A 69490-nucleotide genomic window follows, 5' to 3' on the forward strand; every position below is an offset into this window, starting at 1 on the left:
ACCCCAGATATTTTGGAATATTTATGGAACTTACTGGTTACAGTTGACAAAATAAACCAAGTTCACAGCTGCTCAGATAATTTGTGCTGTCTGTGCAACCATTACAAAATCATATTAATAGATAAAGGCTTTCTGGCCATTTCCCCTCGAGTTGATTATTCTGACACTAGTACTTCATTCACATCTTTACTACATATTAAATGCCACCCAAGTAAGTTAACATATTACATTTTTATAAAAAATATATTGTATGCTGCGTACTTTATTCCAGCTTTATCAAATAAAAAACCCATTTGCAACCCTGTCCATTAGGAATTCTCAAGATTTTAAAAGATTTAACAACTTGCCAACCCCAGAACCAAAAGGACAAGTGTAATACCCATTGATTATTTTAAATCAAGCTTTTTAATCACTTTCTTTGTATCATATGTGCTTTTGTTTGTTTTCGTAGAGCTTCAAAGCGGCTCACAACTTTCACTGAATGCATGGCTTGGCCTACTTCCTTTACTCTCCTGGTTGTTGTAGCCCAGTTTTTCTTACATGGCTGCTGTGGGTAGAGAAAGTTCTTTCAGGATTTAGGGCGTAATAGTCTCCCCCCCAAAAAAACAATGGGCACTTTGATCTTTCAAATGCAAGCAAACTACTTCTGGTTCCACACTTATGGCCAACAGAGACCAGGAGGTAGATCATAGGAAGCTGACTGAAAGCAAGGCAGACCATTGCTCCATCTAGCCACACCTTCCCGAAATGGGCCTTTGCTTGGAGGTGCCAGGGCTGAACGAGTATCTTCCCCAATGCCACTTTGTGAATTCAGAGTTGAAATTTTAGCTTTCCCAGTTCACCTTTCTCATGCACTGTAATGCATGAGAACTCTGGTCTTAAGATTCTGTTCTTCGTTCTTTCGAGAACATTTATCAAGACCAAACATAATTCCCAACATAATTAGGTTCCTGAACCTAATGGACAGTTTTACATAGATAACATAAAAATTAATTACATCACTTCCACACTAATGTAATAGAACATTAGTGACTGTGTAAATAAAGTGTTTGTCAAAAATAATTTACATAGTTAAGCTTTTCCCATCAAAACGAATATAGGCATCCATCACACATTTCAACAGTCTCAAGCAGAAAAATATTTCTAGTGGGAAATGCTTTTAACTCCAATGCAAGGGTTTTCCTAAAGCATGAAGGAATTCAACAGAACATTGGAGCATTACTTGGTTGAGACGGGAGTGTGTACTGTACATGGTATTTCCTGTGCAGCATAGCAAAAGAGGATTATGAGATGGGCTCAGGATGCATTATCTACAGTAACTGGTTTTGGTGCAGGTTTGTGGCAGGGGAAATTGTGTCTTCCAGGCATGAAAAAAGCAGCCACTGGCATTTCATGTACCAATGGTGTCAATATAAATGATTCTCATAGGTTTAGAATAAGAGAGGGAAGGCCCCTGAAGCTCATCTAGCCCAGGCATAGGCAAACTCAACCCTCCAGATGTTTTGAGACTACAATTCCAATCATCCCTGACCACTGGTCCTGTTAGCTAGGGATGATGGGAGTTGTAGTCCCAAAACATCTGGAGGGTCGAGTTTGCCTATGCCTGCCTGATCCAGCCCAACCCTCTATCACTGCAGGAAATCCCCCACTACTCCAGCATGCCATAAGTGGCCATCCCAGTTCAGCTTTAAAATGTTTAACAAAAAAGAGTCTCTCCAAGAGTCTGCTTCACTGACAAACAATTCATACTAAGTTATTCTAATAACACTTTTCTGGCAATTTGAAGCCTACCCTCTGAAGCAACAGAAAACCCTGTTTCCCATAATCTATGTGACAGCCCTTCAAATATTTGAGGATGACTTTATTTTTTATTTTTTCATTCACAAGCACTCTTGCACACCCTTCATCATATGGACACATGGTATGTTGCAAAAGAATAATACAATTTATGCATTTTTGTTTAGGCAAACCTATCCATATATGCAAAATACTGACATGTGTTTTTACCTGTTTTCAACTTGTTGGTTTTAATCATTTTCTGAATGTTTTAAATAATTTTAAACTATTTTTGCTGATAATGTCATTGTTTTATTCTTTTTGTAAACAGTTTTGAGGTTTTTTTCCCCTTCAATCAAGTGGTGCATAAATTAATGAATGAAATGAGTAAAATTATAGAAGACAAATTAAACAGTTCAAACCAAAACATTTCTCCCACAAAAGAATTAAGCCAAAGGAAAGAGAATTTTTTAATGTCATACAGGATGGGAACATGTCTCCATTTTTATTTACAAACTTGTAAAAACCCTTTTATTACAGTTCCAGTTCAATTAAAATCGTTATTATACTCATCCATTGACTTCTAAGGAAAAGCCAAGCATGTTCCCTATGCGTATTTCTGTTACAGTGCGCAGAATTGTAACAGCCATAAAATATTAGTATTGACCTGACAAAGTGCTCTTTGTTTGAGTTACATTGTATCAGACCAGCAAGACAGTTAACTTACACGTCTTTCTTGTTATTTTAACAGCTTGACTGAGAAAGTGACTATAGAGGAAAAATTTGCACAGCAGAGGCCCCTTTTAATTTGTTTTAAGCATTTGTGCCCTACGCTTCAGCCAAAAAGGCTTTCCTAGAGCGCTTACATACATTCAGCTAAAACAAGACAGTCCCTGCCCACAGGTTTACAATCTAAAACACACAACACCAAAAGGGAAGGAAGGCCCTTGTTGTGATCAGAATTCCCACAGTTCCAATAAGTTTGTACAAAGGCCTGCCATAAGCGTTATGTGACCATTAAATTGCCCACTCAACATGTTACTATTATCACGGGATCCACAGGAAAAGTACCGGTAAATAATTCATGTCAGCTTCCTGGACAGGGTCTTGGGGTGGTCCGTCCCACCCACCCCAGTAGAATGAAATCAGTGGATTTCCAGAATAAGAATGATTATGGCTAAAATGGAGTTATTGCAGTATATCTTTGCTCCCCTATTGTGTAGGAGCGAAGCCATTACGCTGCCAGTATGTTGCGGTGTATACGATGTATATCTAAAAATTGGGCCCAACTTTTCTAAAGCTGTGCCACAACGAGTTTCCCTCAATCCAGGAAGCCACTTTCAAACTTTCCTAAATGTAACCTTAAGGAAACAAAGCCCACTGTTCATCTGGAAGTGCTCACTCTCCTCTTCAGCCCTGGAGAAGATCAAAGGAACAGGAAGAAAGGAAGTTCACATGGCGTAGGGAAAAGTTCCTTTGTAATCAAGAAGCCTGCAAAAAAGATTGCCCAAATGACCCTCAATTTAGACAATTTAAGGGCTAGATTAAGCACTTTGTAGCGCATACCAAGGCAACCATGCAGCAAACCTTTCTCTGGCTCTTTATGGGCCCTAGAAAAGCTGCTGTTCCTCTATCCATAGAATACCTTCTAGCAGAATTAAGCATAGCAATTCCATAGCCCAGGAGAGTGAAAGAATCATTAATATTTTAAGGATGTAAAGTGAGTATTTGAAATTGTAAAACAGAAATATATATATAGAGAGAGAGAGAGAATGAGGGAAAGAATCTGCCAAAAATGGTTTTCTTTTCATTACAGCATTTTTCAGTGATTTTTTTTTAATGCAGCTGGTGAAGAGGCTTTGAGCTGGTGTTGCGCTAGGAGGAAACTGGAAGCAGAATAAAGCTTTTTATCCAGGAATGGGGAGCTTGTGACCCTCCAAGTTTGACCCTTTCACTCTCTTCAGCCCCAACTAGTATGACCAACAGTCAGGGGTGATGAGAGCTGTAGCCCAGCAATATCTGGGGAGGCACAGCTTCCCCATCTCTCATCCAGATCCAGCGTTCCAGTATATTTCTCTACTGCAAATGAAGTTTTGTTGTTGTTGTATGTCACAAGGACTTCCATTTAATTTGTACCCTAGGACTCCTACCAGCTTTAATCTGGCCCAATTTAAAATGTGGATCTTGCAGCCATTATGTTTATTGCATGGCAGGAAGGCGATTGTCACACAGTCTTTTAATCCAATCAAAACTGTGCTGGCTCAGAATGAGGCTGATCATTTATAATACACATCACTCACTTTGAAATGGGTTGTTTCAATTGTTCATCATGTTTTGTTGTTAAATGGCAGTAAACCACATGCTATGTTCATCCTCGCCTCCCTGAAACAGCCTCCTTCCTGAGATTCAGACAGAATAAATGGCTAACAATTGTTTCCTTCTCTTTAAATCATTTACTCAGTCTAAATCTTTCTCTGCCTTGCTGCAAACTTCCTTTCTCTTCCTTGGAAACTGAAGTTTGCTGATCAACTGTCTCTTAATCCTTCCTTTTCTTTCTCCCTTCCTTCATGGGAAACCTTCAGTAATTAACCAGTAAGTGACATGATTTCTAGTGAAACTCTGGCCCCATGTCCATTGCTCTCTTGCGTATCATGTCAGCATTCTGCTGTCATGACTACATAGTAACCCCATTATTCACACTTGGCTCTTTCGTGCTTTAGTTAAAAATGTGTTATTCTGACTGCTCTATGAGACAAGACAGCAGCTTGTTCTCCAGAATAGAACCAGAATTACAGTGGGAAACAGTTTCCCCTAGTACTTTCAGCTAAATCCTTAGTCATTTGTGTTACTACCAGAACACGGAGAAGTAGGCAGACATGCTTAGAGAAAAGAATCCCAAGCAGAAGAAGTAACATATAATGGACAGCCACTGAATATCTAAAGGAAAATTCTTTTACAGACTGTCCTTTCAACTGTTCACTTGAGAAGTGCAGAGTTAAATACCTTCCAAAAAAGGGCAGTGATTGAAGACTTTAAAAAAGTATAAAAGACACAATGTACCATTCCATGCAACCCTGTTTTTAAACCTGAAATACTATGGGAAACCCTATTTTACACTTTATTTTCTTACTCTTTCTTTTTAAAAAAGGAATGTATTGCAAAAATGCAAACCCAAAGGCTTAAAAGGTGCCCCATGCTATAATTTGTAGGGGAGTCAGAGGTTTAACAATTGAGTTAAAGGGAACTTATCCCTAAGAAAATGTATTAACTAATTAGCAGTATAACTTAACAAAATACTTTTTTTTTTTTTGTGGTGGGGTCATGACACTGGATCAGTTTCACAATGTTTTTGGTGCAACTATTTTCTCCCCAGCCCTCATCAAAAGACACGGTTTCCTTCTGCATTTGGAAGAAGGTATTGCAAGTATTTACTATGCACATTATGTATGACCAAGGTGGCATTGGTGAACAGCAGCTGTTAGCACCACCTGTTAAACATGACAGTGACCAATAGACTTGAAATAGAGGAAATGTGTGACTTATTATGGGTGACATCCAACTAAGTCTTACTCATAGTAGACCAATTGAGATCACTGTATCTACTCCCAGTAGATATTTGGTTGTACAGCACTTTATATTTATATCCCAAGAGTTCAGGAAGCCTCAAAAGCTTTAAAACAGGACTTAAATGCGTAAATTTGCAACCATTAGCTAAGTAGAAACTGCACTTAATTCTTTCACTTTCTTTCTTTTTTTTTTACTTGATCATTCAGACCTACTAAGATGGCCTTTATTGCAATATCAGCTGTACAAAACCTATGAAGGTCAAGGACACCTGGAGAGGCAATCACAGCAACTGCTTCTCCTCTCTTTTGGAGTTTCGCCAAAGCTCAAGCATTTTCCAAAAGCAATGCCAGCCCTTTTTCATTTGGACGGGCATTTGGTGGCTGGGAGTTAAGCCAACAGGGAGTTATTTTAAAAGTGGCTATGTTTTTATTTTATGTCCTTACTTTTTTTCTGTTGTAGAAATGCTACCTGCTCTGATACTTTGCAACACTGTGAGATACCTAGAAACATTACAAATAGAATTATTGTTATATCCTGGTTGCTGATGCCATACTGGAATTTTCCTTGAGTCTAAAGACCCAGCTGGTTTTGCCTACCTTAGTCTAAAGATGGTTAGCTGAACAACGGTTACTCCCATGTACACATTTATAAATTTTCATTTATCACAAAGTTTGCAATATCTGCTTACTTTTGGGGGGGTAATGCCCTTGAACATATAAAACAGTAAATAAATACTCAACAATAATTTGTGGAAAAATACTATTGGTTGTTTCCAATAGTGGCTTTGTGATAATAAAACGGTTCAACTGATGCAAGGAGAGGAACTCTATTTTCACTAATTCTAACTACCAATTGCAACCTTCAACCTTCTGTTTATGCCTTATCGCAGGGGTAGGCAACCTGAGGCCCGGGGGCCAGGTGTGGCCCAATCACCTTCTCAATCCAGCCCCTGGAAGGTCCGGGAATCAGTGTGTTTTTACATGAGTAGAATGTGTGCTTTTATTTAAAATGCATCTCTGGGTTATTTGTGGGGCATAGGGATTCATTCATTTTTTCCCCAAAATACAGTCCAGCCCACCACATGGTCTGAGGGATGGTGGACCACGGCTGAAAAAGGTTGCTGACCTCTGCCTTATCAAAACCCCTTCTGCTCCAGAGGGTCTCCCAACCACCAGGAGCAGATTTTGGGAGACCCAAAGGGCTGCGCTGGGTAAAAATTGTGAGTAAAACCCAAGTGCCTTGCCTAACACAGGAAGTGTATTTGCTAGCTGGAAGCTATCATTGGATGCAATTCTCTAATTCTGCCTGTTTAAATATTTATCTGTTCCCTTAAAGTTTGCTCATGTGCAAGCATGAGCACTGCTAGACTCATCTGGCCTATTCCAACCCAAGTGGTAAAATGTTTGGCACTAATTTTTCTATCTGATGAAAGAGTCTTATGGACAGCTTGTGCCGCAATAAGTTGTCTAGTCTTGAAGGTGCAGCAGTATTTTTTTCTTTTACAAATGTTTAGATTTCTTAATAAATAACATACAAGTTTTGTTATCAATTTTATTTTGAAAAGGTTGCCTGATTGCTAGCCCACAGCCTTTAACATCCAACACAGTTGCACTGTTTTTAATGGGAATAGACAGCTGGGCACAGCAGCTCAAGCCTAATAAAGTCCCAACGTTTACGAAACTCCAGCCATTGTGAAAGGAAAATAGATGGATCATTTATTTATTAATCTACCCAATTTATGCCTGAAGGCTCAAGGTAAGCAACAGTTTGTTGACCCTGCAAACGAAGAACTACCGTAAATGTTTATATAAGTAGGTAGATCCCTATTCACGTCTACCAAATGTTTGTAGTTTACACATCTCTGCTAAGAACTACTTCTGATTGAGCTTTTATGGGCAACAGCCTATTTTCTCATATGAGCACAGATTAAGGAGGTGGTGCTCACTTCTGTAGGATTCAGTGGAAAGTAAAACAGCAACTAAAGAGGCCAGATATACAACATGTTAAGGGTGTGCATTTTCTTTTATCCCCACCTTTCAAGCCAGAGAAGGCTGGAAGCGAAAGTAGAGAAGGGCTGGCTTCCAGAGATGCTTCCCATGCTTTGTTTTCACTCACTCTTATGTTTGTAACCTTTCTCTAACAAAGTTTTTATAGTGGAAGGCCAAGATACAAATACGTTAAAATTTTGAAAATCCCAATCAAAAGCCGAAACTAGTATGTATGACTGTTCTCAGTTAAGCTCCTAAAATTTTATGTATAGCTCCCCAGCCCTTTAACTACCTGTTATCGAACTACTGTATAAAGGATAAGTAGCGTGTTGAGGAGAGATGGGCCGCAATCCTTCTGCCGTTTTCAGTGGTCTTGCTTGCCAATGAGCAACACGATCCGAATAAAGAATGGCAAAGTCACAACCAACAGGCCGGTACTGCTGATCGCCACCCGAGGCTGCTTTCTTCCCAATAACTGAAGCCGAAAGTTAAAAATACTGGAAGGGGGGGATGTGCGCCTGTTTTGCTTCTCCATTTTTCCTTAAAAATTACTGTTTTAGAGCTCATCCACCTCTTACGTAGGGTAAGTGAGATAATAACACGAAGGAAGTCGCGGTTTCCTCACGGCACTGGTCAGCCAAGGGCTCCCCTCGCATCTCGGCCCACGGGGCTCGCCTCGGCCATCTCCCACTGAGGGAAAGGCAGCTGACGTCATGCGCGGCTTCGGCCTGTGGGCTATATGGCTCCCAAGGGACGGAGCCTTTTGCCGACGACGCCCCACCCGCCACGCCGCCGCCTCAGGCACCCATTCCACCTCCGAGTCCCTCCAGACCAAACTGAAGGAAGCGGGAAAGGGCGTCCGAAGAGAGGTGCGTGGCGCCCCCCGCCCACTTTATGAGTATTCATAAGCATGCTGCGGCCGCGCGCAGAGGCCCGAGAGGGCGGCACCTTTGCCACCGCCCCGCCCCTTCGCCGAGGCGTGCGTCGCGGTGGGCGTATCTAAAAACACGACGTGCCCCGCTCCCTCGCTGAATATTGATGAGACGCCTGGTGCAGCGCGGTGGCGTCCGGCGCGGCGCGGCAGGCGATTGGATGAGGCCGTGTGTGCGTGGTGACGCGCGTCGCGGCGGTGCGGGTCCCGATTGCTGCAGCCGCTTGTCAGTGTGACGAAGATTGGCACCCAGGTAAGCGCTGTCACTCAAACCTGCTCCTAGCCAGCCAGCCATCCATCACGGCGCGCCCGCCGCCGCTGTCGGCCGTCTTGGCTCCGCCGCGCAAACAGGCCCGGGGATGTGGGGCAGAGTGGGGGGGAGGCGAGCCCGCCATACGGAATAGCGGGGCGGGGGCATCCGCACCGTAACCTACCCGGAGGGGGGGGGGTTAGGGGCGTCGGCAGGCAGGCGCGAGGAAAGGGAGGGGAGGGGGGAGTGAGGAAATTTCTGGAACAGCCGCCGACTGGCCGTTGGCTTTTGTAGGAGGCGGCGCGTGCGCGCGCGCGCTCACTCCGTGGAAGGGGAAGGTGTCGCGCGCCTCAGGGGGTGGAGTAGGTATGGGGGGGAGGGAAAGGGCAACAGCTGTTTGTGGCGCGAGGCGGCGCGGAGGGCGGTATTTAAAAGGGGGCCATTTTCGGGGACATTCCTGCGCTGTGGACTCGGAAGCGGCGGGGAGAGCCGGGGGGGGGGGTTGTGGCAGCTGCTTGGTGGTCGCTCCGCGCGTCCGTTTGCTTCCTCGAGCGCGGTTCGGGCTCCCTCCCCGTGAGGGAAGAGCCTTTCTTCGTCGTTTCAAACAACCCTCCTTTTCCTCACCTCACAAACCGGGGCGGAGGGGCGCGGGCGGGTACGCAACGTTGTTAAGTGTTGGGAAAATCCATGGGAATTGTCGTTATGTGTAACCCGGTTGTTGCTAATAAACGTGAGGCGTTTTGCCGCCTCCTGGTTTCTGAGCGTTTCTTTTTTCCCAGATGTTTGCTTAGTGGCCTGCCTTCAGTCCTAACGAAAGCCAAGAATATGTATTTCACATAAAAAAATAGTGGTGGAGACGTAAATACACCCATACACGATAGAAAGGACTAAAACAACAGATCATCCACCTGTCCCCTGAGTAAATGTTAGCAGTTTTTTACTTGGCTATATATGGGAGAAGATCTCTTTGGAACTGGCATTGAAAGTGCAAGTGCCAACTTCTGACAGAACTGGGAAAGTATGACATTTTCCTTGATGCAAGTACCACTTTAAAAAAAAAAGTGTGTGTGATCATGTTCTCCAGGCTCAGCTTGATTATGATGTTGGTAAACATCATGAGGTGCCAGTTCACTATTCTTGCACTAGGTCATTGCCTATAACCCTGTTCAGGTTCCAGGGTTCAAATGCATTAATCAAGAAACCAAGAAATAAAATGATTTAAATTTTAAATGGTAACGGCTGTCTTTTGAAAACACATTGAAGAAAAAATTGCTTCAGAGCTTCTCTTGGGCATCCCTTCAATTCATTTTTGAAAACCAGGAAAAGCAGTATATGTAACACAACAGTGCTGGGATTTAAGAAAAACACCAAATTTTAAAGGATATGTGCTGGTTTGCAGGCACTCAAATTCAGAGGCTAGGAGATATTGCCTCACCAAGCTGATGAACTGCAACTGACTTGCCCTTGTCTACAATTCTTACTAGTTTTGTGGTATAAGTGGAAGTATGCATGTTTTGTGCTAAACCATCTTATAGAGTTCTGTATATAAATAAATGTATATTCTGTACCAAAAAGGGCTGATCTCTTGACATGTATAAATCAAACAAATGTAACAGATTTGCATGGATTTGCTAATTTTGCATAATTTTCTTGGTCACTTTGGGGAGAGCGTGGTAGATACATTAAGAAAGCCATTTGAAATGCACTCCAGCAATCTTGTTCAGCTGTTCCATCAATGTCAGCAAGAATTGTCTATATACTTTCAAGCCTATCTTTGCAAACCTAACAGAAATGTCATATTTTTAAGGGAAACTAAGATTCTCAGGATATTTAATTCTGGACTTGTGAGTCGCATTACAAAAATATGTGCAGAGCCCTGACTATAAGTTTAATAAGTAAACATTGACATTTGGTCATGACTCACATGAATAAAGAGAATAAAGTCATTCTCAAGGACACTAGATTCTGAAAGATTGGTATGCAAAACTAGCTCAGATTTGCATATAAATTGAGCCATGTGAAATACTTGCAAAAGATGCTCCTGTACTGGGGATTGAGACTGGTGTTGCTATTGCCAGTATGCACATAACCTTAGTAGCTGGTAATCAGTCGAGGCTGGTATAGAACTGTGACCTTATCTAAAGAGGTCAGAACTTGACTCACTGTCCATGTTCTTGTTACCACCCAGTACAGATTATGTTAATGAACTTTACATGAGGCAGCATTTGAAGATGATTTAGAAACTTCAGCAGTGCAAAATATGGCTACCCTGTTACTAGTTGGGACTAGGAGGTCAGAACAGATTGCACCAAATTTGTACCATTTACCTTGGTTGCCGGTGTGTTATCTTGAAAAAAAAAGCTTTAAAAAATGTGGGCTGGATGTGGTAACTGTTGGGTGAATTTGTAGCTGATTGACCGAATCCAAAGAGTGCTCACTAATGATTCCTCTTCAGGGGAAAAAAAGGGACAAGGGAGGGGCCACAGGATTCTCCCTAGGTCCATTGTTCAACATCTTTATAAATGACTTGGATGAAGGTGTTGAGGGGATGTTCATCAAATTTGCAGATGACACCAAACTGGGAGGGGTAGCCAATACAGCTGAATATAGAATCTGGATTCATGATTACTTTAACAGATTGAAGAACTGGTCCCAAACTAAAAGAATGAATTTCATTAGGGACAAATGTAAGGTTCTACACTTAGGTAGATCTCAGATCAGATGTGAGAACACGCTGAATTTAAGCATATTGGAGGAAAATAAACGGGATTCCCTCCATAACAGTGAGTGAATACTTAGGTAGGAAGAACCAGCTGCACAAATATAAGATGGAGGCCACCTGGATTACCAAGTAATTAATATATGTGAAAAGGCTCTAGGTTTACCAGTAATATAACTGAAAAGGCTCAGTAGACCATAAATTTAACATGAGTCAACAGTGTTACGTAGTAGCAAAGAAAGCAAATGTTGTTGTAGGCTGCATCAACAGAAGGATAGTGTCCAGATCAAGGGAAGTAATAGTCCTGACCACACCTGGAGTACTGTGTCAAGTTCTGGGCAGCACAATTTAAGAAAGATATTTACAAGATGGAATGTGTGCAGAGGAGGGTAACCAACATGATAAAGGGTCTGGAAACCAAGCCTTATGAGAAACAGTTGAGGGAATTGGATATGTTTAGCTTGGTAAAGAGAAGATTGCGAGGAATCACAGAATTGTGGAGTTGGAGATACGATAGCCATCTTCAATAATAATAACTTTGTACCCCACCTATTCGACTGGGTTGCCCTAACTACTCCAACATAATATATAGAAAGGGCTATCACATGGAAGAGGGGACGCGGGTGGCACTGTGGGTAAAAGCCTCAGCGCCTAGGGCTTGCCGATCGAAAGGTCGGCGGTTCGAATCCCCGCGGCGGGGTGCGCTCCCGTTGTTCGGTCCCAGTGCCTGCCAACCTAGCAGTTCGAAAGCACCCCCGGGTGCAAGTAGATAAATAGGGACCGCTTACTAGCGGGAAGGGAAACGGCGTTTCCGTGTGTGGCTCTGGCTCGCCAGAGCAGCGATGTCACCCTGGCCACGTGACCCGGAAGTGTCTCTGGACAGCGCTGGCCCCCGGCCTCTTGAGTGAGATAGGCGCACAACCCTAGAGTCTGTCAAGACTGGCCTGTACGGGCAGGGGTACCTTTACTTTTACCTTTATCACATGGAAGATGGAGCAAGCTTGTTTTCTGCTGCTCTGCAGGCTAGGCCCTGAACCAATGCATTCATGTTATAAGAAAGGATATTCCAACTAAACACCAGTTAAAACTTTCTGACAGAGCTATTTGACAGTGGAATAGACTCTCACAAGAGGTGGTGGACTCTTCTTCCTTGGAGGTTTTCAAGCATTTTTCACATGTGATTTAGTTGAGATTCCTGCATTGCAGCGAGTTGGACTAGATGGCCCTCAGGGTCCCTTCCAACTCTATAATTCTTTGATTCTATGAACCATGCTAGCCTGCCCACACAAGGAAATCCAAATTAAAGGGCCTACTCAGGTACTCACCACCCAAAACCAACCAGGCTGATAAAAAGTCTAAGAAGGCAGACTCTATCCCTTATGTCATTTAAACAGGTCTTGAAGACATTTTTTCTGTGTCTTTTAATGACACAGAGTAGGTTATACTGGTAAATGCAGTTTTAACACAGGTCTCACTGAGCTTTATTGTTTTATCACTGTTGGAGGTTTTTTTTCCCTTTAGTATTTAAAATTTGCTATTTTAAATAGTGTATATGCTGTATTTCAAGTTTGTATTTTTAGATGTGAGCTCCTCTGTGGAGCATGTTTTCAAAATGTGGATTGAGTGAATAAATATGCTGTTGACTTTCCACTGTATTGGTCTATCCCAGGCTGGAAGTAGTGCAGTGTTGCTTCTTCCATCCTTAGGATACCAGTGCAATAGCCCAGTGGAAATACTGCTTGTGTGCTTGCTGCATGGAAAACATTTCTTGATTTTAGTATGCAACTGTGTATAATTGTACCTTTAAGTTCTGATGAATTCAGACTTGCAAGATTAGGTCTTAGAAAGAAGTAATTTTAATTTGGGTTGCTACTGTTTTGTTCAGCAAGCATATGTAGATGGCTAAGCTGAATGCCGGGTGGCGCGGGTGGCGCTGTGGGTAAAAGCCTCAGCGCCTAGGGCTTGCCGATCGAAAGGTCGGCGGTTCGAATCCCCACGGCGGGGTGCGCTCCCATTGCTCGGTCCCAGCGCCTGCCAACCTAGCAGTTCGAAAGCACCCCCGGGTGCAAGTAGATAAATAGGGACCGCTTACTAGCGGGAAGGTAAACGCCGTTTCCGTGTGCTGCGCTGGCTCGCCAGATGCAGCTTGTCACGCTGGCCATGTGACCCGGAAGTGTCTCCGGACAGCGCTGGCCCCCGGCCTCTTAAGTGAGATGGGCGCACAGCCCTAGAGTCTGTCAAGACTGGCCCGTACAGGCAGGGGTACCTTTACCTTTACCTTTAAGCTGAATGCCAATTATGATATCTGAAATTATTCAGCAATGATGTGTGCCCAGCTTGGTTCCCATATCTAAATTTCTACACTCTGCTATTATTGATCTCTTCATTCAAGATTTGTGGTCAGATTGCAGGTGCCCAAGCCACTGTGTCACTCACAGGAGAGACACGTGGCTTGGGTATGCTGCAGGCCCCATGGTAAGTGCTGCCCCTGCAGTGTGGCGCCCAGTGCTCCCCTAGCTACGCCTCTGCATAGTGAAAGGAGAGTACATACACATCCAACATCACCAAAAAGCTCGCATTTGGGGTTCTAATAATTTGTGTTATTGTAAGGCTGTCATTGTGCAGCCCCATTTGGAGGATTACTAGTACTGCATTACAATCCTGGATTTGCATGCAGAATGAGGTGGGGAGCAAAAAAGAAGGCAGTTTGCACAATAGCAGTCACCATGACAGAAAGGGGTGAAGGTGAAAATGGAGGTGCAATGGGGGTTGTAAAAAAACAAGGGAGTGAGAGGTGTGGTAAAGCTGTTGAAGATTAAAGCAGGGGCATGAAAGGGTTTGAAGAAACGAGGGGGGTGGTAGCTTCATGATGGGATGCAAGGTAAAAGTGTATGGGAAGAGGAAGATGCAGGAGTTACCATGGTGGTGGTTTGTGTGCAAGAGGGTGCACAAAGGCAGTGGGGAGATGGTGAAAATGGATGCAGAAGGGAACCTCAGAAGTGAAGGGGAAAGTGGCTTCAGAAATGGGTTTGGGAAGGTGGAAAGTGATCATAGTAATTGCATGGGGTAGGAAGGGGATGCTCTAAGGGCAAGTGGAGTGAGCAGAGGTGCAACCCCTAGTGAAATATAAAGTGGCAAAATGCTTAACAGTTTTTATAAAGTGCGTTTTGCAGGTCATATATCCTAGAGACAACGCCACTGAAAAGTCAAATCTATTATAAGATAAGTCTCGTTGGATAATGTTAAGGGGCAAAATGCTTAGTAGTAAGGAGTTGCTCAAGTTCCTAATTTAGTGTTTGAATGCCATAGTATTGTGTTGTTTTGTGCAATCAGCTTTTTACTGTGGAAATCATTTTGGTGTGAACATGTCTATTTGCTATCAAGGTAAGAGACTCATCAGAAAAGAACTCCAAGTCAATAGAAAATTAGGAAAAAATATAATTATGAAACCAGTTTAATGTATCAGTTGAGACTTCAGTTACTTGTAGTAAATTGTGATTGAAGTACCATAACTCTTATAGAGTAAATATGAAATCAGTTACCCAGTCCTTGCTGGCAAATTAAAAAACAGCTCATTAGCTGAGGAAATTCCTCACCCTAGAACCAGCCCAGGGGCTTTAATCTCTTACGGTCAGTGCTTTTTTTCTTAAAAAATGTTTAGGGGTACTCTCATTTTCCTACTCATTGAAATACTGCCTCTCAATGAGGCCAAACTTAGATTTACAAAATGTTTAGGGGTATGTGTACCCCGGCGTCCCCCCATAAAAAAGCATTGCTTATGGTAGCCAGCAGCTTTTTGAAATTACCATTTGAAATTGTACACTAAGGATTGCAAGATTTCTTCCAAAGTTGTCCCCAGGGTAGACTGCCGAAAATAGAGGAGCTACTAACAAAATAGATTGCAATTCCTTTGGGAATCTCTTCTCTCATGATCTTACGTGTCTCCATTACATTCTCTAATCCAGTATGAGGTAGTAAATGAAAGGCTACTTCCTGAGAACTTAGGCATGTATATATATTTAAACAGAGCCCTATCTGTCCCAAAATTGATTTGTTTGAAGTACATTTCCAGAACAAAACTTAAAACTGGGGCATTTGCTTCACATATCTTTCTGGTTAATGAGCTAACAGCATGAATAAGATATGTGTAAAACCAGTAGACACAGTAGTTCTGATGGCTACTTTCTATCTCTAAAGTTTGAGAACTTTCAGGACCATGCTTAGTCAACAGGTTGAGAAACAAGCTCATGAGAGCCACAGATTATGTTTTGCACGTTGATGGATACAGATGAAAGCAGCCTGATAGCAATGGTGCTGGACAGTGAAGCTTCCTGGTGTATGAAAAGCTTGAGAGCCTCTGTTGCAAGAGCTGTTTGTTGTTGACAACCTGTATTTTATGTAGATTGTTTCCATATGGCTTTCTTGTGGCTCTTTGTGGCTCCAAATTTGGCAACATTTTGCTTGTTGCCCACTCCTATCCCCATTGAATGTGTGTGTGCAGGGTGGGGAGTGAGTTTTCAAAGGAATGACAAGTTTTTGCTTGCTTTCTATGCTATTTTGCTTGCCTAGGGAAGAAAAATGGAGGCTTCTCTGCTTGTTGCTGAAAATGCATATGAAAATAAGCAAAGGAAGATAAACCTGACCATCAGAAATTCTTCAGGTGAAACTTCTCCCAGCATAGCTGCAGTTAGAAATTTGGGAACAAATTATGCTCTTCTAATGTAAAAAGTCTCCATGTTGCATCTCCTGCATGTTTTCTGCAGTATCTGATGCATCATGTGAGTGATCTTCGCATTTTTAGTGCACAGATTACCGTATATGTCTTCACAATGTATATCCTCAAGGGCTGTGTATGCCTGCATCTGTGTGCTGATTCACACATTTAAACTGGCTGCTTATTTCATCTATAGGGACTTTGTGAACCAGATTGTACACCAAGCTTTACAGTGTACACAGATATAATATGTAGCAGGAGAAAAAGTGTCCCTGTAGTAGGAGAAACGACTGATGCCAGGCTGTATTTTTGTGCAGCCCAGTTTACACAGGTTGTGCTGCATCAACTTTTCCAAACCTGTTCCTGCAATATGCTTTAGACCAGGCATCCCCAAACTTGGCCCTCCAGCTGTTTTGGGACTACAATTCCCATCATCCACGACCACTGGTCCTGTTGGCTAGGGACGATGGGAGTTGCAGTCCTAAAGCAGTTGGAGGGCCGAGTCTGGGGATGCCTGCTTTAGACTATTAACACCCATCCATCATCCCTCACCACTGGTCATGATGGCTGGGACTGATAGCAGTTGTTCTCCAAAACATTGTAGGGCATCACATTAGGGAAAGTTGCTTGACATGTGTATGAAAGAAAAGAAGCAGCTCACTGTACCAAATTCCTAATGGGGCTTAGTAATATCATCCACAATGATGATGTGGAGGAGTCTGCCCCTTTTGGGATTTCTGGCTTGCTGGACTCAATGCTCCCTTTGGCATACAAAGAGACACCACCTCTGTGTAGCATATACACATGAGGAAAGCTATATGTGTTCTATGTGAGAAATGCCAGGAGTTTTATAGTTGCTATTCCTTGTTGCAGCCACCGAAAAATATATGTGTCCTATGTGAGAGATTCCCTTTGTTTTTAAAATTATCATAATTGTTCCTTAGTGCTGCTACTAGATGATTTTCAACTTTCTTTATAACCTCCAAATGTAAAAAGAGATCTAACTTCAGGGTATGTGCCATCTGGTCTTGTGACTGCGACCAGTATCAAATATTCTTTAAGAGGGAATATTTTGAAAAACAAGAATTTTCACAGTGGGTTTGCATTGTTCATTGTCCTGCATTCTTTTGTCATACATCCCTTTTGACATTTTTATTTTTGCTAGTGAAACCACTATATGATATTCATATATTAAAGTTTGATCTTTTATTTTGTGCCACTAACTTGTGATTTTAGTTGCGTGTTTGTTGTGCAACTCTTTATTGTAATAAAGAGCAAGATCAAGTGGCTAACCATATTGCATTTATCACTTTTTCTGGCAAATAAGATTTAATAGTCACCTTGACTGCTTTTGTCAAAAAGGGTTTGAGAACATTCCTGAGATCTTGTAGGTTGGTGTAGCAAATACATGTGATTGCATTCTCAATCCCCTCTGCCCCTATTCTGCTGCTGCACATGCAGATGTCAGTTATGTAATTTGTATTCAATAACATCCTGTAAAAATACTAACCTTTTTGGATTTCCCCCCTAAGGTATGATGATTTGACTTTATAAGAACCCTAAGTAACCATGATGGCAACGCAGACATTAAGTATAGACAACTATCAAGATGGGCAACAAGTAAGAACATTTTTAAATGAAAAATGAAAATGTGAAGTGCACCATAGTAGGTAAAAAGAATATGTTAAATAATTATGGTGTCCAAGACATAAAACTACTTCTGTCCGATCTATATTACTTTTCATCTGCTGTTATTTTAATATGGTACCTAAGTCATGCCACTGGCTTGCCCTTTGCCCATTTTCTAGTGCTCTTTAGCTGTTTCCTAGAAAGGTAGGAAACAACGGAATTTTCAGAAGCAAAAATTATTTAGGATTGATTCCTTTATATTATTATTATTATTGTTGTTGTTGTTGTTGTTGTTGTTGTTGTTGTTGTTGTTGTTACTACATTTATCAGTCGCTTTATACGATCAAAATTCTCGAAGTGACTTGCCAAGGTAAAATACATGAAAGCAGTTCAAAACCAGAAGAAATATAAAACTATGAACAATACAAAGCATACATAAATTGCTTATCTAGCATTATATTAATAAGGACAAGTCCTACCTACCCAACTCAAAGCTAAGCATCACGATAGGAGGTAATATTAATTAACCAAAGACCCGGATAAAGAAAAAGGACTTAGCATGGTGCCTAAAGATTAACGAGGAAGACTCTAGGCATCTGTTCCTGGGGAGAGCATACCACAGAGCATGCGAGAATAGGCCCAGCACAGCCTATTATGACTGAGACAATGCCCCAGGGAGTCGGACAAAGATAGCTTCCATCACTTGTTACCTGATGCTTTTAACCGGCAATGCTGGGATCTTCTGCATGCGGTGCATGTGTTCATCCATTGAGCTTCTGCTCTAAACTTGCTGAACCAGGTTTTATTTTGTTTTGTCATTTAGCCCCTCTCTCTCGCACACATGTACACAAATATTATTTTGTGAAATATTGCCTAAACGTTGCTATCGAACTTGAACTTCTTTAGCTGCTTGGGTTGTCAACCATATAATGTTGTACTTAACTATGCGGTATTTTGACTGTTAGCAATTATTTTGTTGAATAAATAAGGGGTGGGGGTGGGGAGAAGTGTCTAGGCACCTGATGAGGTTATGTTGTGGTTCGAGGACCCAGCCCCCACAGTGTGAAATGAATACGCAAGGACACGTAATATAAGGTTAATGGGCAAGAAAAGGCCACAACTTTATTGATTACAGCAGTGAAAAGGTATTGGCTTAGGCATTGGATGTCTAAAACAAGGGGGGTTTATTCACCAGTAGGTGGAGCCTGTTGATGCTAATCCAACTATAGGCTCACCCCTGATGTCACCGAGGGTCGTGCCATGGCCTCCCGCCAACTAGGCATCGGACAGAGTACACGACCACCAGATTCCTTTAACGGAATACCCAAAAATTGAAGGCATAGGCTATGGCCACACCTAGCCCTTCGACACACCACAACACATTATTCCAATGCCTAACCTACCCACCAATACCACAAAAGTTGTGATGATTGCTACGAGGTAGGCGAAAAAACCAAAAAGCCTAATTCCAAATGGAAAAATTCCTACCAGGCCCCCTGGACAACCAGGGCGACCAACCTAAGGTCCATAGCAAGGCCAATGACTAAGACCCTGAGCTCAAAGGGAGTGGAGGGTGGGTGACTCGCGACGGGACGGCGGAGAAGAATGAGGCCGAGGAGAGGCTGGCGCCGCAGCAAAAGGCTGCTGTACACGCCCCCTCGGAGGCACCTGGTTGGGTGCCTGCCGAGGGGCGTGGGCGCCAGCCAGGTGAGAGGAGGAGGCAGGGGGCTAACGCCCCCTGCAAGGGGCGGAGCTCGGGCTCCCGCCCACAACCACTCCCCTCTCTTCCAGGGAGGAGAGTCTTTGTCTTTTTTTACTTTAAGGAAAATATCACAGCATGTGGCCATAAACAAATTTCTAGGTGATTGAGAGGCTTTTTTTCTGTATACAGTACTTCTGATTTTACAGTGGAAGTGACTATTGTACTGTTCCTTGAAATTTGTAAACTAATTACAATGCAATCATATATATTATATATGTTCAGTTGTAAGTCCTGTTGAGGTAAGAGTGCATAGGATTCCATCCTCAGTTTACTTTTGATTTTATATATGCTTGGGTTTGTTCAGCAACTCCAGAAAAAGCACCCAAATAGCTCCTTCTTGCATTCGTTTGGCATTGCTCTTAATGGTTTCACGACTTACTTAGCTATCTCTTAATTTTTCAAATCGTTCAGCTTGTTACAAGATGGGTAATAGCATTTAAACATAATGTTCACTTTGTTCAAATTGTGAAGCAGTAGTCCTATCCAGGTCTTCCACAGCAGTACAAGGGCATGGTGCAGAGCTGCAGCTAGGAGTTACTAGTATCTCCCCAGATTTCACGGACAGAAGAAAATATTGTGACCATAGTCCTACAGTTAGATTGTTTTATTGCCCTTACTAATTAGTCTAATTCATAATAAACTGCAACTTCCTATCAAAAAGTAGATATATTGGATCTTTCTCGTATTTTTTTCACAAACTCTTTAACATATATACAAAAGTCCTTATTTATATTCAGTACAGAACAAACAGTGAAACATTTAATTTTTAATATTGAAACACCTAAAAATAAAGCTATAAGCTTTTCATACAATAATTGTGAAATGGTCCCTCCTTTGCAATATCTCTGAAGAATTATATGCACTCCAGTGCCCAAAATAAAGCCTGAAATCTTAAACATTCTTAATTAGAAATGAGCTCTATTGAGTTTTCAAGTAAATGTGTAGCATACAGAATTATTTCTAATGATAATTTCTGTTTGCAAATGACACTTTGCCTATTGCAGATGTTTTCAAGGTCTGCTTTCTTAAAGTGATTTTTGTTGAAGCAGTGTATGTGTAGCTTTATCCAAAAATAGCTGGCTTATGAAACGCAGGATTCTGTAACAGACAATTGACTAAAAGAAACCTACTAATGGGAGTCAAACTTATAGTGACCTTTCCACTATCTTCCTGCCTCCAAATGTTGCAAGGATTAAATGAGTTGTTTGTTAAATGCTTGTTCTTTTTGTGTGGTTGCCAAGTCATACCAACCTTCTGGCAACTTACTAGGCCTTTGGCTTTCTCTGTGCTTAGAAAATGAACCATTTAGTTGTGAATCTATGCTGTTGGCAATATAAAGCATCTTTCTTTTCCAGCAGATGCAAGTAGTAACAGAATTAAAAACTGAGCAGGATCCAAACTGCTTGGAAGCAGATGCAGGAGGATTGAGTCCTTCCCCGGTAGAGTCCCAGACTCCGATGGATGCAGATAAGCAGGCTATTTACAGGTAGCAGTATTCACAAGATGAGCTGTTTCTAGCAGTAAAATGTATCATTCTCTTTAGTAGGTCATGGGTGGTTCTCAAATCATGGGGTGGTGCTTGTGTGTGCAGGAGACATGGAACATGTGGAAGGAGGCACACACTGTTCTAGACATGATAAGACCTTGAGGCTGATGCATCTTTCCCCCCTCACCAGCCAAGCCATGGGTGGGAGTGGGCTTCTCTAAGATTTGTAGGGGCAACTGCTCCCCCATTCATTGACTTGGGAAAAGCTGCTACTTTGTACTAATGCTGTTTTCCTATTTGTGGTTTTAGGAGGTGTCAAATATAACTTGTTCAAAGTTTGTTCCACATATCAGTGCAGCTGGGGAGGTTGGTGATAGGTTGGGGTACTCAGAAAGTAGAATAAGTTTAGAAGAGGAGGCCTAAGCTTAAATCAGCCAGTGTATTGTAATTTGTCAAGAAGTTCATACATTTGGGGTTTTCTAATTACTGTGAGATGGTTAATACATGTTTTCATGCTTAAGACTGAAATCTATACATTTACAAGAGACTAAGCCCTATTGAGGGCAGAAGGCTTGTGCAGAAGGCTTGTGCAGTAAGTTCTGCTAACTTCTGTTGGCGTTGAACATACTTAAGTGTTCAGGATTGTGACCTGCGTCTCAGGGCAAAGCTTTTTATTGTCTTTGTATTTAGTTATATAGATTTGTCTAAACTTGCTTTCTGTTAGAGCTACATCGTTACAATCTAAGAAAACAAAGAATGGCATCCCTACTAGATTATTTTTTATTTTAAAACATACAATTGTATTAAATTTCAGGCTTTTTAGGGTCTTTATTTGAGCAAAGCTTAATAAAAATGTAAGTGAGACCCAATAGTACAAGCTACCTATCAGTATCATTTACATCAAACTGTGGGATGACATTGATATTTAAATGATTCTATAATTAGCAGTATTTGATCCATGCTAAAAAGAAGAGCAAATAAGGGAAATCACAGTATATTCAGTTCCAATCCTAGCATAGTAATTGCTAATGTAACTTTATTACATTAAATGTAATACTAATGTAATAATCTAAAATAATAGGATTGTATGTATGCAATGTCCAGATTGCTCAGAATTTTTCATCAAACCAACTTGCACATAGACATTTCCACAGACCTACAATTTGCTTGTCTTTTTATTCCTAGACATCCACTGTTCCCCTTATTAGCACTATTATTTGAAAAATGTGAACAATCCACACAAGGATCAGAAGGCACAACGTCTGCAAGTTTTGATGTAGATATTGAAAACTTTGTTAGGAAGCAGGAGAAGGAAGGAAAACCATTTTTTTGTGAAGATCCAGAAACAGATAATCTAGTAAGTAAAAACATTTTAGATAAGATTTCAATTTATTTATAAAATCTTTATATTTGAAAAAAGTAAATTGATACTGAGAAAACTGAATTGTGAAATGTCAACTTAAAGAAGTTGAAATTTACAGCCCTTGGTTGCAGCAGACATTCCCTGTCAGTATTACTGACAGAAGCTCCCCCATCACATAGCAAATTATCAACTTGGCTAGCTTCTTTTTTTAGATAGTTGTTTGTTTGTAGTTAATCTGTCTGCTTCATGAGACTCTTTTGACATATCAATATGTTTTCCAGTGAGTCAGATGTTCTTATTTGTAGGGTTTTGCTTGTTTGCATTTAATTTGCTGTCCTCCTCCACTACTTCCTCAATTCTTTCCATTCTCCTCCTCTCTCCCCACCCACCCAGCTGGGATTTGTGGTTTACATCTCAACAAACCATTTGATTTAATATGGTTGCTTGAAAGAACCCAGATTGGCTCTTTGCTGTGCATGTAGTTCCTTAAGTGGAAACTTCATGATATTTTGTACCTGCTGAGCTTATCTATTGAGCTTATCTCCAGAGGCCCTTCTCCTGGTGCCCCTGCCTTCTGATATGGGGCAGGTAGTGACCAGGTGAAGAACCCATTCAGAGATGCAGCCTGCTTATTGAACACTCTCCTTTGTGTGAACATCCATTTGTGGAATATGGCTTCTACCAAGGGCGTAGGAAGTGGAGGGGGGGTGCGAACCACTCTGGGTGTCATCCCTGAGGGGGTGATAAAATGGCAAACTTACCGTGGGGCCTGGCCTGCAGTGTGCCCAAGCCACGCGTCTCTCCTGGGAGTGACATGGTGGCTCGGGGCCGCGCGCTGCCTGAAATGGCAGCGTGGGGCTTGCGTCTGCCAGGCACACTCTGTGGGCAGCTCGCTGCACCGCCCCCCTGGGCAGATCGCCCCCCACCCCCCTGGTGGATCACCCCGCTCCCGCCACTCCAGGTGCCGGAGCAGCTAGCTACGCCCCTGGCTTCTACTTTCCTCTATCCTTCCGCACAGCCTCAAAATCCACTCAAGATTCTTGGGGCGCGTGGGCAGCTGCAGTGGATAAAGATGAGAAACCAGAAGTCCTGTTGTGCAAGTGGATTTTCATTGTGCTCTTTGTGATTCCTTTTTACTCAGAGCTTTTATTCTTTTATGCCTTTTCTGCTTTTAGTGTTGATTACTCCTGATTCTTTCCACTTTTTTTCTGCCACTGATTGTAGATTGCATCATCTTGTAATTTTATGTTTTAATTATTGTATTTTTATTCCGTAAGTGTAAGCCACTCTGAGGCTGCATTTTCTTAACAAGTAAAATAAATTGAGTGGTTGGCTTTGTGCCAAATGCACATCTGATTGTACTTGAGTTGACACTTGAAGATAATGCATATTGCTATTTCTGATCAGCTCAACTACTTATCATAAGGAAGTTGGGTATGTGAAAATCTCTGCATGTTGTTCATTGGAAACTTGTAGCCTTGTACAAGAAGAAAAATGGAAAAGATGGGCTAAATAGGAGGGTTGCATCATACATGATAATCTGCACAAATCAGATCTGTGAAGAAAAAATCATTTATATAGCCTATACATGCTATGGGCAGTCCCCAGTTTTGTGCAAGCAGTTAACAGTGTACAGTACACAGTTTTCCACATTGAGACAATATATGGGTAGGAGAAAGCAACAATAATTATAAACAACCCTGTTGAAAATAAGCAAAAAAGTAGATCAAACATATACTGTATTGAACAACTTAGCACACTGTAAATGACATATGCAAATGTTTGTTTTCATTGGTTTTTAACTTGTCTCTGAATTCTTTCTCTTTCCCCTCTTTTAGATGGTAAAGGCAATTCAGGTTCTACGAATTCATCTGCTTGAGCTCGAAAAAGTTAATGAGCTCTGTAAGGATTTCTGTAGTCGCTATATTGCCTGTCTGAAAACAAAAATGAACAGTGAAACTCTGCTAAGTGGAGAATCTGGGAGTCCTTATTCACCTGTACAACCCCAGGTACCTTTCATGCAAACTGAAATATATTTTCTTTATTTGATTTATAATCTACATTATCCCAAAGACTCAGGATAGGTAAGATTAGTTTTAAAAACAAGCAAATAGCAGATAAAATATAAATTACTATGTTAATATTGGTTGAATTTGTAAACCATGCAATTTACAAATAGATGATCTGTGACTGGCAAGCTAGCAGTTTTTAAGGATTTGTGATATTGTTAAGATTATAAGATCTCCCTTTTTCTTAGTAGTCACGTACATGGAAATGTAATTCTTAAAGAATGATCATAATCTATCAACTCTTTGTCTGCAGTCCAGCAACTTTAAACATGATAGAGATAGCTTGGATTTGCTGGAGCAGCTGTCTTCATGGAAAGAGTCACCAGAAAATGTGAGCAGTAGAGCAAAAATGACACGATTATCATTGCACCTCTTTGGCACTACCTCCTTAGCCTAATTTGGGGGTTGGCTTTGTTCATCTCATTGTAGATAATGGCCCCATCCCAGCAAGTGGTGATTTGTATGTAGAAATAGGGTTCTGTGATTGCTCTCTCATCACATACACAAGGCTTCAGGACATAAAATAAAGCTCCTCACATCCCACATCCATGCACATAAGGGCCCAAAAGCTGTGTTATACGAATTCAGATCTCTTGGACTCAAAATTGTTTGCTCTGTTTGGCAGAGTCTGTTATAAGGCCTCAGGTACCTGATACTTTATATCCTTTTATGGAGATACCAGACTTTAAGCCTGGAACTATTTGGATAATATTTTCTCTACCATTGAGCTATGGGCCCTCCTATACATAACACCTATAATGAAAAATGTGTCCATGCAGGCACTCTGTTTTGTTTAATTTATTGGAAAGTGTAAAAAATCAACTGCTACACAGAAGAATTGCTAGTAACTGGAGGAACAGAAGTTGGTAGATAATTTCGTATCTTGTTCATTCCCTATCTTTTCCTTGAACATAAGTCAAAATGCCATCAGAATTGCTATAATTTCAGAGCACACCTCTCAAAACTTTAGCATATGGCTACATTCACCATTCATACCATGAGAGCTCTCCTAGAAGCCAGTCAGACAACATCTGCTCACAAGTTCCATGGCATAAATTAAGTTTATCACGATTAGTATTGAGATACCGGTGTATGTTTTTGAACTTCTTCATTGTGTTTCATTACATCCATCATGCCAGCCCCATGTCAATGTACTAATTGTAAATTGCATTGTCATCTAGACTTACCTGTAGATTTGGCTGATACCTCAATAAATCAGATAATTTTTAAGTTTGCAAAAGATCCAAAAAGTTCAAATTTTAAGTGCTTGAAACTTTACATTTCCTGTGGAAAACAATGAACTATTTACCATGTTTAATTGTGAGGATTCATGCATTTTTCTAGCATCAACTTTAGAAGGGCTAGAATTTCATCCCCAACAATACAGTGTTATATATATTCTGACTGTACATGTGGTTGCCATATTTTTTTACTTATAACACAATTCTAAACAAGTCTATTCTGAAGTCCCAATGAGTTCAGTAAGACGTACTTCCAGGTAATAGGGTTGCAGCCATAAGCATATTTGCATAACTTTTTTTTTAAAGAAATGTTGGGCTATTCTAAATTATTGTAGAATAACAATTCCTAAGTATGTAGTGCATTGACTAAAATTTATCAATTGTCTCTTTTACAAGCACTTTGATTACAGTAGCATGTGACTAGCCTAATATTAAACGGGAGAAGCACTGTCAGCTGGGTTACTTCTGATCCAGAATTTGCATATCTGTTCTATATTCTGATAGGTGGTTCAATGTGGAGAAGAAAACCCACACTTGGAAAACCAAATATAAATGCAACATACTGTCAAACTGAAATGTCTAGGTTATTTACCACCTCCTTTCATTGAATTTCCTTCTCATACTAGTTTCATCACTGTTTTTGATCATACTGGTTGGTAGTGATGACATCATCATTATCCTCATCGGGTTTATGTTTTGAACATCTCATATTTGGTACAGTACCATTTCAACTTAAAGTGACAGGAGCATCCTTTGTTATAAGTTCATGTAATTTTTGTTGTTTACTATTTCTAGCCAATTCAAAGTGCCATCACAGGTACGCTCAGTCCCCAGGGGATTATGGTACCTGCATCAGCCTTGCAGCAGGGAAATGTAACTATGGCAACCGTTGCAGGTAGGAAGCACTGAATAAAAATTCAAACACTGCACTCATCGTAGATGTAGTTTGTGTCTGTTAAGTGACTAAGAAAAGGAATTATTGAGATGACTTTTTGATTACTATGTTTATATGCCGCCTTTCTGCCTGTGCAGTCAAGGTCATTTACAATTTAAAATAATGGCATATAAGCAGGTAGGCATGGTATAAAAAAAGGGGGGGATGGGGAAGGATGAGGAAAATGAGAACATTCAGTACAAATGCATACAAAATAACTGATAAAATGACCAGGTTGACTGAAGCAGACAGTTATGGGAGGGAGGGAGCCAAGCCAATGAAATGGGCCATGTTTATGGCTCTCCTATTGAAGCAGCCATGTGGAATGTTTGTTTTATTAAGCTTTTTGTATCCTCATTTTTTATTTTTCTGTTGTGAGTAGCCCCAGGATCTTTGGATGAAGGGCAGTATGCAAATTTAATAAATAATAATAATAATGGCTGCTGATGAAAACATTATTATTTTATATTATTCAAATACAAATTATTATGCAACCAGCTGGCCTAGCATCTTCACAATAATGGCTGTATGGAAAGGTGAATCAAATGCAATTGTCTATTCTTCTTTTTAAAAAACAAAAACAAAAAACAAGCTTATGTAAAATTATAGCGAAGTTAAAATTATAGTGAAGTTTTAAAGTAAGTTTGTGTGTTGTGTAAATAGTTTATTGTTTTCTTTGTTTAATGGCATCTATATGAAAATGTTATCATCATACTGTGCCTTTGCTGTAGTGTAATATTGCTATAATATTCTTTTAAGGTGGTACGGTGTATCAACCAGTGACTGTGGTCACACCTCAAGGTCAAGTAGTGACACAAGCTTTGTCACCTGGAACCATCAGGATCCAGAATTCACAGGTTTGTTTTATATTATAAGCATTTTTTAGTGAAATATTTAAAAAAACATGGTAATATTATGGTGTGTTAGTAACTGCCTGCTACTTCTGAATCTCTGTGCAGCTCCAGTTACAATTAAACCAAGATTTAAGCATCTTGCATCAAGATGACGGGTCATCAAAAAATAAAAGAGGAGTTCTTCCAAAGCATGCTACAAATGTGATGAGGTCTTGGCTTTTTCAGCACATAGGGGTAAGGTTGATCACAGTGATTTGGGAATCACTACTGTTCTGATAATTTCTGCTGGCATCTGCATGAGGGGAAAATGTTTTGGCAAAATCTGAAGCTTTTAACTACCTACTCAGAATATATTAACTTGGTATATTAGAGTTGAATCAGGCACAAATTCAGTGGATGTCTATTATATAACCTTGTGATCTTAAATTTTAGAGATATTTTTGGTTTTATTACATCATGCTGAGGATTTTTTTTAATCCTGTGCTCCCTTGAACAGTAGTCCTTTGAGGGATATATTTATATCTCTGTTAATCTGAATCAGTTCCTAGGGGGTAGAATGCAGTAGCATGTTTCTTTGTGCAGATTGCCTTACTAAATGTACTCCACACTCTCAAAAGGGGCCTTGTTAGCTTAGGGTCACACATGTTTCCTGTAATACCTACATGCATAGTAAGTTACGTTATGATCTGAAAGGTCAGACAAAAGTTTTTACAGGTTTTCTTCTTAATTCACATGTTATATGTACTTTTGTAAAGAATTCAGTCCCTTTGGCTATATTTTTTTGGAGGTAGGGGAGGAATGCTCAAAAGGAATGCTCCACAGTCCGTGTACACGTGATCAAATTTATTATACTCAGCCCCCTCAAATTGTACTGTTTGGGCAGCAGTATTTTCAGCTCTAGCAGATAGAGCAATATATGTAACAAGCTACCAGTGCTGGTGGCTTCATCCAAAGGTATTAAAATAGCTTGAACTTTCTGCATGGCTAAATGTAATATGTGGTCCAGTATTCCCTTTTGAATGACACGGGTGGCGCTGTGGGTTAAACCACAGAGCCTAGGACTTGCCGATCAGAAGGTCTGCGGTTTGAGTCCCCGCGACGGGGTGAGCTCCTGTTGCTTGGTCCCTGCTCCTGCCAACCTAGCAGTTTGAAATTACATCAAAGTGCAAGTAGATAAATAGGTACCGCTCCGGCAGGAAAGTAAACTGCGTTTCCATGCGCTGCTCTGCTTTGCCAGAAGCAGCTTAGTCATGCTGGCCACATGACCCAGAAGCTGTACGCCGGCTCCCTCAGCCAATAAAGCGAGATGAGCGCCGCAACCCCAGAGTCGGCCACGACTGGACTTAATGGTCAGGGGTCCCTTTACCTTTACCTTATTCCCTTTTGAACTGTACTGCATAACATCTTATGATACTAAAAGGAGACAAAAACGGGTCTGTATTAATTCTTAACAGTTCCTGATAAATTCCCAGAATTACTATACTAAGTACATTATAGATAGTACTAGAAATAACTATGTTTCTCTTGTAGATTTTTAATTGGTAATGCTTTTATTTAACTCCACGCAGTATTTCATCCCTACCATATGACACAATGTTATAAATCCAGCATTATCACATGCTGTGTTCCCCATGGATCATGCTGTCTAGCAAGGACAGCTGGGAGAATAATCCCCTCCCCCACATGGACATTTAAGGATAAAGTTATATTGTTAATTCTTTTTAAAAAAATCATGTAGTGGTCAATCCGGTTAACATTTGAAGGTTGATGTTGAAGCCCTTTCTGGCCTTCTTTTAGGTTTCATGACTTCACTGGATATTAGAATTGCACAGAGCTAGGTTAAAGATGTTCTGAAGCTAGCACTTGCCTTCTTTTTTTCCTGGGAGGGAATGTTTTTTATTGCACCCATTTAAATAATAAATGCTTGACAGTTTACTATCTACTTCTTCTGTTACTGTGCTAAGCATTTTAATAATCTCAGTTTATATTTCACCCAATTACTAATTGTCTTATCAGTTATGCCTAAACTGGGCCAGTAACTGTCAATCGATCAGGGATATCAGCAAAGATTGGTCTGCCAGCTATTATGCTGAAAAGATAGGGAATTTAAATTTTCTGTGAGAATTCTGGGGGGGGGGGGAATACATTCATTACATTTGGGGGAAACTGGCTAGTTCATTTTATGATTTCATAAAAGTTAATATAGCAACAAAAAATTGAGACTAAAGGGTTTTTTAAAAAGTACAGAGGAAAAAGAGTATGGAGATCCCTGCAGGTGACAGAATCCTATCCTTGAAGTTATTGTAGATTTCCTTTCCCTTGCAGTCTTTTTCAATTCCTTACCTGTGAATAAAAATTTTCTGGGAACTAGCACCAGAGACTATAGAAATTGGAGTACTAGCGATGAGAATGCATTGATTTTTATAATAGCAGTGAGTATTTTAAGTTCACAGAAGTAGGAGTCTAAATAATAATGTTCCTTTCATTATTGGAGTAATAAATTATTATCTGTAATCGGTGTCATAAAATCAACATATTACATAAAACATTGAAAATTTCAATCTACACATATGAAATAATTGTGATGTGTGTTGTCAAAAATTAGTTTATCTGGTCAGAAATTATCTAATTCGCATAGAATTAATCCTGCACTAAATTGTATTCATTTTGCTTTATGGTTGCAGTTTTTTGTATTGTGCTTATTGCATATCTTTAGCAAGTTCTTATAACTTTTCCATCCCCCTTCCTGTCTGTAGCATCCATATCCAACAGAGGATGAGAAAAAACAGATAGCAGCACAAACCAATCTGACATTACTTCAGGTTAACAACTGGTAAGATACAACAAATATGCCACTTTTTTGTGTTACAAAATTCACCTATGTTGAAAAGTCACATAGAAATATACAGCATTTTCCTTTGGGCTGCTATGTAAAGCTAAAACTGGACAGGATTGATGTAGGACAGAGGTGGTCATGGGCCAGATCCTTACTGGAATCATCCTTGACAAGTGAGTATGCCACATGATTGACAGGTGTGTTGTCCTGCCCAGCTGTGAGAATACCTTGCGCAGGATTTGCATTTTGGTACCACTTTATCAGGCTCATGTTCTGTGCTTTGGGAAGATCTGAACAAAGGGCTGGCAAAGTGATTGTTTCCCCACTCCTCTCCTTTGACAGGACAGGAGAAACAAGGAGCACCTGGACCAAGCAGAATCACCCTCCCTTCACACTGACTAATGTTGTGTGGAGGCAGGCAATCCTGCTAAGCACTGAATTTCAGTATGCCAGAAAGCTCCCTGCAGGGAACTCTCTACCACACCCAAAGGCAGCAGAATCATACTCCCTTTGTATCAGCCAAGTGTGTGTGTGTGATCCTGCTTAGCACTGGGCTTGGGTATAGAGAGTCTGATTTTACGGATGTCTTCATAAGATTCATTTTTGGTCATTTTAGGTTTATCAATGCTAGAAGACGAATTCTTCAGCCAATGCTGGACTCCAGCTGTTCTGAAACTCCAAAAACAAAGAAGAAAACAGCTCAAAACCGACCAGTTCAAAGGTTCTGGCCAGACTCCATTGCGTCAGGAGTAGCTCAGCATCAATCAAATGAACTTACAATGTCAGATGGTGAGCAGTTTCCTCAGCTACTTTATTTACTCTTTGCAAACTGGATGTTTTAGAGACTCTCCTGAGCCTGTCAGACAATTTCGCAAACAGTTTGTATGAATGAAAGGGGTGCAATCTCTCTAGTAAAAATAAACCCTTGAAGTAAATGGATTTCAGAGCAATTCTAACCCCCAGCTTGAAGCACTGCTGCTCACACTGTCAAAGGCAGACTTGGGGGCAGTTTCCTCTTCTGCCGTGCCAGCTCCAGGCTGGGTCTGAATTGGGCCTCTTTTCTGGCATTCGGCCTGCTGAGGATCCATCAGATTCGTCTCCAGCCCTGCTTCAGCACTGGAGCACCCTGTTTAGGGGTCTACACTAGTTACCACCAGTGGGAATACAGCTGGAGGTAACTGCCCAATCAGCTGTGCTTTCAGCATGTGTCTCTGCAGCCAGTGGAGCCCACCAGAGCCAAGTAGAGGGACACCTCTACCCAGCTGTAGCTCCCTTCATCAGCACTGATCAGGCAATTAGGAACATGCCCTTAGCATAGCAGCAGTTCTTCATGGATCACATGATCCATGTGCCAAATTGGATTATTTTGCCCTCCTATGTATCGGCACCATTCATATAAACAGAGGTCTGTAATGGCTCAATGTGGTTAAACATTCCTGTGTCTGGTACACACTTTCAGCCTCACACATGTTTATTCAGAAGCAAGTTCCACTTTGTTCACTGGGTCTTGTCCTCAAGTAATTGTATATTGAATTGTAGCCTTAAAAGTTAACAGCTTTGGGATTGCTTTTAATTGGCTGCCCAATTTTAAAAGTACAAACCCACTGTTTATTAAGATAAATGAGAAACGTGTTCCAAGATGTCTCAATAGACTAAAACTGACATCTCTGTTTCAAAATTACTTGTATGGAGAAAGATAATTCAAATAGCTTGTTCAACTTTCATTCACTTTTAATTTTTAGATCCTTGGCTTTTCATTAATAGGTTTTTCAGAGTAAGAACTGTGGCTTTTGTAAAAGAATTGAATTGTTGTTTTTCCTCCCCCTTCTCAGGAGCCGTTGTAACAATTACAGCCCCAGTCAACATGAATGTAGACAGTCTACAATCTCTTTCGTCTGATGGTACTACTTTGGCTGTTCAACAAGTCATGATGGCAGGGCAAAGTGAGGATGAATCTGTGGACAGCACTGAAGATGACGGAGCAGACCTCTCAACCACAAACATCAGTGGGCTGGTCTTGGATAACAGTGATTCTCTGCAATAGGAAGCAAGAGAATCTGGCCTAAATATATAGGAAAACAATAGACTGACTGACTTTTTATAGTTTGCACAGCAAACATTTTACACAAGTTTTATTTCTAATATGTTTTATATGTAGATATAGAAGAGTGCACTTTTTGTATTTCATAGTCGGCTTAAAGAGTGTCTTTACAGGTGCAGCAACTTCTTTCAAATGTGTTGTTTTTGGTTTTGGTTTTGAAATTCTAGTAATTTAAGAGAGAGAGAAAAAACATAATCACCCCATTATTTTCTCAGGGTAATTTTTTCACTCACAAAATTGATCCCAGATTCCCCTAATAAGGGAATGGGGGGGGGGGTCATGGGACTGCAGTCCTGGGGGAAAGATGATGGATGCCTCGCGGGTGAGTTAATTTTACATTAGCATGGGTTTAAATATATACCCATCACACAATCATCATCTTACTCAATGGTTGCTGTTGTCTATCATCATCTCTGCTGCAGTTTTGTGACATATGAAATTGCCCTGGTGGGAGAATTTGAAAGTACTTCAGTCTCCTGGAGAGTTATGCAATTAGTCCTGTCATTTTAAGATTACTCTAGGTGGTTTAACAATGTAAATGTAAAGCATGTCAGACTAGTGTTTGGGATTTGTTTATGAAGTTAGCCATGTAGATTTGAAAGATGCTTCTGCACCTTAAAAAAAACCTGCCAGTCTGAAATGGGCAACAAAACACATAAAAGAAAGTGGAAACGTGTGAGTCAGTAACGAATGTATGGCATTTAAAATGAACTTAATTTCTCATTTAGTTGTTTGGTGGAAACCCTAGATTCCCCCTGTACCTTTGGATTTTGTCAGTGACACAGCTGCTACTTGTCGTTTTATCCACCTGCCCTGTGGCATGCTGGAATCCTACTTGAAATATGTGGGGTTGCGATGGCGGGGAGGGCAACAAAGGAAGTGGAATGGGCAAAAGAAGCAGTGAGTGTCCCAATTCAGTAGTAGATTTAATGGTACAAGGGGGATTTCTGGATTGCAACTTAGCAGCTCTACTCATAGCTAGTGAGTCTGTTCATAATTTGCTATAAAACACTTATTTTTACCTTATCAGGTTATCGGAGTAAAATATTTTTATAAATTCTCTAAGAATTGGGATGATGACTGTATTGAGCATGAGTAAAATGTTTAGTACTCCTATTTGGAAGGTTATGAAAACAGTCCAAATTGAATAAACATGCCTATGTCATATTCTATGGATCTCTGCTATCCCATAGTGGCACAGCCTATTGCGGCACAAAGTGGTGATGTGAGAAGGACCCAGTCCCTAATGGGGTCTTGGTTATTGTTAAGCATTGATTTGTGTTCCGTATAAACTAATGTTACATTTCAGTCTATATCGAAACCTGTTTTTCAAGCGATTTGATAAATCAGTGTGCATAGGGAGTAAAAACCCACAATCTTGCCTTATAATCAAGATAAAATCTATAGCAGTACACACTTCGCACCTGTTGAGAGAACATGGATATTAGCCTCTGAACTGCGATACATCTTTCCCCCACACTATTGCCACTTCTCAATTGTTGTTTTTATAGCCAAAGTATGTGATAAGGTTAAGATAAAAATGAATTTCTCAAGCACAACCTTACTTGCACAATCTCAACAATGCTTCAACATACTAACTATACCATTCAGCACTCAAAAATGGTGATGATAAATTAGCCTTCACCATAAATGTCATTAGCTCCCCATCCCATACCTCTTGAGTTTGTTTATAGTCTTGTGTGTACTGCCGCTGACACTACTGGGAGTTGGTATTTTCCCATTGCTTGCCTTAGATAATAGGCCCTGGGGACTTGGTTAGCTATTTGGAGGAACTGGGTGACGTTATCTGCACCAACAAAATCCAGATTTATCTCTAGCTGAATGTGATAAATTAACTTGGTTGGAAGTCCTGATTCAATGAAGCCTTCAAAGAATTTGTTTCCCTGGGGTTTTGGGGTGGGCTTTAAAAAGAGTTGGTACCTCTTCACTAGCCCTATTTTCCTGTATAGGTAAGTCTGAAGTTGGGAAGAACAAATCACATTTTTATTCTGTTACCTCTAGGCTATATCAGACCCAATCCAAATGTTATGGTGACAGCATGGCTCTATCTACTTGATAGAGGTTCTTTTACGATCCATAATCAATTTCCCACAAACATGGCCTGGGTGAGTGATGTCTCTACGCCATCATTATTTGCCTGTCCAGGTAGCTTAGCACTGGTATAGACAGCACAAGATATGAGATGTTATGTGAACCAGCCCCTACTATACAGAAATGTTTTTTTCATTGACAACCACACTACTACAATTAATGCTCAACTAGACCCACTTTACAGAGTATATGTCTTATTTTTATCTCATATTCCATAGATACTCTCCTGATCACCAGATAAGCAAGGCAGCAGACAGAGGTTGACAAGAGTGCTGTGATCTCCATAGCCTCACAAGGGGAGGAAAAATACAGCCTTAGAAAGCTACGAATGCAAAGCAAGGAGACAACCGAGAGATGACAACCTTAGATAAAGAATGTACTGAAACACTTTGCATAAAGCCTAGATAGACACCACTTTTACAGTTGTGTGAAAGTTGGGTTAACCCATAATTTCTCTTTCATGCTTTTTGAAATTTTCTGAACAGTGTTAAGATGTGAAAAAATGTTTACAAGAGGTTTGTTTGAGGAAACATTAGTATAATGTAGCAAGTTTATATAGGAATAATACCATTAAAACCACAACATTTAAACACCACCACTGAAAGAGCTAATGAAATGCAACGAACATTTGTGCATCTGAACGTACCATAGCTCAATGGTAGTCTGTTCATTGTGTTTTATTGCCTTTAAAATAGTTACCTAGGATAGCACCTTTTCTTGACTTTTTTCAGTAGTACTTCATACAACCCCCCTTTTTTTCTTATACAAAAACATTTCCCTGTTGTAGCTGCATATTTCCACACTCTCTTCATTTGTAAAACGCCTAGACTCGAAATGCTTATAATGTAATTCAGAGCAAAAGCAGGCTTTCTGAAAGTGTAAAGGGGATTTGGGGCAAAGGCATGTAGAATGGAGTACCCAAGACATATTTGCAGGTGGTAGATTGTGGCCATTTTAAGTACAAGACAGAGGGCAGTTGCAGCTCACACTTGGATCTGTTCTCACCCTTTTGGTCCCGTCCCCCCCCAGTTTCGGCTGTAGGGATTAAAACCACTGTGATGGGCCAGCTGCATGCAAACAGTTTACTGCACAAAGTATTTTCCATATGACATGAGTTTATATTGGCCACCGTATGCCCTTTTAAAATACAAATCAGCCAAATGCTGTTGAATTTCAAAGAGAGGCCTCCCCTGTATGCAGGCTTATTTAACAAAAGGAAACCAAACCATTCTTCATTTATTTCATAGCCTCTGAAGTATATATTTTAATGTTAAATTCATTTGCACATGTCTGTTCTCACAGCCATGGTTAACAGATCTAGAAATGTCAAATTTGGAGCATGCCAGCTAGTAACTAATATGCTGTGACTTCTGTGAAGACAAAACAATCCCACATTAAGCAAATCATCAGTATCTTTGGGATGGATATCAGTTTGATGGTTCTGGGTTTGGGCTCCAACTTTCTGCTGAGTTCTGGACATGGGTCTTCTACCCTTCAGCACAAGCAAATTCTTGATATACCTGAAACTGGGAGGTGGAAAATGCTCTGCCTTTCTTTGCTGAGTTGTGTTTTTGTTTAGTTTCATTGCAGTTGGTTGGAACAGCACTGAGCTAGAAATTGAAGCTCTGCCCAGATACCTTGAAAATTTCTCTTATCCACAGAAATGTTTGGAAAAGCATTGCTGGATTAAGAAGAATTTAAACTTCAAAATTTGATATCCAAATACATGCGAGCTAAGTAATCATTTTCAATCATCACATTAGATGAATGAGTGTAGTTTATTTTGATGTGTCTTATAATGGTGCTATTATTTATGACTGGTGTATGTATTGGCATCCTTCTCCTGAGATGGTAGACTGATCCACCAAAACAGAATGGTATTCTAGTTTTACTCAAAGTCAAACTTTATGAAATGAATGGACCCAGCTTAGTCATCATGTCCTTACCTTCAACAGGTCTCCTCTGAGTAAAACTTAGTTGAATGCCACGCACGGTTAATAAAATAAACTCTGCGGTAGGTGTCCAGAACTAGCTGTATGCTTGCTATGCCATTAATGTGCAAAAAACAGGGCAGAAGACTTGAGCTGTGTTTTTGGGATAGCACTGTAGTCCGGCCATGTATGGTCAAAAGGACATGTTTTAAAAATTCTTGTAGTACAAGAGAAAGGTACAGAAGATGTTTTGGGATTTCCAGTTCAACTGTAGGAAAGTTAGTATCATTTTAATGAGGTAGTATCTCTACAAAGGAACCCAGAAGTGGACCACTAATCCAGGATTCATGATGAGATTCAGGCTGCATCAGCCAATCATGGTGTGTTCAATTACATGTATCACATTTGGTAGAAATGTGCTAAGCATCCATTTCTCAATACTTAATGTGCTTTACTTTCTCTTTGAAACATATTGGATGTTACTGATGATTGGAATGCCATTACAAGTGGAAGTAGGTTGTGTTTACCAAACCCAAATTACATTTTCTTAAACTTGTTTAACATTTTGAGGAGACTTTTGCTTCAGTGACAACTAGAAAAGGCTTTTGACTGTGTGTGTGGTTCCAACTCATTCATATGCCTACTCCTTTGGATTGTGGCTATTATATAGGTCAATGACAACTGCTTTTACAAGGGCTTGTCTGCCTGTGATAACAACATTATACAAAGTAGACTCTTTATAGCATATTTAAATATTGGTTTGTTGATGCAGGAAATACAAAGGAAAGCACGCTAGACTTTGAGGTCCATAACCTACGCAGGATGAATGATTATGGGTTTTGTCTGCAAAATAAGTCATTGGAGCCCCATTTCTAAAAAAAGTTATAGTATCTAATCCTTATGTTTTGGGTTCTTGCCATTTGTTAGAGTCTGTGTATTTTGACAGAGAGAAAAAACATGACTTCAGTTGTATCAGGAAATATTTTATCTTCATAACTGACAATCTTTAAAATCTAAACTCTGATAAACTTAGTTGTTCAGTTTGTTTTATCATTTAATGAAATATTTGAACCAGCATGGCAAAATAATTATGATTCATCAATGTGTTTTACATGAAACCTCTGAACTCAAAGCATGATTTCTTCACTTTGTGTTTTAAAAGTAAAGTTTCACATTGCTTTAATTAAGGTCAATTGTCACATTACTGTGTTCCTGTTTCAATACTCTATAATGCAGATATCAATTTTGTTTTTCTTTTGTACATCAGTTTTGTTTGGAAATCCTTCCGCAGGTCTTTAAGTTGGAAAATATTTTGCATGTTTCTTTACACAAGTCATTATTTAGATTATAGGAGCAAAAATGCAACATTCTTACTGATCTGGGAATGTTGTGTTTTTAATTGTAGACAAGCTTAACGAAAAGCTATGCAATGAATTAGTTCAAAACATTTTCTCTCTTTGTTGTTCTGAAATAAAAGTGAAAGGGATATCAAACTTTTAAGTCCTTTAAAAAGACCATTTAGAAGGTCCTACCCCATCCCAAGCTAGTTTTTTAAAATTTCCAGTTAGGATCATAATAGGGCAGTCTTATGCATATCTACTCAGAAGTTAAGCCCCAGTGAGGTTAATGACACCACCTGGTAATTGTGTATGATTTCAGGCACAATATTTGTAGAATACTGACTCCCAAGAGAAATGGTAGTAGCTATGTGGATAAAATATTGAAACAAAATACTCTTATGGGGCCTGTTACTAAGATACTTGAGACTCACTACTTACTGAACGTTCATGCAGATGCAGCACTGAGAATCAAGTGCCCTTGCTTTTAAAATTTTATTTCTTTGTCATAGATAGCTTGTTTAATATTGTAATACTATATTTGCACTAGTCCATCACCATGCTGACCCAACTGGGGGATCTGTAGCATCCTGGATTTTCATGAAGGCAGGGCAGGGGCGTAAAAGAGAAGGCAGGTTACACAACAGCCATGGTTGTGCCTCATAGGCATACTCAGCTGCCTCATAGTGAGAGGTAAGAGTCCTCAAATTTCATTTCATTTCTGGTACCATGTGTTGTCTGCTACACAAAAGGCTCACCCACACTTCTGCTTCTGCTGTGCCTAGAAAGCACAGGTCTAAGCAGTTTCCCCCTTCTTCCCAAGGGAAAACTCCTTAGCAATAGATCAGAACAAATAGCAACCCAGGGAAAACCCAAATTGCTGTTTGTGCTGATTGAGCACTAAAGAGCAGTTTTCTCCAGGGCAAGAGGAAGTGTGGATAAGCCCAAAGTTCCAAATTCAATGCAGTAATCTAGGACAGGCATTTTATTATCAAGCAAACACCCATACAGGTGCAACATCCATCACTTAACCTTCTGCAGCTGAACAAACGAACAGCCTTGCTCTATTAATCTTAAACATACAGTAACATATATTTGCAGAAGTGTGATATAGGAGGGAAGAGGCATGGAACAGGGGTTGTCTCTATGCAAAGAAGAGTTGGTAAGGGGGGGTGAAAATTGTGTGTCTGCGCAAAGGGAGCTGCAGGATAGTAGGTTGGTATGGAAATGGGGGTGCTCTGTGTGGAAGGGGTAGTTGGAGAGAGGGAGGGGAAAGGGTGAAGGTGAAAATGGGGGAGTGCAAAGGAGGGTTGCTAAAAGCGGGCAGGAGGCATGGGCATGGGGTGAAGATGAAGGAGCAGGGGTGGCTTCATAATTGGGTGGAATGAGAAAAGGGTGCTTAGTAGTTGCAATGTGTGGGAGGATGGAGATGCAGGAGATGACCCTGGAGTTGGCCTGTGAACAAGGTGGAGGTTGCGGAAAAGGAAAGGGGAGAAGGCATGGACTTGGGGGTGATGTTGAAAACACATGCAGACCAGACTTCAGAACAGAAGGGAGACGCTGGGATGATTTCTTGATTCAGCAAGCAAGTGTCTTGTGGAGGGATTGTCGGGGAGAGGAGAGGAGTATATAAGTGCAGTATATATAAGAGCAGGGTGTCATAGTCCCCCTTGTATTGTAATAAGAACAATCCAGTTAGCCAAGAGCAGCCCATATTGGAAACCAAAAGCGGGGGGGATTGTAGTCTTTCGTGTTGCTATGAACCCATTTTGTTAACTCAGAAGCAGGATGCATAAGCAGCAGCTTTAAGATGCGTGCATGCATTCAATATGTGAAGCTGCTTTTTTGCAGTTCTATACTTGGGTATCTTGTCCACAAGCATTTGGGGGTTCTCTTCCTGGTGTTCTCTCATTGTATGGAATGCATGGATGGTGATGTGCTGTCCCCCTTTGTCAGTGATTTCATACTTGCTTACTGTCTCTAGGTGCCACTATAGTGCTGATTGCTTCGCTGTTCACTTTAGCATATGTGAAATGCAACAAACTCTAGAGTGTCCTGGCCACTAGGACTTCTGTAGCATCTGGGGGGCCACAGGTGCCCCACCCCTAACGTAAGGACCCCATTTAGCATTATTCAAAACAGTTGTTGATAGATAAGTCTTCCATGAATTTGTTTAATCCGCTTCTAATGCCCTTTAAGCTAATGATAATCACTACAACGTTTAGGAATGAATTGCATAAATGAATTCTGTGTTGTGTGGAGACATATTTTTGCTGCTTCAGAATTCCCAGACAATGAAATTTCATTTGATGCCAAGTTCTAGTATTTTTGACAGAGGGAGAAGAACTTCCCTTTATTCATTATACTGAAGCAATTTATATACACTGTACTTTTGTAGATAATGTGAAGAGTGAGAATACATACTAGTTATGACTCCCCTCACTGAGTTGGGGCATAACAACAATTGCAATATATATATATATATATATCCCAAACCATAAAAGCTTGCCATTTTTGCTTTTACAGGAAGCCAATTAATGGCGCCACTTAGCAATTGCATCCCATGTGGGTATGCCAAGGTTTCCTCATTTATGCATGTAATATGTTATTAACCATTATTATCACAGTTATTTTTCCAAATTCCAAGCATTTCCCATATTTGCCTCAACCAAATAATGATTTATGTAAGGATCCAAACATATTTAAACTCCAATCTTTATTATTATTTTTATTAAAATAATACCATAGATTATGTAACTCTTTAATTCTTAGGAAAAGTTCATTGACATTCATGAGAGCTGATGTAGCTTTAAGATTCTGGCACTGAACTAGATGACCCTTAAGGTTCCTCTCAAAGCTAAAATTCTACTACTGTATTCCCTAAACCACCAGGATGCTTATTTAGTAAATCTATGGAACTACCACCACCCAGCTCCCACGATACAGGGCACTTTTTACCCTAGCGAGCATTTAGAGGTTAAGGTGCACTGAAGCTGCCCTCCATTTGGGGGACACTTACAAATTTTACATTCTCTTTCAACGACTTCACCAGCAGGTACAAAATTTTCATCATCAGTGGGACAAGCGCACATTCCACAGCCATCCTGGGGTCTTCCTATATACTTGCAAGCTGGAGAAATTTTAGGGCAAGTGGAAGCGCAGACAATGTTATGATCTTCTCCACAGGTACACTTTCGGGTCCCAAAGTCAATAATCACAGACTGTCCCAGGAGAAGGATGCCATCTTCATAGCCTTCCTGGATACAAGCTTCCTTCAGAAACGCAGGGCACTTGCACTGAGGGATGCAGCGCGGACAGCACTGGTCCTTACGGGTCACGGCTTTGTGATTGTCAGGACAAGCTAGGCAGAGAACAGCAGTACAGTCTGGCCTGTCATGCTTGCAGTCACCATTTTGCAGGAAGCAGCAGCTCAGCAGCAGGCAGAGGAAGTGCTTAGGCTTCATTACTCTGGATCAAATGCAAAGAGGTCCTTTTAGCAGCATAGCAATTTTTGCTCATTCAGTGCTTTCTATTATCTCGCCCAACTTTGCCTTTTTAAATACAGAGCTAATGCCCTCTCTCAGTAGAACACCAATTTACATAGCATTTTCTCACACCAGGGGCACAAACAGTGGCGTAGCGTGGGGGGTGCAGGGGGGCCGGCCGCACCGGGCGCAACATCTGGGGTTAGGGCAAATCCACAGGTTAGGGGGCGCAAATCCACGGGTTAGGGGGCGCAAATTACTTGCCTTGCCCCGGGTGCTGACAACCCACGCTACGCCACTGGGCACAAACACTGATTACATAGCACATTGCGGATTGGCTCACAGAATCAGCCACACTGGAGCTCAGGGTACACTTCCCAATGGATTGCCTTCAAAGCAACATGCTGCTCCTGATAGTTGCCTTCTCCAGCCTCCGATGATACTCGGATCACTTGTACAAGGAAGTGCCACTTACAACCCCTTTGGGCCTCGTTCTGCTGTTGTGTGTATGCATGTGTGTGTGTGTGTGTGCAGTTATAAAATGTATTAAATTTCCAAGCCTTAGCTTCATAAAATTTGAGGAGTGCTAAAAATTGGTAACATTCTATCAAAAACCTATTACTGCAGAAGGAAGGAAGGATCTTGTGCAGCTCTTTCTATTTCTTAAAAACAGCAAACTGTCCTTCAGATGCAGTCAGCATTTCTAACTTTATTCCATGATAATAAAGGGGAATGCATTGGGTCAAATGCTTAGCTGATCTATGAAAAGGAGAAATAGCTTTAGTTTACCTGGATAGGCTTCAGGTGTGGGTGTTGCAAGTGGTTTGGTCCCCAGGTAGTGATATTTCCTCAGTAGCTGTTCAGCTGAAAGGTATGCTATTTATAATGTCACAGCAGAGGGAAAACCCATAAACCTGAACAGCTGGGAGGAGCTAAGAGCCCTTTCTAATTTATTACCAGTGGGTCTTTTATTATAGTATTATTTATTGTCAAAAGAGTTTTTATATTCCATATTATGTAAGCAGAAAGAATATACAATTTGCATTCTAACAGCTGGGATCCTCTCTATTTATCTATATAAGAAAGTGTCTTAAATTTAATGTAAGTACATCCTGTAACTATACAGAACTATAGTTACCGTATTTTTCGCTCTATAACCCGCTCCAGACCATAACACGCACATAGTTTTTAGAGGAGGAAAACAAGAAAAAAAATATTCTAAATGAAATAGTGGATATATGATTTTTGTGGTTCATGCTGTGGCCACAGACATGTGATCTGACGGTGAGTTTGGAGTAGCCCAATGCAAAAATCCTGAGGATCCATGTGGATCCATGCTTTGTAACCACGGAGGAGGGAAGGAAGGGGAATCATGGATCTTCTGCTCACGACTGCAGCAGATCCCCCCCCGCCACCCGCAGGCATTCGCTCCATAACACACAGAGACATTTCCCCTTACTTTCTAGGAGGAAAAAAGTGAGTGTTATGGTGCAAAAAATCGGTAATTGTCCCTTGTTTACTATTCCATAGTTCCTTAAACCCTTGTCAAGCAGGTCCAAATTTGCTTTATCTTGTCTCAATTTTTTTACCCATATAAGGGTTTACCCATATAATCGCCTTGATTAAGAAGCAGGTTTTACTATCCTCATTTTATCGGGGGAGGGGGATGGAAGTGGCTCAATGGGTGGCATGGAGCTGCTATGGTTGGTTCCTGGCAGCTGGGTCACTGTTGCTTACTGAGCAGCAAGGGATGAGGCAAGATGCAGGTTGGCACATTACAAATGCACTGGCATTTATCTTCTCCAGAATAGTCTGCCATTCCACAACAACATTTTAACATTTTGTACACGTGGAATTACACGTCAGTCCACAGTTTAGAATGGGCAATAATTGCCAGACAACAAGGCAGCAATGACTTTTTCATTTTTTACCTCACAGGAAAAATGTAGGCTAACCTGCTTAGAATCTGCTTCTACCTGCTAAGCACGTTCCTATTTTAACTGCAAACCTCACACCATTCCCTTCCCTCAAGTTATCTAGTTAACATTTGCCCCTTTCCTGTAACTGGGTTGAAACACAAAAGATTGCCTAGATGAGGGAGAAATGAGCTTGTCTCATGACCTTGGGTCAAGAAAGACGTGGCATTTGTCGTGTAATTGGCCCTGCACAATGGAGCAGGTGAGGCTGTCCTGGACGGTGGCATGAAGAAAGGAGCCTCTAAACTTTTGGCCCCACCATGCTCCCAGTTGTAATCACTCCCCAATGCCTTCTATTCAAAATGGAGGGAAGCTCCAACTGATCCCTCTGCAAATAGCAGACATTGAGGAAGCGTGCAGCAATTCTGATAATAATCATGGTGATTTTGATCCGGCCAAACTACATGACCATGGGTAGGCAAACTAAGGTCCGGGGGCCGGATCCGGCCCAATCGCCTTCTAAATCCGGCCCGCGGACATTCCGGGAATCAGCGTGTTTTTACATGAGTAGAATGTGTCCTTTTATTTAAAATACATCTCAGGGTTATTTGTGGGGCATAGGAATTGGTCCCCCCCCCCCCCAAAAAAAATATAGCCCGGCCTCCCAACAAGGTCTGAGGGACAGTGGACCGGCCCCCTGCTGAAAAAGTTTGCTGACCCCTGTACATGACAAAACCACCATCTATACTTCCATCCCATTTTCCTTATGTGATTCCTCTTATACTGTCTGGTTTAGCCTATAAAGAAACTCTCTGAGCCTAGCCAAGTCTACATGATACATATAAGCTGTACGGTCCCACAGTCATGGCTTTCCCCAAAGAATCTTGGGAATAGAAGTTTGTTAAGGGTGCTGAGAGTTCTTCAAAGACCACTATTACCCTCATAGAGCTGCAATTCTCAAAGTGGTTTAACAGTCAATCTCTATTCCCAGAGAACTCTGGGACCTGTAGCTCTGTGAGAGGAATGTGTTGGTGAGTATTGAACTGTTAATACATTGGAATAAAAAAATTAACAGGATATCCGGTGAAAATAAGAGCCAGGATTTTTAAAAACACAAAAGGGAATATCTGTTCACATATTACACAATGAATGAACATGTGGAATTATCTTTAGTTTGCGTACAGCCAGCAATACAAAAGGTTTTTCTAATTAACCTGGCTATTGTGGAGTCGCTACCATTGTAAGGAGCACTCTGTCAGCGATGTCACCGATTTTCACGTGCGTACTTAAGAGACGTAGTTAAAGCTCCCATTAAAACGATTGCATAAATTCCTGCCACGTCTGTGAATCACATTCATAAGCATGCCAACTTCTGAGAAGTCTTGATTGTCTAGCCAGGCAAAAATATGTAGTGCCATTTTGCTGTAAACAGCATCCACATGAGCAGCATTCAGTGACCCTCATTTTAAAATATATGAATTTTCATGCATGGGAAATGTTTACACTGGAACAGTCCATTGGTGGGCTCAGTCCAGAGATGCATGCGTGCAAATGGATATTTTATACAACTACTTTCACATGGAGTAAAACCCATGCAGTGGCATACAAGATGCAGATAAGCATTTCTGCCCGTACTGAGAGATGGAGGGGAGAGTGTACCCATATCTACTCTGTGATAGGTTCCCGAGTCAGCATCGTATAGGTATGTGCATATAGTGTTGACAACTGGCCTCCTCACTTGTATGGGCCAGTTATTCCCCATCCCCAACCAATCTACAGTGGAATCCAGTTATAAACCTCACAGGTGGTTGAGTGTTTCGTGGGTGAACCTTTTCTCCTTGCAGTGGGATCTAATGCTGGCTTACACATGCACAGCAGGTTGTTCAGAGCATCTTAAACCTCCATCTTTGTTCACCAGGTAAGTGCTTGGTTAGGAGAAACTACATACCAAAAAAGGGAAAAGGTACAGACAAATTGCAGGTGAAAAGGTGCACAATCAATGGCCAGTATAGCTGTTGAATTCAGCCTTCTTTCTGCTAAAAGAAGTTCCTCAACTTCACAAAAAGGTGGACTGAGCAACGGGAAGTAGATCACGGCCCCTGTTTCTCCAGTCTACTCAAAGACAGAAAGCTACATTGGAGACTGTCATTATATAGCTAAGTAGTTCTGATGCTATGCACTTAAGAGTGCAAGTCTACTGTTTACTGCTCTGCTTTATGAACTTCTGCAGAATTAAAATCATCTGTTCTGTTTTATGCTATATTGGGGGGGGGTTACCATTATGAACCGAATATAACATCTTCGGTTGCAAGAAAGGTCAATTAAATGTAATTATAAAGCTGCTTTCAAATTTCCATTTGATGTGAAGGCAGATAGAAATTACTCTCAATGGGACTTAATTGCAACTAATTTTGGGGTCTAGATTGACATAATCTAGTCACTATTGTGCTTCATAGGTAGTTCTTTTTTGGCAGGTATGAGGAACCTCAGACCAGGGGGGGCAAATGTGGTCATCCAAGTATCTGTATCTGGCCCTTGGGACTCACCTATTGTGACTATGTGTATTTCCCCAAACTGATATTTGTAGGTAGGCTACAGAAGTCATCAACATGTAGCTGTGTTTATCTGTACCAGAATCAGATGTCCTTCAGCCTCACCCTGCTATGGCAGTTCTATGACTGTCAGATTCTTAGAGGTAGTAACCATTGGTATGCACTGTTGGGAAACTGCCAGGGAGATATTGTCCATCATGGCCCCAAGCCGGCTGCCGAACGTCCATCGATCTCCCGTAGCCAGGCAGATCCAGCAGTTAGCGACACAAAGCCTCAGAAATAGATTGCCACATTCCAGGCTTGTGCACACTGTTCTTTATCAGCAGAAACCACAGCCAGAAAGCTTGCACCGCAGAAGAGAGCATAATTTACAGACTTTATTTAGCGTTGAACAGAACAAAGGAAAAACATGACCGTTCTGAGTCAGTGACTCCGACCGACTGAAATCGAAAGGAAACAGCAAACATAAACATCCTCAACAGGAAATACGCAGACTCTGTGACTCACAAGCCTGCTCTCTCTTAAGGTGGAACGGAAATATCCTAACATCCTCCCCCTTTCCGTGTAACCTGTAGTACCTGTGGTTCACCCAATTGCAACCTCTGTGTGTAATCCTTAAGTTGTTCTTTGTTAACAACCTTAGACAACAGATCAGCAGGAATTTCATTTCCTGCCATGTAGGACACCCGAATCAGTCCTTTCTGAATACACTCTCTTGCACGATGTAGCTTAATCTGCAAGTACTTGGTTCTTTGCTTGCAACTCTCAGAGTTCAGCAAAGCCAAACACGATCTATTGTCTTGATACACTTGTATAGGACATTTCACAGAAACCCCGATGTCCTTAAACAGTTGCATCAACCATTCACAATCCATGAGTGAAAATGACAGAGCATTGAGTTCTGCTTCACAGGAACTTAGGCTCACTGTTGTTTGCTTCTTGCACAACCAGTCAAACAGGCAGTGGTTGTACATGTAGCATACTCCAGAAGTGCTTGTACCATCTGTGGTGTCACTTCCAAAACTTGCATCTGCAAAGATTTCAAGACCTCCAGTCTTCTGACTGGTGAACCTCAGCCTGTAGTGCATAGTCCCTTTCAAATAGCGGGCTATGCGCTTCAGAGCTTTCCAATCCTGAACCGTAGGATTGTTGGCATGTCTGCTAAGCAGATTACAGCTTACAGCTATGTCAGGTCTTGAACATCTGGCAATGAAATTCAGCTTGCCTAGAACGCATCTGTATAGCGTTGTGTCAGAAAACGCTTCAGCAGTACTGTCTACCTGGTAACCTGTCACCATCGGTGTGTCTGCTGGGTTTGCATCAACCAAATTCAACCTGGTTAATACATCAGCAATTTTCTGTGTTTGGTGTACCAGAAAATTACCTGCTTGGTCCTTCTCCACCTGCAGAGAAAGATAGTTGGATACCTCACCAAGATCCTTCATGTCAAAGTGCTCCTTCAGTTGAGCTAGGGTGCTTTGATAGAAAGCCTGATTCTTCCAAAACATCAGAAGATCATCAACAAAACATAAACAATACAGTTTGTTTTGCCCCTCCTCCTTGACAAACACACATGGATCAGCTTTGCCCTGGTGAAAACCTAGAGAAAGCAACGTTTCAGTGAGTTTTGTGTTCCAACACCTAGCACTCTGCTTGAGACCATATAAGGATTTCCGCAGTTTACAGACCATTCCCTTCTGTATCTCCATCCCATCAGGTGGAAGCATAAACAGCTCCTCGTTCAAAATCCCGTACAAAAAAGCTGTATTAATGTCATGATGGGAAACATGCAGTTTCTCCTCCGCAGCAATCTTGAGCATCAGCCGAATGCTCTCATATTTGACTGTGGGTGAGTAGGTCTCGTGGTAATCCTGTCCTGGTACCTGTGAAAAACCTCTGGCAACCAATCTGGCTTTGTGTCTGACAACCTTGCCATTTTGGTCTGTCTTGGCCTTGAAGACCCATTTGCTGCCAACCAGTCTCATACCTGGGACTACCGGTACCAGTTCCCAAGTTTGGTTCCTGTTCAAGGAATCAACTTCAGCCTTCATGGCATTAAGCCAAGGCTCAGCATCTTTAGAGGTTAACTCCTGAACCTCTTTGAAGCTTGAAGGTTCCCACACCTTCTCTGAGCTACTAAGAACAGCAGTTGCAGTCTTAGCAAACTCATCAGCAAATCTCTTTGGAGGTCTGCCTTTGGTCGCCCTTTCAGACCTACGTACTAGACGCAAGTCTTCTGGACTCATCTCCTCTTTCTTAGGAGAAAAATGACCAATGGTGAACAGTGGTTCTTCCAGTTCATTGTCAGACGCATCAGATGGTCTGACTGAGGCCTTTGCACTCTTGTAGTCTGCTGTGTCATCACTCTCACTGACATCAGCAGCAGCGCCGCCCACTGAACTGGAATCCGAACTCTGATCATCATCATCATCATCATCATCATCCTCATCAGCTTCCTCAGCTTTAGCTGCTTGCTTGACATCACCTTCATCCTCCTCTGGGTAACTCTGGAAAATTCCCACATTTTCCCCCCACTTAGGATTGTACTCAACACTCCTTGTGAACTTTATGGATTTAGAGTCAGTCATCCATACCCTGTATGCACCTTTTTCGTACCCCATGAACAAACCATGTGCCCCACGCTTCCCAAGCTTGTTGGTTTGTGGGGTGCGTACCCACATGTCAGAACCAAAAATTCTCATGTGTTTGGTGTTGGGTTTCTTGCCAAACATCTTCTCATAGGGGGTACAACCAATGGGTGATGACAATCTGCGATTAACGGAGTAAACCAGATTCCCTAAAGCTTCCCCCCAAAACTTATCAGGGAGATTGGCATCATGCAACAAGGTTTTCATTCCTTGCAGCAATGTCTGATTTGCTCTCTCCGCAAGCCCATTCATCCATGGCGATCTGGGGGTTGACATGTCATGCTGGATTCCCTTCTCAGTCAGGAAAGCTTCAAACTGCTGAGAAGTGAATTCCCCGCCCCGATCGGTAAACAGACAGGAAATACGTTTACCGTGAGCATTCTCCAACCAAGCACAGAATGCCTTAAACTTCGGAAACGCTTGCGATTTCTGTTCGAGCATAAACACATGAATGTACCTAGAAAAAGAATCAATTAGAACCATGAAGAACCTTGCTCCTCCTAAAGAGGGCGTAAGTGGCCCAACCAGGTCTGCGTGCACTAGCTGGTAGGGCTTGGAAGCCTGCCTGCTAGACTCTTTGCCTTTTGGAGCAACCTTCACCTTGTTCTCTGCACAAGATACACATTTCATATGAAATTTACAGGGTTTGATGTTCAAACCCTCAACCACCTCTGGCATCTTGGCCAGTGCCTTCCAAGAGAGGTGACCAAACCTTCGATGCGCTTCATGAATGCAACCTGCATGAAGAACTTTGTTAGTTTGTGCAACACAACAAGAATTAGCATTAGATACAACAGCAGTGTCATCATAAGTTATATGGAACAAACCATCCATAAACTTTGCATGCAAATAGTCCTCTTTGCCTTTACTGATGACACAGACGCTCCTCTTGAAGGAAATCTGAAAACCACGTCCAGTAAGCTGCGGGACGCTCAACAAATTGCTTGCAGCGCCTGGAACATATAGTACACCGCTGATGGTTGTGTGCAAACTTGCAAGTTTCACAGTCCCTTCTCCTGCAATTTGCAACGTCCTTCCATCAGCCAGGTGGATCTCACCTTCCTGAGGCTTGAAGGAGATAAAGAGGTGCCGATCCTTCGAGATGTGGCGGGTACAGCCCGAATCAACAACAAAGCTGCCTTTGGCTGTTGGAGCAGCCTTCACAGCAAGCAAACCCTTGTTTTCCACTGGCTTGGGCTTTTGCAGCTTGCCCCCCTGCTGCTCCTGGCCAGCAGACGTGCCTTTAGCCTTTGGTGAAGCTGTGCCAGCAGACATAGCCTTGTCTTCCACTGGCGTGGGCTTTTGCAGCTTGCCCCCCTGCTTCTGGTCAGCAGACGTGCCTTTAGCCTTTGGTGAAGCTGTGCCAGCAAACAAAGCCTTGTTTTCCACTGGCGTGGGCTCTTCACCCCCCTTCTGCTTCGGGCCATCTGCAGGCATCTGTCTTTGTTTACCTCTGGCCTTCCGGCCTTTGCAAAGACGATGACCTTGGTTCCCATGAGAAACAGAGCTCTCAGCTGCCGTCTCCTTGGCTCCCCCTGGAGGCTGGAATGCTGCCTGGGATGACATCACAGTCTGCTCCCCCTGCAGCTTGCAACCGGTGCCCTCAGCAACCCTGCATTCACTCGCATTCTGGGAAACAGCCAGGACCTCCGATGCAGTCAAACTCTGGGCTGGGATGACTGACTTGTGAGCTTTCATCAAAGCATACCACATTCCACGTGCAGTGGTGTTGCCAGCCAGCGTCTTAATTTCCTCAAGAGATACGGATAAGACTATTACGTCTATCGCCTTCGAATCATCGGCTTTCCATCTCTCTGTCAGAGGAACTGGGGGGGCCTCACTCACGGTATGCCACACCCTAAACTGACGCAGCAAACTCTCACACCATTTTGCCCAGGTTTCATAATTCTGCCCATGTAACTTAAGGCATTCAGCATTTGCCTCAGAAGCTTGGAAAAACTCCATTTCCAGCTTTCTGCTTTAGCCGTGAGTCTTTTTTAACTTCAGAGACTCCTTATCTTGGCAGCCATTAATCACGATGCCTTTTGGCTCGGCTCCCAGGCCAATTAAGCCTTGCCGGACATCAAAGGCTCCTTGTTGAGGTAAACAGAAAAGCCTCCCTTCCTTTCGCTTTTCCCATGTACCTCTCAAACGCAGTCTGTTGCAGCTTTACTCTCCTGTAGGTGCTGTGAATCTGGGCCCGAAACCTTGTTGTTGGGAAACTGCCAGGGAGATATTGTCCATCATGGCCCCAAGCCGGCTGCCGAACGTCCATCGATCTCCCGTAGCCAGGCAGATCCAGCAGTTAGCGACACAAAGCCTCAGAAATAGATTGCCACATTCCAGGCTTGTGCACACTGTTCTTTATCAGCAGAAACCACAGCCAGAAAGCTTGCACCGCAGAAGAGAGCATAATTTACAGACTTTATTTAGCGTTGAACAGAACAAAGGAAAAACATGACCGTTCTGAGTCAGTGACTCCGACCGACTGAAATCGAAAGGAAACAGCAAACATAAACATCCTCAACAGGAAATACGCAGACTCTGTGACTCACAAGCCTGCTCTCTCTTAAGGTGGAACGGAAATATCCTAACATGCACATGGTCTCCTATGCCCAGGAACCTTTCATGGTCAAGAATGTTCTAAGAGGTTGATGCAGCAGTGAGTTGTAGCAGCACACACCTCCAGCAGTCAACCATAACAGCAGGAAGGCTTTCTCTGGGGGAAAGGGGGCTTATGAACATTCATCCATCTGTACAGTCCGAGTTCACACTTCCCTTGTACAGGCAAAGAGTATTATTGTCAGTTCTACAATCAAGTCAGGCAGCCTTTGCATCTGTAGTATTTCTTTATTGCTCTGCCAGCAGATTTTGAAATGCATTTATCAGTCAATGTTAATGCAAACAACAAAATATCAGATAAAAATCAAGGCAACAAGGCAACCTCACAGGAGAATCCATTTAGTCTACTGCTTCCTCCCAAGAATCTTACTTTTTTTTAACATTCTATCACAGAATAGCTACTTATTTTAACTGTATGTGATCTTGTCCAATCATCCTGATCCCAAATTATTTCCCTTGGTGGCATTTAGGATGAGCATAGCTATGAACATAGCAGACCAAGAACAGCTAGGCAAATTAAAATAGAAATACTAGATACTAGTATAATACTATACTAAATACAATGCTAATTCTAAAATAGAAAGCCATACTCGAAAACAAAACAAAACCCTTATACTTAAAGGTCTTCTGCTATTTCTCCACAGATTCTGCCATGGAGAAAATTCTTTCAGAAGAATGTGATTCCAGTGTCACATCTCTTCGTTCCTGGGTCTTGTTTTTGGGGGTGACAAAGCTGAGAAGATCAACAGCCGTGACCACACCAAATACCATCTGTTTCATGAAGGAGCTTCCATCTGCATTGTCTGGAAGAAGACATAAATGAAGGAAGATTACATACTGTTGATGCTTCCAGTGTAGCATCTAAGGAAACCCACAAACAGGGCTATTTTTCTAGAAAAAGAGGCACTGGATCTCACCATGAACACCTCCCTCGTTCTCTTAGAATGGCAATGGCGCCCACCTGAGAGGTGCCAGAACTGAGTTCCCCCTGAAGAAAAGCCCTGCCTACGAGGAAATGTTATCTTTATTTGTGGCATCTGGGAACTTTTTCCTTCATACCACTGTCCAATTATGCACATTGAGAAGATGGACAGATAGAAGTTTTTCTCTCTCTCTCACCATGCCATGAAATGAAGCTGAATGCTGGAAGATTCAGGACATGCAAAAGGAAGTACTTATTCACACAGGTCACAGTTAAAGTATGGAAGGATTGATGGCCACCAGCTAGGATGCCTTTAAAAGAGGCTTAGACAAATCTCAGAAGAAAAGGCTACTAGCCACAACGGCTATGTTCAGGGCTTTTTTTCCCCAGAGGTGCCACATGCATTGGCGGAGGAAGGGGGATGCGGTAGGTGCGGTCCACCCCAGGTGTCATCCCTGAGGGGGGTGACATCACCGCCCCCCCCTGGGACACTCGCTTGGAGGGTGCTGGAGCAGCTAGCTCTGCCTCTGGCCACATGACCCCAAATGTTATGCAGGGGGATGGCACCACAACACTACAGAACTGCCGGAACGCACCAGTGAGGTGCCAGAACACGACAAGGAGGTGCCGGAACTCAGTTCCAGATTTTAAAAAAGCCCTGGAGGTCAGTAGCTGGGAAACACAGAGGATGCTATTGCTGTTGGGTCCTGTTTTTGGGCTTCTGATAGGCATCTGGCTGTCCACTGAGAAAACAGGATGCTGGTCAGGGTGCCTTTGGCCTGATGCAGCAGGGCTCTCTCTATGCTGTTAACAAATCCCACCCCAACCAGCTTGGGACCTACATACCTGAAAGGTCACTCCCACCCTGTGTAGTTGATCCTAAGCTTAAGAACTCCTTCATTAGATGGTCATTGAAACCTGAACTGTGGGCATCTCTCAAATACAATGGATGGAGGCTTGTTGGAATTTAGACAAACACGAAGTCGCCTTTGCCCATAAAATAGAGCTGTGGAGCTGGTGGTGCCCCCAACCCCACGAGTCACATGGCACCACCTCCAGGGTCCACATATTAGGCATGGATGTCTGTAAAGGAAAGCCTAAACCTATAGGCTTTCCTTTGCAGATGTCTACAATGCTACCTTGAGCTCCTTGGGAAAAAGCTGGGCTATAAATGCGATAAATTAACAAATAGTAAACTAATATACTTATATATACATGTGATGCATTTCATGTATATCTATTTCATGGTTCGAAGGGCATATTAGGTCATCTCTAGGTAGGTGTGTGTGTGTGTGTATGTATATATACACACAATTAGTAGTATGACATTTTTATTTTTACTAGAAAAGCTACTTACATTGCTCCAGCTCATGCAAAACAATAGCAAAATGATCATTTTCCAGGATGTGTGAAAGCTTTCCAAGAGTGTCATCCAGGCTAATCTGTAGTAAAGTCCCAAACATAAAGCGAATCAAAATGTTACTAGACATCTTGGACCCAGTTTACATAAAGTCCCACATAAAGTGACATACTGCTGGAACCACATAGAAGATGTAAGGTATGAGATGGACACTCCATGTCAAGTACACCTTGTTCCTTATGAGGTTGTGCTTAGATGACCTCCACCCCACCTCAGTTTTCTTGGGGGAGAAAAGATGTTCCAGCAGTGTCTTGGCATGAAGGATCCTGCTTCTGTGTTACTTCTTCTATGGAAGGCTGGGGAGCCCGTAGTTCTCCAGATATGGATGGGCTCCAACTCCCACCAGCCCCAGCCAGCATGGCCAATGATCAGAGATGATAGTTGTAGTCTAGAAACATCCAAAGGGCCACCAGATCCCCACCCCTGTCCTATAGTGCTGCAGCAACAGAACCATCTTAAATGAGGCAAGATCTCAAGACGACAACCTACTTGAACCTACCCAGAATACTCATATCCCGGGTTCATTCCCTGGCATCTCCAGTGTTTTGAAATCAGTCTCCTTAGCTTACCGTAGTTGGTAGAGCATGGGACTCTTAATCTCAGGGTCATGGGTTCAAGCCCCATGTTGGGCAAAAGATTCCTGTATTGCAGGGAGTTGGTCTAGATGAATCTTGGGGTCCTTCTACCTCAGCATTTGCTCTTATTTCCTGTATCTCTCATCCTCATCCTTTGCCCTAGGCAGCAACTCCAAAACAGGTACTGGGCACACGTTACCTTGGAAAACTGCTGATACATGACCTTCATCACTGGGTCTGAGAACTGGGCAGTTCCTGCCAGGACGGAGGAGAGGATGTTGCTCAGAGTTACCATTCCCAAGATGAGTCTTCAAGAAAACACACAGTTGTTTGTTTTTTTAAAAAAAGCAAAATGAATGCAGTTGAATTTTCACAACACAGAGATGAGAGCTCCAGCAGTTCATGCATATACAGAGAAGACACAGGACAAGATGGGTGGGGTGGGGAGTTCACTTTCTGCAACATCTGCTGTGGCAAGGTTACCACTTTTAGAATTAGACCAGTACCAATGCCCCTTCTATTCAGCCTGACTGGTGGTCAGTAGTCCAATACTGAACGTAACTGGGCTCTTTGAAAATGCTCCAAAAGTCACAAACTCTCAAAGGAAGCTTTTCAATAACACACCATCAATAAGAGTTCTAGGTCCTTTGACTATAAGAACCAAAGTGGATGTGACATAGCTCTTGACTGGGGATTCCCTATGCCAGCTGTGTGGGGAGGGTGGCGCAGAGGGAGGAGGAGTCTGATGCTTTGCCTCCTTGCCAAACTACAAAGCAGCAATGCCTGCTGCTAAGCCTACAGGAATCCTTCATGTGTAGGCACTGTCCTTGCAATAGATTGGCTAAGGCCCATATTACGCCAAGTATTTCTTTAAAGATTTCATTAAGTATGTCAGTGATAGGCTGTTTCTCATTAGTGCTTTATACAGTGAGAATTGTGGAATTCTCCTGAAGACTATTCCTGCCAACCTGGCAATTTGAAAGCACGTCAAAGTGCAAGTAGATAAACAGGTACCGCTCCGGCGGGAAGGTAAACGGCGTTTCCGTGCACTGCTCTGGTTCTCCAGAAGCAGCTTAGTCATGCTGGCCACATGACCCAGAAGCTGTACACCGGCTCCCTCGGCCAATAAAGCAAGATGAGCGCCGCAACCCCAGAGTGGGCCACGACTGGACCTAATGGTCAGGGGTCCCTTTACCTTTACCCGAAGACTACACTGACAGTTAGAATGAGGCTTCAGCGAATAAGAGACTTACCCTGATTCTGCAACAACCGGTGCCTGGTCGTACGCCTTCTCACGAAGGATTTCAATGGCCTTTTGACAGTTCACATCTGGGAGGAGAGTCAGAGGAGCTAAGAGGCTTAGCTTCTGCACCTTGATAGTCCACCACCTATCACAAGGGGGCAGGGCAGGAAGGACAGCAAGTGGTGTTAAACCCCAGCAGTCTGCTCTGTGTCTTACACACACACACACACACACACACACACACACACACACACACACACTTTGAAAGGACTTAAGGAAATGGTTTGCAGCTCAGCAAACTATTTAGGACTGATTCCTACATTATATTTTCCAGGCCCAGCACCTGGCATAGTGGGGCATTTGCCAGGACCCACTGGCAGGGCTCACTGGGACTGATGCCTAGCTTTTACCCACCACCCTCCACCTGCTTACATACACACTAGGTCACTTAGTACAGGCGCTGCAATGGGCAAGAAATCTCTTGGCTCCTAGCCCATTACAGCATCACCCTTGATGCTCAGAAGTGGACTCACTTACTTGGGCAGCAGCTCTGCTCCCAGCTTATTACAGAGCCACCGCCACGTAATCCTCACAAATGAACACAAGGGAGAGGCTGGCAGGTACCACAATGCCTGTGGGGGCTCACATGGCAGGCACTAGGGCACTGGAGAGGAATACTGTGCTTGGCACCTCCAAAATCTGGAGCCAGGCCTGATGTTTTCCAACATGGTTCCATCTACAAGGATGTAACACTGGGACAAAAATATTCGCCAGCCCGGCTATCCTTATGCTTCATAATACACCTGTCCTTGTGCATGCTGCATGGCAAAGCACAGAAGAGAATTAGACAGAGCGTGTCATGCAAATCATGATGGATCAAAAAGGATTAGTTGCAGTCTGTGATCCCACCACTCACACACACCTGCTTCAGCCAGAAGATCAGCCTGGATGCACTCCTTCTGAGCGCATCTGGATTTCATCAACAAAAAGCTATTTTGGACTCCATTTTTTAAAAGTGAAAGCATTAAGGCATCTTTTTATCACTGATACAAACAAACAGTCTTTGCTTTCTCCTGCCCCGCCATTATATTACTTTTACTTTATGGCAGGCAAAAGTAACAAGTGTAGTGACTCTGAGCCATACCAAGGATGATGCTCTTCCACATCTTCTTTTAGAAATCCATTCTTGACCATCCATTTGTCATTCAAAAATTTAGACCTAGAGATAATTAAGAAAGACTGAGACCTTGTGTTAGACTTTGGTGTTTCATCCAAGCATCCATTACAGGTCTAGCCTAACCTTCAGGCACTCATAGAATGTAAGTGTCTTTAAGTAGCCCTGAGTTGAACATTAACGGACTTTCCGCACTTGCCATTAATAGTGACACAGTTGCTGTTTGATCTGCCATTTTTAAGAGTGAATTTATAGGCATTTGCCTGCAGCTTTGGTTGCATGTCGCTGTTATTATAGAGTGAGTGTGGGTTTTCCTTCCCACATGAATGGCAGGTTGTGCCCCAATGGAGAAATGTTCTGTGGCCATAGTCACACCCCTTATGGTCCTCCAGCCAATATATGTCAGAGTTATGAGCCTCCGCATGAGGGTATTCCTTTTGCAGCTTTTTCTGTGTGTACAAAGTGCCTAGCATTCCAGAATTCTAATCTTGTGGGATTATAGGATATTAAAAGAGGAACTGTATGCCTGCCAGAGCTATGGAAAACCTGGATATTGTGAAGAAGTTTTGTCTGCATCTTATAATGCATGCTGTCATTGGCAGTACTTTGACTCAGTACCATAGCCTCTAGCTGCCTATATCTTTCCTCTGAACTGAGTTTTCAAACTGATACCTTCCACAGGTCAGAGGAAAGTGGTACAAAATAGATGTCCCCCAAACCATACCCACCAATTCACAGTCCCTCCACACAGAAACAGGGACTATGCTTGTACAAACACCACACCAATGAAAATACTGTGTATCTATTCTGAATCTTTCACAAATGTCATGGTTTTTGTGGTAGAAGGAAAAGCGGGTTATTGGAGTTCATTATGCCGGAATACAAGTTGAATGATGCCAATGTCATGTGGCAGTATGCCAAAAACAATCCACACACATACACAACTAGACCATACACAACTAGAAATGACAAGTGTGGATAGGCCCCAAGAGTCATTCTAGAAAAACTTGGGCTGGGTGTGAACCATATACTAAAATCCATAACAGGTGATATGGCTTGCAAGACTTCTGTTTCTTCCGCTGAGAGCTATAAAACTTTCATAACACTATCCATGCGATAATGTAACAATAACAGGAGTTGTCTTTTTTCATTCCCCTCCACAAAACTGAACTGAAAGTAACTTTATGTCTAGCGATTTACAAGTATCTGGTATCAACAGAATTAGTCCCTCATAAAATTTGCTTCCTGCTTCTTTGTTGACAATTTCCTCACTGCTGTTAATGCGGTACGAGAGCAACAAGCTCACATTCTTTTGCTATCCTCACAGATTCTTCCTCTCACATACGTCTGAGTGTTTTCAACCCATGGGCTTCTGTAGACAGGAGAGCAGAAATGAAAGAAGGCATTGTCTCTTACATGTAGTTCCTTACAGAGTCAGGCAGGAGGACAACACAGCGCTGGCCCTCTTTCAGATGCTTCGCAGCTTTCACAGCCACAGACATGGCACTGCCTGCGCTGCCCCCTGGCACAGGAAAAAAGAGATTACTACTCAATGAGCAACAATTAAACAATGATTTAGACACAGCCATCTCCAACTTGGTGCCCTCCTGAGCCAACGGTGGGGCATTGATGCAAGAAGGCAGCCTTGCTAGTGTTCAGTGTTGCTGTTGCATTTTTTAAAAAAGCAAGGATAAACGTCTTTCTTAGACAGTAGAGTTCTAAGCTGTGTATAGCTACTTCTAGAGAGGTATAAATGAGAGGTGAGCAGATACCAAACTTGCAGAATCTACTCTGTGTTTTTTTTTTTTATTTGAACCCCAAGATTCACCAACTGGAGTTGGTGGGGGGGGGGGATAGGTGGGGGAGGCAGATGTGGAGATCATACACATAGAATTAAGGAACTGGGTCCCCTTCTGTTTTTGGCACCAGAGATGAGTTCAATACTGTCACACAAAATCCACTTCACCCCATTCCGTGCCCAAAAGGTACACCTTTGTCCAGCGTCACCGTGGCCCATAGATTGCAAAATACTGGGCAAGGGTGTGTGAGCATTGTTGTTGCTATTGTTGAACAAATGCACGTCAGAAGGCATTGCAGCAGATCCTGATCTACCTTCTGCTCACCCCTAATCTAGAGTAGCTTTTAAAAAGGCAACAACAAAAATAACAGAAAATAAAGCAGAGCATTTTAAACTACCACAAAAATTGCATGGTGTGGGAAGGTGCTGTGGCAAATCAGTAGTAAAGATGCCCCATGTACTATTCAACAGAGACCTTTGACCTTCCATGCAACCAGATTCCATGCTGTGCTTAGAAGGCATAGCAACAGGTATGTGCAGTCCTTTTTTCTGGGGGGGATGCAGGGGTACGCATACCCCTAAATATTTTGTGAATCTTTGTACGTTTGTCCATTTACTGTATTTATTTTTCCTGATTTGAACTATAAAATGGTGATTTTCTTGAGTAAAAATGAGAGTACCCCTAAAAAAATTTTTTAGGAAAAAAGTACTGGATATGTGTGTGGGAGAGACAGACCGGGGGGGGGGGGGGTTATGTTGCTTTTGCACACAGAGTTCTGAGTGCTCAAAATGCAATACCTGCACAACACTACTTCAAGGAAAGACTTGGATTCTACACAAGTAAATGATTAGCAACTGTATACTTACGGCATGAAAATAAGGATTGTGTGAAAGGGCCCTTAAATCAGACTATGAATTGGTTCCTTGGGTAACCTTTATGCTCAGACTCTGAACAATGCTTTCCAAGAAGTCATTTGCCATTTGCAAAGGGTATGATTTAAACAATGGATCTTCAGCAATGCTTACCACAGAGCAAGCCCTCCTCTCTAATCAGTCTTCGTGCCATAAGAAAGGATTCCTTGTCATTGCTCTTGCACCACTGATCTATCACCTAGAAAAGAAACAAAATATGGAGTTTTAAGGTTTCAGGGGCCTTTGGGTCTTGCACCTCTGCTGCACGTAATGGGATGGGCAGAGATCCAACAGATTCTTCAGAGTTGAGGACAGTTTCAAAGAGGATCATTTTTTTCCTTTCAGTAAGCTTAATTATATCTGTTTTTAACTTTCCTAAACTTTTCAAAGATAAGATGGGATATACTGTACAAGTACAGTCTCACTTGCAGCCCTGGAAAACGTTTGTTATCAGAGGGACAAAAATATTTTGAGAAGTACGCCTCTCTCAAAGCATTTTAAGCTAGGCTGCAATCCAATGCACATACTTGAGATTATGTCCCATCAAAGTCAGTGAAATTTACTTCTGAGTAAACGTAGACAGGATCAGGCAGCTTTTAAAAAGCACTGCAGTGTTGCCTATCATCACCCTCTGATTGCAGTGTTAGTACTCTGCTGTTTTAATCAATTTCAGGCCATTTCCCTTCAATTTATGATTAAAGGCTATATGAGATGCTGCAGTAGTCTCTCCTATTGCTTTTGCTGGATGATAATGAGTACTAGGGCTGTGGACATTGCTACCATTCAATTCTGGTTCCAGTGCGCTCCCACTGCTGGTATTTGAAGCCATTTGCACATGAAATTAGCCAGAATCCATATCTATCCTGCAGTTTCTTGAGAAATACTGCACTTTGATGTGCTTTTCCTCGAATCAACTTCAGTTTAATTTGAAAACGTAAGCTACATTCACTTCACAGTTAAGCTGAGATGTGTACATTTTAGACAGCTGTTGCTCATATACAGATGACAGCCCATGAGTGGATGACAACTTCATGAATAGAGGGTGGAGGCTTGGGGAAGACTCTAGTGCAGGCATAGGCAAACTCTGGCCCTCCAGATGTTTTGGAACTACAATTCCCATCATCCCTAGCTAACAGGAGCAGGGGTCCAGGATGATGGGAATTGTAGTCTCAAGACATCTGGAGGGCCAGAGTTTGCCTATGCCTGCTCTAGTGTGAACAGCAATGTGCAAATGTGACTTGAAATGCAGCCGTGGGAAATGGCCTTGTCTTAAGCAGCTGCCATGTACATAGGCAAAGAATCAACCACCCTCAGCAAGGGTGATTTTAAAGCACCTCATGTGATTCTGAAAGTTCTCATTCAGAGTGAAATGACATCTCTCTATCTCCTGATCTTCGTCACACTGCCACTTACAGATCTGTCAAGGACAGTTGGGATAAAGTCGTGTCCAATCCCTTCCACCTCCATTGTGGTATCCTCTGCTGATATTGTGTTCAGTGAGCTGGGCAGGGCCACAATGGAGCCATCAGGATCCACTCCAACAATCTGTGAAGGAAAATGAACAAATTAATTTTTAAAAAAAATTAAAGGAGCAACCAACAACTTCACACAAAAATGAGTATCCCAGTCTTGGAACCCTCAAGCAAAGGGGAAACTGCACTTGCCTGGTCAGGACGAGGCCTAGGTTTCAGGGGCACATGTAAATGCTACTGTGTAGGAGCATGGTGACTGCGCATAAGAATTTAGCTGTGTGCATCTGGTATTCGCAACTCCTTCAGGAGCAGAAAGAGTCTGGCACACTTGGGGAAGCAAATGGATGTCCGTACAATCTCCTTGCTGAAGCAAGAAGTTGGCTTGTGTTGGACCTCCTCCCCAGACCCTGATGGCATGAATGACGTTCCCACGGGCCTGGATGTCTGAGCCAAGCCAAACAAGCCTTCTCACTTACTTTGCATTCAGGACATTTCTCTTTCAACTTTCTGGCAATTCCAGAGATGCTGCCTCCTGTTCCAGCTCCAGCGACAAACATATCAACTTTGCCTGCAGTGGGAGAATCAATCAATCAATCAATCAATCAATCAATCAATCAATATCAATCAATCAGACAGCATACCTTTCCCCAAGCTCTACTCCTATGCAACCTTAATTAATGGTCCACTGACAGTAAGAGCAGTATCCACAGCAAAATAAAACACAAGCATTTAGGATTAAGAAGCTTTAATTAAGATAAACTGTTGTTCATTGGCTACAACTTCCTGGTGTGTTTTTGCAGTGCAGGCTTGAGGAAATGGAGCTGCCCTTCGTACTTTACGTTTTTACTGTGGGATACAGTAAGCCAACAGCTGCATGAAATTGTGGGAGCTCTTAACTAGGAACTTTTAAGAACTGTTTCCTTTTACGTTTGTGCAATTACCACTGCATGTTGGGATGGCAGCACTTACATGACTTTCTGGTGAGTGAGTCATTGCTGCTACTGCTTACCAGGAGGGAAAGAGGAGAGGCAGTGGGGAAGCTGGCACCATGTAAATGCATCATTAGAAGCAATGGGTTGTCCCTGCTGGTAAATTTGCAACACATCCACCTCCTTCTTCCTTGTTTTGCTTCTCTACCTCCAAATAAGCAGTGGTGATTCAGCTGTCAGTTCAGTGCCAACGCCCCACCATGCTGCCCACTACTGGTACTTACTGAATTACTTGTGGACATAGGAGCTAACTCCTAGAGGCCAAGGTCACTTCAAATCCCCCTAAAATACTTGAGGGGGCCGTCTCCCCAAAAAAGTTGCTGGACATTGCCATTCAAATGGTGTGTGTGTGTCGTGTCTTGTGGTCAATTATGAGGGCCGGGACTTACCTGCCTCCCCCCATATTTTATTCAAGTTGTCACCCCTGCTTGTGGAATTGTAGAATTAATAAACTATCAGGGTTAGATAATTGTAAGCAAATCCATTGAGTCTTAAGCATATATTTGATTGTGGCCCTAATACATTTCACTGTAAAAGGCAATAACCACAAGCTAGTAATCTGCACCTCAACTAATTTTGCACACAGAGTAGTCTCATTGAAACTAAAGGGCCTCTCTTAGTCATGTTCATTCCTTTCAATGGGTGTGCTCTGTATAAAACTTCATCGAATATTACCATGGTTTTCATTCTCCCACAAATCAGGAGAGGCACAATTCAATAGTGAGAACAGGCAACGGTGGTTATATCCACGACCATTTCTAAAGACATCTTTGTAAAACAGCGTAAGCTGAGCAGCATGATTATCCCTAAAATAATTATTAATTATACCGTCACATTGCTCCAGAATCTCCTCAGCTGTGGTGTCATAGTGCGCCAGCGGGTTGCTTGGATTTCTGTACTATTGTCGTAAAGGGAACAGAAGAAAGGGAAAGTTACTGTCAAATGGATGGGGTCAAATGCAGCACTGTAGAGAAAGCAGACAGATAATAACCATGAAGTCTCTCGGAAAGAAATGCCTTGCTAGATCAGAACAAAATGGTCTGCAAGATGCCTCTGGGAAGTTCACAAGCAGCGCATGAGATCATTTTGGCTGCAGCACAGAGAGAGACAGAGAGTGGCAGCAGGGCCCTTATCAGATCAGCTGAGAGACCAGCTGCTCTGAAGCTCTTCCTCACCCTGAACTCTCTCCATTCAAGTTGAGCAATAACAACCTTAACATTGGAAACAGAAGGAATGATGCCTAGAATGAACAGTTTAGTTCCCACCCCCCGCCAAGCATAGCAAGATCAGAGTTAGAGAGCAAACATGGATGAGTGTATCAATAGGTTGTGAACTTCTTTGTTTTACTCCTATAGCCAAATGCCTGAACTATGTTTACTAAGAAGCTGTGGATTTTTAAAAAAAGAGGTACGCATTAGAAATCACATATTTTTGAATCACAGGCTAGTGTCAACAAATTAAATGGGTAGAAGTTGTTGTTTTTTAAAAATCAAGTAATTCAGTCAAAGCACTTCAATAAGGAATATATTACCTGATCCAAAATATGTGAGTTTGGGATTTCATTCTTCAGTTTCCAAGCAACACGGACATTTGATTCTGGGGCATCGTATCTCGTACAAGGAGTTCTTACAATCTCAGCCCCGAGGGCTCTCAGGATATCCACCTGGAGGGGTGAAAGGTACGTAAGCTCCATATTTCCAGCCTCCAAGTCTTTCACATGAAAAAAGAAATGCACAACATATACAATGCATATTTAAGGGTTTTAAATTTAAATTTCGGTCCATCTCAAAGGTTAGGCAAGCAAGTTAAAAAAAAAAAGTTAATTAAAAGCAGCAACATATTACTCCCCCATACCAATGCTGGTTTAACTGTAGCCACCACAAGGCAGAGTACCAAGATTTATGGTGGTTCACAGTGACAATGTAGTCCCTATACTTATGCATGTAGAAGTACAATGTATGCACCATCTTCCGTGGGACTGATTTTCAGAAAATATGAATGGGACTGCAGCATGAGTTTCCTTGAAGATAACTATTCAGATCCAAGGTCCCAAATGCATCCCAACATGCTCACAAAGCTCTTCTGTGTGGAGGCTGTTCCATTCGTTTCAAACAAGGAGTTCAATTCTGCACATGCAAAGGAACGGCCACACAGTTCTGCTACAACATCATTGAAATTACACTGAGAAATCCAGCCTAATCTACACCATAAGAAATCACGGGGCCTCATCTCTCAGCTCCACGAGGGCGCCACTTGCTTTCCCACTGACTTCCACGTTGTGTGTGCATCATGGAGATGCGCAACACATGGAGCTACTGCCCAGCATTAAAATAAACTCTGAGCCATCTGTTTGCCCTGGAGCTCAAGGAAACCCATGACTGCGATTCCTCCTGCACTCCGGCATAACTGGCATTTGGATTACAACCTTTGACATAGTACATGCCAGCTTTTTACATCTAATAATTTCAAGTTATCTGTAATGGTGATACTCTAATCAGGCAGTGGCTTCACTATGTTCTGTGAGGCACTTAGGATCAACAGATAACCCCCTTGCAACAGCCCCTCAAACACACAGGGTTGTCTAGTTTTCCTTTTATGAAGCATTAGGATGGGAGAAACCATGACAGCTCAAATAAAAACAGACTTTGACCATGGCTGGGGCCACTTATGTTAAATCAGTCAGGAGGACTCGTCTCTCTCTCTCACCTTCTCCATGCTCATTTTCTCTGGCATTACAATGATGCAGCGATAGCCCTTCACTGCAGCTGCCAGGGCAATTCCAATCCCTGGTGAGTAAGTATGAAGGAAACAAAAACAAGACAAATAGAAGAGTTATTCAACAGTAGCAAGATAAGCAGATGTTTCCAACCGCCTCTCTTTCCGACTCCTAAATTGAGCAACTTTCAACTCTTCACTTTTTGAAGAAAAGAAACCAGGGAACAACTCTTGAAGCATCCCATTGAGGATCTTTGATATTTGTAGCCAAAGAGCATTAAGACAGGATGGAGCAAGCTGGCTTGTGCACCAGGATAGCATCAGTATGATGCGACACTGGATCTAGCGTCCCACACCATACACTGAAAGCACATTCCACGTGCATTTGTAGCGAAAAGAAACCTGGGGATTGTAGTTTAAGAGCACTAGGTATTGTACTCTGTGAGGGATAAACTGTACTTCCCAGGATTCTGTTTGGGAAGCCATGTGCTTTAAATGTATGGTGTGGGTGTGAAAGTAAACCTGAGCAGAGTGGATCGTGAAGGAGGAAGGCGCAGTAAGTTCTGAAGCAAATCAGAACACAAGAAGCTCAGTTGCCCTTTCTTCCATCTGCCCTGCTGACTGCTTAGTTAAAGCCACCCCACTGGGTTTCCTCAAAAGACATCATCATCATCATCATTATTTACCATCATTATCATTAATATCATCAACTTTATTACTTGCTCTTCACCAGCAGGTCCCAAGTCGAGTTACGAGAATTAAAACAGATTACAAAATAGGGTAGGTTCTGACAGCCCACATCTCAAGTGTCAAAGGTCAGGGTAAAGAGGTAGGTCTTCAGTATTCACTGAAAGATGTACAATCGTACCTTGGTTCTTGAACAGAATGCGTTCCGGGAGTCCGTTTGACTCCCAGAACCGTTTGAAAACCAAGGCGTGGCTTCCGATTGCCGCAGAAGCCGCACCGGACCTACGGCTTCTGAAAATGATTCGAAAAATGAAACACTCACTTCCGGGTTTTGATCGTTCAGGAGCCGAAACGTACGAGTTCCAAAGCATTCAGCACCAAGGTACGACTGTATAGTGAAAAAGCCACAAACACCTCTGTGGGAAGGGAATTCCACAACTAACTGGCTGCCACAGAGAATGCCCTCTCCCAAGCCACCACTTCATGGACTTCTGAGGGAGGTAGAACTGGTGGAACTAACAAATGGGTCCCCTCTGTTGACCTTAACACCTGGAGGGATCTGTAGGAAAGGAGGCAGTTGTTCAGACATCATGCCCCCTCTGCCTCCTGGCTTCCCTATGAGAGAAGATCATAATGGCAGAGGGGAAGCAGACCAGTGCCAAGTCCTAGGCAAGATCTTGGTCCATTCCAAGCCCTGACTTTTAGATAGACAGGATGTGGCGCAGCAATAAAACTGCTAGCGCATTCGCAAAGCTCAGCAGGGTTTGGTATGGTTTCTAATATCAGAAAATTGTTGACTGGAGCCATGGGGGTTGCTCAATTACACTTTTCAAGATGGCCACCGGTTCACCCTACGACTGCGCAGAGACTTCTGTAGCTCTTTGATCTGAATAAATTGGAACGCTGAGAAGAATAAAAGAACGGTTTATGTTTTTCAAGACCCGGTGGAGTAAGGTTGATGAGATCATAAAGCCTTGCAGCATGCTTACAGGGGGTGAAAGATTGGAGTAGTCTCTTTCTAACAAGCGAAGCAGAAACAAAGGGGATAATTGTGTTTCCTATAGTATAGGGCATGAAAGCAAATTGCACCTAATCCGTGTGTGTGCAGAACAAAAACGGCACAGATGTTAAGCCCTTCCCATGACTAGTTTGCAGTGTGCTTCTGCTGTGCACTCAGGTTTCATTGGGAATGAACGGCCGAGGCAGCTGTCGCTCATTGAGATGAGGAGGCCGACTGGGGCTTTAGCATTAGGTGTCAGTGCAAGAGGAGAAGCAAAGCGGAGTCAGAAATGAAGCACGGATTTCTCTGCTATGGGGAATAACGGGTGGATTTGCCCACCACCCGGAGTTTCCATATCCTGTCGTCAATGGAGTTTTATAGAAATGGCTGCTATATTTGACCAAGATCAAACAAACGCTCAGGAATACAATGCAGAGCACAGGAGAAATGCACACTGATTTCCACTGCTGTGGGTGAAGTGAGACACCTGCTGAAGTGCACAGAGATCGCAAGGGCTCCATCTTGTGCCTCCTCCTCCTCCTCACAGTGATTTCATTCAGCATGCCAGGGCAGAACAAAATGAATAGGATTAAAGACGGAATCCCTTTGGGAAGCACGAGGAGACACACTGACTTGCCAACGGGATCTTCTCACACTTTAGACTGAGGAACTGGAGAATAGATCCTTTGGGTGCATTTACCCAGAATGCATATACAATATTCATATAATTATGTATGTATGCATGTATATATTATGTGCACATATTTAAAAATCACTTTTGGGTGAGCTTAAGAAAAAAGTACAGTACTTTTATTATTTTTGGTTTAATTCTTTGCTACATAAAGCCTTGCTTCTTAAACGAACCTGCTGCCTGTATATGCAGCGGTGACAACTCACGGACATCTTCATATGGCTCTTAAAGCATTGCAGCCCTTGTCCCATGGAGAAATCTCCATTTGTGAACCTTTCCTATTTTTAAATTTGTGGTTGTCTTAAAATGTCCTTTAAAGCTGTTATAGAACCGTGTGACCACTTCACCAGCTCCAAAGCACACATATTTCTTCAATAATGATGATGGTGATGATGATGATGATGATTTGGGGAGAGAATGGGCAAAGACAAGCAGGGCATTTTTGTCAAGGGGATCCATGTAGCAGAGCTGTCCCCCGACCCCACCTCTGCATCCATTCTATGGAGGTGGATGATCATATCACAGTACTGGCACAAACGTAATGTTAAAGATAAAACAAAGGGTGTCTTTTGTTATGTGGAAAGGCCGTTTTAAAAAGCACAAAAGCTATTTGCTTCTCCTCACCTGTGTTTCCTGAAGTCGGCTCAATGAGTGTGTCTCCTGGCTTCAGAGTACCAGCTCTTTCTGCATCTTCTATCATCCTCAAGGACATTCGGTCTTTGACACTTCCTCCAGCATTGAAATACTCACACTTGGCCACTGGAATTTTGCATCAAGCTCACACATTAGAACATGGACTTAAGATCCTTTATTGCTGTTGTTATCACGTTGTCTAAGAAGTAATTTTGTTTGTTTTTTTAAGACACTAGTCCCCTCGGCCTTATACACAGAGCCGTATCAAACCACTAAGAACCCCCTAAGCACCCTGGGAAACACAGTTTGTTAAGGGTGCTAAGAAGTTTCAGGAGACCCCGTAACAATTCCTGAAGTAGCTAATAGCCCTTATTGTGGCTAAAAATAAACTATTTGTAATAAGGCTTTGGTTCCCTTCTCTAGATTCATTCACCTCTGATCTCAGTTAGCACTGGAAAATATTGCTATGTGTAAATCAAGAGCAGGGACCCTCTAGCTTGTGAGCCAATCTTGGACCTCCAGGCTTCCTCATTTGGTCCATGAGGCTTTTTTTTGGGGGGGGGGAGCCACGCCCACTCACCCTTCACTTGATGTCATACAAGTAAGGGCAGGTCTTAACTGAAAGGGCTCAAAGCCCACTTTCAGCAGCTCCCAAAGTACCCATTTACCTCCGTTTCCCAGCATTCTGCACAAATCATTCCTTAGTAGGGTCTATATGCTTAAATGACCCCTTTTTTCATCACTGATACTTTGAACTCCTGTAACACAGCATAGGGGGACGCGGGTGGCGCTGTGGGTAAAAGCCTCAGTGCCTAGGGCTTGCCGATCGAAAGGTCGGCGGTTCGAATCCCCGCGGCGGGGTGCGCTCCCGTTGCTCGGTCCCAGCGCCTGCCAACCTAGCAGTTCGAAAGCACCCCCGGGTGCAAGTAGATAAATAGGGACCGCTTACTAGCGGGAAGGTAAACGACGTTTCCGTGTGCGGCTCTGGCTCGCCAGAGCAGCGATGTCACGCTGGCCACGTGACCCGGAAGTGTCTCCGGACAGCGCTGGCCCTCGGCCTCTTGAGTGAGATGGGCGCACAACCCTAGAGTCTGTCAAGACTGGCCCGTACGGGCAGGGGTACCTTTACCTTTACCTTTAACACAGCATAGAGGGGGAAAATCTGACAAGTGGAATGAAAGCAAAAGGACACTCACAGAGCTCACACTTCAGCCCGTGGGCTTTTGAAATCTTGTTGACACGGACCAGAGGGGTGTGTCCAATTTTCTCCAAAATAGATGACAGAATCTTTGGTTCTTTTGGACTGCATTAGGAGAAAGAACGAAATGGAAGAATTTATGGAACAAAAAAAGTTTTTTGTGGAGTTTCAAAATGAACATTTTTATATATTAACGACTAAGAGCCACCCAGCAACATTTGAAGAACTTGTTTGTTTGTTTGTTTGTTTGCTTGTTTCAGCATTTCTATAACATTTAATATTTCAAATATCTCTGTTCACCATAAGGTCTCAGGGCAGATTACATCTAGAATGAGATAATACTATATTGATCAACATTCACAATGATTTTAGATTCTTCAAAATACATTTGTGTGTGTGTGCGCTATGAGTACAGTATGTATGGTGAATAGGGATGGGAGAATCTGCCAGTTTTAGTTTCTCTCAATTCCCCCTCCCCCAATCTTCCATTTTCCACATTTCCATAACAATTGTGATTTTTTTAAAAAAATCCTCATGAAAATTCACCAGTGTATTTGTGAAAAAATATCCTAATGTACACATTTTGGCATGTAGTTTTTGCCTAACCTAACATATACATTTTTAAAAAAGCAATTTCCCTTAGTATAATGCATTTTTGTACACATTCCTTGGCCGTAGTGTGGAATTGAAAAATTTGGATAAGTGTGAATTTTGAAGGATGGCTGTTTTTCAAGTTGTGCACTGTTTCAAAAACTGTGTGCGTGAGGTAGGTTCCACTTTAAATGTGAACCAAATTGAATTTCCTCCCCATCCCTAAGAGTGTGTGTATGTGTGAGGGAGAAAGTATTAGCCACTTTGGTCATTCCCGCTGCTGGGTTAAGCAGTGGGGGTTTTTTTCTAAAAAAAAATGTTTAGCGGTACTCTTTTTCTACTCTTATTGAAATACTGCCCCTCAATGAGGCCAAACTTAGATTCACAAAATGTTTAGGGGTATGCAAACCCCTGCGTCCCATCAGGAAAAAAGCGCTGGAGTTAAGCATCGCTAGGTAAAGACACCTATAGAGCTCCTCTAGATGAAAGGGGATCCTGGCCCAATCAGGATCCTTCTGTTGAACAGAGGAGCTCAAAGCATGTACACCTGTCTGCATGCAGGGTAGCAATGCATGCCAACTGAGCACCTGATCAATGGGTTATGTGGCAGGCGCATGTGGGCAGCTCAGAATGGGGCTGGCCTCTGT

General features: G+C 42.2%; 2 protein-coding genes and 1 long non-coding RNA gene across 11 annotated transcripts in view; 1 reads left to right on the forward strand and 2 right to left on the reverse strand.

The window, feature by feature from the left end:
- Positions 1–2222: 2222 nt before the first annotated feature.
- LOC114596124 (uncharacterized) lies at positions 2223–8298 on the reverse strand. Its single transcript, XR_003706430.2, has 2 exons — positions 7624–8298; positions 2223–3267 (listed from the first exon to the last, which is right to left on the reverse strand). It is a non-coding gene; the product is annotated as an uncharacterized LOC114596124 (long non-coding RNA).
- Positions 8299–8388: 90 nt separating this feature from the next.
- PKNOX1 (PBX/knotted 1 homeobox 1) lies at positions 8389–33387 on the forward strand. 9 transcript variants are annotated; one of them, XM_028727280.2, is made up of 13 exons: positions 8411–8515; positions 15801–15891; positions 17478–17615; positions 20692–20822; positions 22008–22179; positions 24024–24194; positions 24508–24585; positions 26291–26390; positions 27189–27286; positions 27389–27517; positions 30040–30116; positions 30736–30908; positions 31952–33387. In XM_028727280.2, the coding sequence occupies exons 4-13, from the start codon at positions 20695–20697 to the stop codon at positions 32161–32163; spliced, it is 1338 nt and encodes a 445-aa protein (XP_028583113.1). In that variant the 5' UTR covers positions 8411–8515; positions 15801–15891; positions 17478–17615; positions 20692–20694; the 3' UTR covers positions 32164–33387. The 9 variants fall into 9 exon arrangements, with proteins under 9 accessions (XP_028583109.1, XP_028583112.1, XP_028583113.1 ...); XM_028727275.2 differs by having other exon boundaries at positions 17478–17565; XM_028727276.2 differs by lacking the exon at positions 15801–15891 and having other exon boundaries at positions 8389–8515; positions 17478–17565.
- Positions 33388–51031: 17644 nt separating this feature from the next.
- The window catches only part of LOC114596125 (cystathionine beta-synthase-like), a 23096-nt gene continuing 4637 nt past the window's right edge, over positions 51032–69490 (reverse strand). The window contains exons 2-15 of the mRNA XM_077927369.1: positions 68251–68357; positions 67046–67180; positions 64035–64114; positions 62860–62991; positions 62157–62226; positions 60816–60907; positions 60281–60412; positions 58982–59066; positions 57574–57679; positions 56128–56202; positions 54994–55128; positions 53940–54048; positions 53103–53187; positions 51032–51626 (exon numbers count right to left, since the gene is read on the reverse strand). Coding sequence (XP_077783495.1) covers positions 51454–51626; positions 53103–53187; positions 53940–54048; positions 54994–55128; positions 56128–56202; positions 57574–57679; positions 58982–59066; positions 60281–60412; positions 60816–60907; positions 62157–62226; positions 62860–62991; positions 64035–64114; positions 67046–67180; positions 68251–68357 — 1516 coding nt within the window. The 3' untranslated portion in view covers positions 51032–51453. The remainder of the gene's footprint in view (positions 51627–53102; positions 53188–53939; positions 54049–54993; positions 55129–56127; positions 56203–57573; positions 57680–58981; positions 59067–60280; positions 60413–60815; positions 60908–62156; positions 62227–62859; positions 62992–64034; positions 64115–67045; positions 67181–68250; positions 68358–69490) is intronic.

The sequence above is a fragment of the Podarcis muralis genome, chromosome 4 (assembly GCF_964188315.1).
Source record: "Podarcis muralis chromosome 4, rPodMur119.hap1.1, whole genome shotgun sequence".
Taxonomy (NCBI): domain Eukaryota; kingdom Metazoa; phylum Chordata; class Lepidosauria; order Squamata; family Lacertidae; genus Podarcis; species Podarcis muralis.

Excerpts from the sequence above, each read along its gene's own strand:
- PKNOX1 (XM_028727276.2), top strand. The coding sequence starts at position 17,515 with ATGATGGCAACGCAGACATTAAGTATAGACAACTATCAAGATGGGCAA. Across the intron at positions 17,566-20,691 it reads ACTATCAAGATGGGCAACAA|CAGATGCAAGTAGTAACAGA; the intron begins GTAAGAACATTT and ends TTTCTTTTCCAG. Across the intron at positions 30,909-31,951 it reads TGAACTTACAATGTCAGATG|GAGCCGTTGTAACAATTACA; the intron begins GTGAGCAGTTTC and ends CCCCCTTCTCAG.